The 72,089-nt window shown below is 42.7% G+C and overlaps 1 protein-coding gene and 1 long non-coding RNA gene across 2 annotated transcripts; one reads left to right on the forward strand and one right to left on the reverse strand.

Moving 5' to 3' along the window:
• Window positions 1-866: 866 nt before the first annotated feature.
• Window positions 867-3,157, reverse strand: LOC129060939 (uncharacterized). The gene is made up of 2 exons (XR_008527848.2): window positions 3,070-3,157; window positions 867-2,928 (listed from the first exon to the last, which is right to left on the reverse strand). It is a non-coding gene; the product is annotated as an uncharacterized LOC129060939 (long non-coding RNA).
• Window positions 1,408-28,199, forward strand: DCTN6 (dynactin subunit 6). The gene is given in 7 exon segments (NM_001134067.2): window positions 1,408-1,457; window positions 8,788-8,852; window positions 19,797-19,902; window positions 21,836-21,924; window positions 24,056-24,103; window positions 25,132-25,274; window positions 27,738-28,199. Coding segments are annotated over 7 exon segments (573 nt in total). The 5' UTR covers window positions 1,408-1,434; the 3' UTR covers window positions 27,837-28,199.
• Window positions 28,200-72,089: the final 43,890 nt, after the last annotated feature.

Below are 72,089 nucleotides of genomic sequence, written 5' to 3' on the forward strand. Positions count from 1 at the left end.
AAAGCAGTTTGGATTTTAAGAGGAAGGGGAAATAAAATAACTGAATTTGGCTCTTATTTTTAATTTTTTTCCATTTAAAAAAAATACATTATAGAAAAAAAATATAGAGACGGGATCTTGCTGTGTTGACCAGGCTGGTCTCCAACTCCTGGCCTCAAGTGATCCTCCCATCTCGGCCCCCCAAAGTGCCGGGATTACCGGTTTGAGCCACGCGCCTGGCCTCAATTTGTCTTTTAAAGGATGATTTTGACTACAAGAGAACTACTTGGATCAGGGTTGGGGGTGGGAGATGAGGGGGTGTGATTTCAGAGGCCAAGTACAGAATGAGCGAATAACTGGGAGAGACACATCGGCTGAGATTAGAGAGACGGTCGGGTTGACAGGGTAAAGTGTAAGCATGAGACCCGAGCTAGGACAAGCAGAACTTGCAGATCTATTACAGATGTAGGGGTGAGGAATGCCAGGGTGGCTCTTGAGTGTCTGGCTTGAGCAACTAGGCCAATGGTGTGGATCAAAAAAGCAGCAGGTTGGAGGGAGGACGGCAGTGTTAAATCGAAAGTCATGTTCTGTAAGTTTTAGGTTCGATACGACTCTGAGGGGAGATGTCGATGAGTCAACCTAATGTCAGGTGTGAAGATCGGCACAGAGGGCAGAACCAGAGACATTCATTAGAGAGCAAGCAGGTAGAGGGCACTTAACCTATAGGAAGGATGCGGTCATATAGAGCGAGAAAAGGGCCAGGAGGAGCCCTAATGAGTAGAGAAAGGCAGAGCCTGAAAAGGAGCATCGGCGAGGTCAGAGAAATACCTTTAAGGGTGTAATTACGCCTACGCGAGTGGGTAAAATGAGGGCATAATGACGCGCACTGGATTGCAATAAACAGCTTTTATTCTTTTATCAGAGACACGCTCTAGCTTTTTAGCCCAGGATGGCGTGCAGTGGCATCCTCACAGCTCGCTGCAGCTTCATTGGGCTCAGGCGATCCTCTCGAGTAGCTGGGATACAGGCGCAGGCCACCGTGACAGGCTTTTTTTTTTTTTTTTTTTTTTGAAGAGAGGGTCTTCCTATGTTACCCAGGCTAGTCTCGCAGTCTCGCACTCCTGGCCTCGAGCGATCCTCCTGCCTCGGCCTCTTGGCCTCCCAAAGTGCTGGCCTGTGCCCAGCCAATGGCTTGGCTGTTCCAAATTAGGGTCTACCCATCTCTGGGCAGGGCTAAAGTCCGCGGGCGGCCCCGCACCGCTGCCACGTACAGTCCTGTGCACCCAGACTCGACGCAAACAAGAGCCGCAAGCTTCCGGGTCCCCGCCCCACGCAGGGTCCCCGCCCCACCCCGGCTCCGCCCCTCTCCCAACCCTGCCAGGCTCTCCAATCGCATGTGAATTATCGCTCTACCCAGGTGGTGGTGTCGATCTCCGCTCCAATTGGGGCCGTACCATGGCGGAGAAGACTCAAAAGAGGTGGGTCTGCTGCTTGAGAAAAGCCTTTTCTCAGCTTTCCGTAGGGGTGGAACCTGTTCCTGGTCGCCAGTGGTGGCGACTCAGAAGGTGTCTCATCCTGGGCCTTCGGGCTGAAGGTACCTCAAGCCCAGACCTGGCGTCCACTGAGGGAGGGGGCGACGGAGTGGGGGCGGGGAGGGTTGAGAACGGACGCGGAGTCGCTGCCTGGAAGGCTTTTGTTCCTGTCTGGCCGTCCCTCCCCACATGCGCCTGCGCAGAGGGGGTCTCCCGGGGGAGCTGTGAGGGGCGGGTGACGTCAGCTTTTTCTTGGGGGAGGTCGGCTCCCTTCTCCCGCATAATCGGCGGTGCTTGGTGCCGCTGTACTCCACGGCTTGGCGCTGGATTCTCTGCTGCGTGTTGCGAGACCCCCACGCAAGTGCTGGCCGCACCCCAGGCCGTTTCTGTCTCTGAAGGGTGGGGTGTGTAAAGGGATTTACGGTCGCTGTCAAAAGGGGAGCAGCGCCTGGACTTGAACTGTCACACACACACACACACACACACACACACAATAGATGCAAGGAGTACATGCTCAGATTTGTTGCATAGATATATTGTGTAATGGTGAAATGGGCTTCTAGTGTACTTATCACCCAAATAGTGAACATTGTACCAGATGGGTGATTTTTCAGCCCTCACACCCCTCCTACCCTCGCTGCTTTTAGAGTCCCCAGTGTCTGTTATTTCCCTCTTTATGTTTATGTGTACTCATTTTAGCTCCCACTGAAAAGTGAGAACATGTGCATTTGATTTTGTTTCTGAGTTATTTCATAAGGTAATGGCCTCCAGTTCCACCCATGTTGTTGCAAAAGACATGATTCCTTTCTTTGTTTATGGCTCTGTAGTATTCCATCGTATAGATACACCACATTTCCTTTATCCAATCATCCGTTGATGAACTCTTAGGTTGATTCCATACTTTGCTATTGTGAATAGTACAGTGATAGTCATAGGAGTGCAGTTGTCTTTTTAATACAATGGTTTCCTTTGAGTAGATCCTGGGTCGAATGGTAGTTCCATTTGGATTGGTAGCTCTATATGGATTGCTGGGTCCAATGGTACTTGTCTTTAGTCCTTTGAGAAATCACCATACTATTTTCAATAGATGAACTAATTTACATTCCCACCAATAGTGTATAAGCTTAGAACTGTGACATTTTTTGCCAGGCGTGGAGTGGACAAGCTCCTTTGTAAACACGTGGGGACAGGAATTTTTTCTTCTTCTCCGGTAGTCTTCATTGCTGGGGGCTGTTGGCTGCTGTTGGTGGCTGGGATGAGACTAGTGCATAAGTAAAGCCAATTCGAACAGCAGCAGTGTTGAGCTCCCTCTGCTGACTCTTTTTGACAAAGAAAACTGCATTGTTTCTGGTGCCATAAATTAAAATTTAGATTTTTCTCCCATTTAAGTAGATACTCTGTAATCTTTTTTCATAAGCTAAAGAGGAACAGATGTACTATAAATATTATGTTCAGTAGATAATAGTAGATAGTAGCTTACAGTGAAGATTAAGGTATTGTTGACTTGTTACTTTAACAGATCTGAGGTTAAGTCTTGCCCTCCCATCTGCCGGCTCACCTCTCTGCTCCCACCACTCCGAGATACAGAGGGGTCCTTGCAGAGATATTGGGACCACGTTTTAGTTGGCCTAGTGGCCTGCCCCACTGAGAAGTGTGCTGATTGTGACGCAAGCATTACCTGGGATCTCTCCCTTGGGCGTAAAACTGAAGGCAGGGGGCACTTGTGAGTCTGTCCTACTCTCAGTTGCCCAGGACAAGTTAAATGTTAGATAATGCTCTTTTCATAATGAGAAGGAAGCTGAGGAAATGGAAAATTGTAATGAGAAATAAGGTCTAAAACAGAGACATTTTATAGAGGCTAATTTATTTGACCAGGGCTTAATAAAATTGCATATTTTAACACAAAAACCCACTTTAAATGAAAAGTATCAGAGAAATGACATTTACAGATGGTGATACATTCAAGGACAGTGTCTTTCATTTATTATGGAAAAACATCTGGAGTGACAGGATGTTTCCAGAAAACTTTAAACTAGAAGACAGATGACTGATTTCAGGACAGTGATGCCCCAGGAATGAACTCTGCTCCAAGAAATTTCTAGTCTCTGAATTTTAGTTTTTTCTTCTATAATATGAGAGGGTTAGACCAGGTGATTTCTTCTAATCTTACTAAAATCTTTCTTTCTTCTCCAATACAACAGGAGGGCTACATATTTTCCGTTATTTCAGCAGACTGACTTATTTTTTTTTTTGAGACAGAGTCGCTCAGGCTGGAGTGCAGTGAAAGCTTTGCACCATGCCTGGTTCCTTTTTTTTTTTTTTTTTTTTGAGTTGGAGTCTCACTCTGTTGCCCAGGCTGGAGTGCAATGGCACAATCTCAGCTCACTGCAACCTTTGCCTCCCGGGTTCAAGTGATCATCCTGCCTCAGTCTTCAGAGTAGCTGGGACTACAGGCGCCCACCACCACACCTGGCTAATTTTTGTATTTTTAGTAGAGACGGGGTTTCACCATGTTGGCCAGGCTGGTCTTGAACTCCTGACCTCAAGGAATCTGCCCACCTTGGCCTCCCAAAGTGCTGGGATTACAGGCATGAGCCACTGCACCTGGCCCAGATTGACTCTTGACAGACTCTATCACTCGGAAGGACCACCGGTAGGATTTCATTGACTTATGCCTTTTAAAAAGTCAGAGCCTGACAAAATGATGGAAACAGCTGGAGCTGTGTCTATTCTCAAAACCATTTCTTGAAGATAGACTCGGGGATTATTAGTTTCTTCTATTTGATACATTATTTTTTTGTTTACTTAGAGCTTTAAAAATACATTGTGGTGTGAAGGTTTGTCCACCCTAATTTGTGGAAGAAAATTTTGTGTATGTCTTCTTTTTTTTTAGTTCATCACACCAGTAGGGAAATTGGTACAATCTTAAAAATAGTTTTCGTCTTACTTTGCATGTATATTAGGGAATACTTGGGGGGAAGATTCTGGCATAGAAATGATGGAGAGACGTGTTAATGAAAGAATCTTTACCCTTCTGAGTCTCAGAGCTGTATTTTTAGAACTCTCTTATGAGCTTCAGAATCTGTATTTTCAGTCGCTTATTGGGTATATCTGGTGACCATTCCATAGATACCTCAGACTGAGTTTATCTAAAATTTAGCCAAATGACTTTTTTCTCTGAAATCTACCCCTCCTCATAGGCTGTTCTCAGATGGTGCCATTAGTTTTCCAGGTCAGAAACCTAGAGGCTTTGACCTTGCTCCCTAGCTCCTGACTTTTGGTTAGTTTTCTTTTTCTTTTTTTTCTTTTTTTTTGAGACAGGGTTTCACTCCATCACCCAGGCTGGAGTGCAGTGGTGCGATCTCAGCTCACTGCAACCTCTACATCGTGGGCTCAAGCGATCCTCCTGCCTCAGCCCCCCAAGTAGCTGGGAGTACAGATGTAAGCCACCATACCCTGCTAATTTTTGAATTTTTTTGTAGAGATGGGGTTTTACCATGTGACCCAAGCTGGTTTTGGTTGTTTTTCGGCATAAATGAAGCTGAATCAGAGCAGCTGATTTTGAGCCCTGGAATTTGAGCTTCCCTCTCCATCAGGAATCATCCCTTCCCAGGAAGGGGACAGGATGGCAACAGTTTCCTTATTTCACTCCATACCCCTCACCCCCATCCTTCTGTAGTTGATATGGTTTGGCTGTGTCCCCACCCAAATCTCATTTTGAATTGTAGTTCCCATCATTCCCACATGTTGTGGGAGGGACCAGGTGAGATAATTGAATCATGGGAGCCGTTTCCCCCATCCTGTTCTCATGATAGTGAGTTAGTTCTCACGAGATCTAATGGTTTTATAAGGGGACTTTATAAAACCATTCTCCTCCCTGCCGCCATGTGAAGAAGGACGTGTTTGCTTCCCCTTCTGCCATGGTTGTAGGTTTCCTGAGGCCTCCCCAGCCACGTTGAACTGTGAGTCAATTAAACCTCTTTCCTTTATAAATTACCCAGTCTCAGATATGTCTTTATTAGCAGTGTGAGAACAGACTAATACACTAGTCAAACTTACTTCCCCTGCACAGAGAAGAAAGCAAATATAGTTTGCTCTTTATATCCATGGGTTCCACATCCATGGATTCAACCAACCTCAGATCAAAAATAGGAAAAAAAAATTGTGTGTGTAAACAATACAGTATAATGATTTACATAGCATTCACATTGTATTAGGTATTGTAAATTATCTAGAAATGACAAAGTATGAGAAGATGTGTATAGGCTTTATGCAAATACTGCAGCATTTTCTATCAGAGACTTGAACATCTGAGGATTGGTCCTGGAACCAATCTCCCACAGATACTGGATACTGAGGGATGCAACCATACACACTTTGTGGTCCATGGGGCCTGTATCAAGGAATGGGAAGTACCTACCTTCAACGTTGCCTAGAAACCAGATTTTTATTAAATGTGTTTGTTGCCAAGTCTTGTTTCTATTTCCTAGACATACCTGCAGCTTCTCCTATGTGCTACCAGTGCATTTGATATGGTTTGGCCCTGTGTCCCCACTCAGATCTCATCTTGAATTATAATGCCCACCTGTTGAGGGAGGGACCCGTAATCCAAGTGATTGGATGATGGGAGTAGTTTCCCCCATGCTGTTCTTGTGAAACCTGATGGTTTTATAAATGGTAGTTTTTCCTGCGCTCACACTGTCTCTCTGTCCTGCTGCCTTGTGAAGAAGGTGCCTGCTTCCCCTTTACCTTCCGCCCATGATTGTAAGTTTCATGAGGCCTCCCCAGTCATGTGGAACTGTGAGTCTTTCCTTTATAAATTACCCATTCTCAGGGAAGTTCTGTATAGCAGTGTGAAAATGAACTAATACAGCATTTCAGGCCTGCATTATCTCTGTAGGATTAGACCAACTGCCTCCCTGACCCCCACCACCACCAAGTACTTCTTCATACAAGTGTCAATTATCTGCATACCATTTGGTGACACTGTTGGCTTGGGAATAGGAATCCTTCAATGACTTCTTGCCTACAGGTGCAAATTCAAATCCCTGGTCATGGTGTACAAGCTTATTCATGGGCTGGTCCTGCTTTTCCTCCTAGCCTTACCTGCTCCCTTTCTCTTCATGACTTTCGTGCTTCTTCTCATTCAGTGATGTCCAACCTGGGAGGGGGAAGAGGTTTTTACTTTGTTAGTTACCAGTCTTTGCTTAGATGTATGCATATGGTATTTTAAAATAGATAGAATAGATAAAATTGTGTTTTAATTTTTTTTTTTTTTTTTTGAGATGGAGTCTTGCTCGGTCGCCCAGGCTGGAGTGCAGTGGCACTACCTCGACTCACTGCAAGCTCCGCCTCCCGGGTTCATGCCATTCTCCTGCCTCAGCCTCCCCAGTAGCTGGGACTACAGGCCACCACCATGCCCGGCCAATTTTTGTATTTTTAGTAGAGACGGGGTTTTGCCATGTTGGCCAGGCTGGTTGTTCTCAAACTCCTGACCTCAAGTGATCCACCTGCCTTGGCCTCCCAAAGTCCTGGGATTACAGGTGTGAGCCACCATGCCCAGCCCAAAACTATTGTATTTCTGTATACTGGAACAATTGGAAATCAAAATTTTGAAAAATCCAAACAAAATTACAAAGACAAAATATCTAAAATGTTAGTGTTATTTCATAGTAGCTGAGAGCAGCAGATTTAACACCATGAATGTCATTGCCATTTAGAAAAATTCTTTTCTTAATGAAAAAAGTTTCCTAATCACTATCACTGTAATGGAGAAGTCATTTGATGCACTTCCTCATGTCAGCTCCTGGTTCAGCTGGGGTCAGTGTTTACATACAGCTTTGCCAAACAAAAGATAACGGCAGAATATAAAAAAGCATCAATAAATTATATGGAAATTATTAGAGTCTTTTGAAGAATTCGTTACTTGGTAAAAAGTTTCTCACATATGTGTGTGTATATATGTATATGAGAGTAAACAAATATTTGTAAATTTTAAATTTCTAAGTTAGTATTACCTTGCTGGTTGTTAAATAGTTTGAATGTATATTTTTTCTCTCTGCCTTTACAAAAATAATGGCATATTATATACTGTCCATTTTTTCACTTCACTTTTTTTACTTTTAACAATATAGCTTGGAGTTCATTCCAAATTTTTTTTTTTAAGAGATGAGGTCACCAGGCGTGGTGGCTTATGCCTGTAATCCCAGCACTTTGGGAGGCTGAGGTGGGCGGATCACCTGAGGTCGGGAGTTCGAGACCAGTCTCACCAACATGGAGAAACCCCGTCTCTACTAAAAATACAAAAGTAGCCAGGTGTGGTGGCACATGCCTGTAATCCCAGCTACTAGGGAGGCTGAGGCAGGAGAATCACTTGAACCCGGGAGGCAGAGGTTGCAGTGAGCCGAGATGGTGCCATTGCACTCTCCAGCCTGGGCAACAAGAGTGAAACTCCGTCTCAAAAAAAAAAAAAAAAAAAAAATGAGGTCTCACTATGTTGCCCAGGCTGGTCTTGAATTCCTATGCTTAAGCAGTTCTCCTTCCTTGGCCTCCCAGAGTGCTGGGATTACAGGTGTGAGCCACTGTGCTCAGCCATTCCAAAATCTTGATAAAGGATTGTTCATTCTTTTTGATGGCCATGTAATAGTCCATAGTGTGCCATAATTTATTAACTAATCTTCCACTGATGAATATCTAGGTTGTTTCCAGCTTTTTGCTGTTTCGAAACATGCTGGTATTAAAAGAAAAGATTCAAAACTCTTCTCAAGTGTTTTAGCACATGTGATTTGGGATGATGGACAATATACCAATTGAAAAATTTATAATCTATTAAAACCTTACCCTCTTACCATTGACTTCCCATTTTTCCGTCTTTTTTTTTTTCCTGAGACAGAGTTTCGCTCTTGTTGCCCATGCTTGAGTGCAATGGTGCAATCTCGGCTCACTGCAAACTCTGCCTCCCGAGTTCAAGCGATTATCCTGCCTCAGGCTCCCGAGTAGCTGGGATTACAGGCACCTGCCACCACGCCTGGCTAATTTTGTATTTTTAGTAGAGATGGGGTTTCTTCATGTTGGTAAGGCTGATGTCGAACTTCTGACCTCAGGTGATCTGCCCACCTCGGCCTCCCAAAGTGCTGGGATTACAGGCGTGAACCACTGCACCTGGCCTTCTTTTCCATCATTTTTTAAACCTTGTTTTCATTACAGTGTCACGGTGGCTTCTCCAACAGTATTTTAAATCTTACCCCTGGTAAATGTTACCTTTTTCTTGCTACAGTGTGAAGATTGCTCCTGGAGCAGTTGTATGTGTAGAAAGTGAAATCAGAGGAGATGTAACTATCGGTAAGAAATAGTTTATTTACTGTTTTTCAAGAATTGATGTGATTTAATCTGTTTTAGTGCTTTACAGTTAGATACAATCAGTTTATTTCACTGATGTCCTAGTTTTATTGACAAAATAATGCATTTTCTCCTATGTGTTTAAAATTTCTGAAAGAACATAGTGTGATGGAGGCTGTGTTTAAACTCCTATCTGAAATACTAATGAGGCTGTATAACAGTCATTCGTGTATTTAAGAGAGATCCATTGTGTACCTGCGATGTGCCAGGCACTGTGCTAGTGCTAGGGACACGTCAGTAAGCGCAGCAGACAAAGGTGCTGCCTTTGCAGAGCTTCGTGGAGAGCGTGGGCCATGGAGTCAACAGACCTGGGCTACTTTGCTCCTTGCTCCTTTCTTGCTGGGTTACCTTGGACATATTACTTAACCTCTCTAACCTTGATTTTTTTCCCATCTATATAGTTGTGTGTATCAGGATCAGGTTTGGCTGCATGTAGGGGTGGCTTACACCTGCAGAAATTTATTCTCTCATATAAAAAGTTTCAAGGTAAGTTACGGAGGGCTGATCGGTTGATTGTCCAGCATGGAACTCCGGCCCTGCAGGCCAGGAAGTGATGGCTAGAGCACCAAGCATCATCTTGGATGAGAAAGGGGAGGCGTGGAAGCAAAAGGGCATGTGTTCCAGCTATGAGTCAGCTCCCTTTAAATAGCCTTCCTGAAAGTTCCACATGACCCTTCTCTGTATGTCTCATGGCTAAGACAATCTCATGGACACATCAACCTGCAGGGGAGTTTGGGAGATGTAGTCTTAGCTGGTTGCATTGCAGCCGCTAATGAGATCAGGGTTCTATTACAAGGAAAAAGAGGAGAAGAGATATTGGATGGCAATGAGCAATTTTCATAACATGCAAAATAGTAGTATCTACCTCCTAGGTTTCTTGAAAGAGAACGTGAAAATTGTGAGTAGTAAACTGTCAATAAATGTTTGCTGTTAACACTGTCAGATCTTCTCAGTGTAGCCTTCCCAGAGTTCAAGTCCAACATTTTACTTACATGAACCTGACTGAGTTCCTCAAAACATTTTACTCTGTTCTTTTACCTGGAGTTTACCTGGATATGGTGCCCTTGTAGCTTTATTGGTGTGAGCTCATTCTTACCAGCAGCCGCATGTCACCTGTATGCTACCAGACTAAAGTGTTCAGTGAACTATTACACTTTCAGAGAGGAAATACGCTTTATTTCCTTAAACGAACAGTTTCTTTAATAGAAAAAAAAAAACCTGTAACGTCATTTTTTTTTCCCAAAAAAATCTAAGCCTCCAAACAATTTAGGCATCTTGTCTTATAAAACCAGTGGAGATTGTGCCAGTATTATGGAACATTGTTAAGAATTTGCCAGGTTAGGCCGGGCACGGTGGCTCACGCCTGTAATCCCAGCACTTCATGAGGCTGAGGCGGGCAGATCACCTGAGGTCAGGAGTTTGAGACCAGCCTCAACATGGAGAAACCCCATCTCTACTAAAAATATAAAATTAGCCGGGCATGGTGGTGCATGCCTGTAATCCCAGCTACTCAGGAGGCTGAGGCAGGAGAGTTGCTTGAACCTGGGAGGCAGAGGTTGCGGTGAGCCGAGATCGTGCCATTGCACTCCAGCCTGGGCAACAAGAGCGAAACTCCATCTCAAAAAAAAAAAAAAAAAAAAAAAAGAATTTGCCAGGTTGGTTGATCTAATTATTTCTTTTCAGTGCTGTGTTAACTCTTTGTCTTTTGTATTACCTAAACCACTTGCAAAATGTTTATGAAGCAAAATGAGGAGTCATGTTTTTTAATTTTTTACAATCTCTACTGCAGACTGGGACCACATATTTATCAAAATGCTCCTCTGTGTTCTTGTACTCATCATTTTACTGCATTATAATTGTGGCTATCATCATGATATTCTAGGAATAATACCTTATAGTAGTTTACAATGCATTCTTCAGTTAGAAGGAAATTAAGACTGAAGTGATATAATTAATTATGTAGATTTTCCCTGGCATTTCTACTTCTTCCCCATTTTACATTTTTTCTTTTCTTTTTTTTAAATCCCCCAATGTTACAACAACCCCGTTTTGGTTTTTTTTTTTCTTTTTTTTTTTTTGAGACAGGGTCTCGCTATTTTGCCAGGCTGATCTTAAACTCCTGGGCTCAAGCGATCCTCCTGCCTCAGCTTCCCAAAGTGTTGGGATTACAGGAGTGAGCCATCATACCTGGCCCAACAACAACCCCATTTTAAATAAGTATATAATGTCTACTGTAAGATATGTATGTAGATAGTATAGATACATCTGCAGGCATAAATATACACAGGCATTATGTGGTGGGGGGGTATGTATTTCAGATTTGAAATAACATCTTTTACAGAAGCTTTTCTGGGCTATAAAGGCATTATCCTGTGCAAGGGAGGTAGCTGCCAGTGATTGGTGGACCACTGCCTAGGACTGATTTTAGGGGTATCAGGGATCAGTATTCATTTTCCTGTTTCTCTGTCTGGTTTTCACTACGTTGTGCTCCTCCCCCTTCTTTAACCCTCTTATGTTCCTACCTTCCCTACATGTTGAAATTATTTAAGGAAGTACAGGCTGGATGCCGTGGCTCATGGCTATAATCCTAGCACTTTGGGAGGCTGAGGTTGGGAGGATCATTTTAGCTCAAGAGTTCAAGATGAGTGTGGAAAATATAGTGGGACCAGAAAGAAAGAGAGAAAGAGAGAGAGAGGAAGGGAGGGAGGAAAGGAAGGAAAGAAAAGAGACAGAAAGAAAGAGAGGAAAGAGAGGGAGGGAGGAAAGGAAGGAAGGGAGAGAGAGAAAGAAAGAGAAGGAAGGAAAGAAGAAAGGAAAGGAAGAGAAAGAGAGAGAAAGGGAAGGAAGAAAGGAGAAAAAAGAAAAATTAGCAGAAGGAAGGAAGGGAGGGAGGGAGGGAGGAAGGAAGGGAAAAATCAGCTGCATGTGGTGGCGCATGCCTGTAGTCCCAGCTACTTGAGAAGGCTCAGTGAGCTGTAATCGCACCACTGCACTCCAGCCTGGATGACAGTATGAGACCCTGTCTCAAAAAAAAAAAAAAAAATTATATAAGGAAGTGCATTGTTTAAATCTACTTTCCATCCAGTTTGTTTGTTTGTTTAGAACCAAGGTCTTGTTCTGTTGCACAGGCTGGAGTGCAGTGGTGTGATCATGGCTCACTGCAGTGTCGAACCCCTGCACTCAAGTGATTCTCCCACCTCAGCCTCCCAAGTAGCTGGGTCTACAGCGACGCACCACCACACCTGGCTAATTTTTGTATTTTTGCCCAGGCTGGTCTCAAACTCCTGGCCTCAATTGATCTTCCTGCCTTGGCCTACCAAAGTGCTGGGATTACAGGTGTGAGTCATTGCTCTTGGCCCTTCAGCTAGTTTTTGACCACTAGCTGGTGGTGCTCAATTCTGTTAGTTAAAATGACATTTTAACACAGATTTTCTTTCTTTCTTTCTTTCTTTTTTTTGAGACAGAGTCTTACTGTGTTGCCCAGGCTGGAGTGCAGTGGCGTGATCTCGGCTCACTGCAACCTTCACCTCCTGGGTTCAAGCGATTCTTGTGTCTCAGCCTCCTAAGTAGCCAGAATTACAGGCATGTGCCACCACACTTGGCTAATTTTTTTTTTTTTTTTTTGTATTTTTAATAGAGACAGGGTTTCACCATGTTGGTCAGGCTGATCTCAAACTCCTAACCTCAAATGATCCACCCTCCTCGGCCTCCCAAAGTTAGCACAGATTATAACATAAGAAGTGGTAATACATTTTTAAGGAAAGAAATCTCTAGCGATTTAAAGTTTATCACAGCAGATGGCCTCCAAGTGCATACTTGTTATATTTACTTTGACCCAGTGTTTCAAAACAAGAAAATTTTTGCTCAAATACTGGAGAAAAAACTCAATTTTAAAAGTTAAGGAAAATATGAGGAAAAATGAAGGTTCAGAAGAGTTATATAGTTACCCATGGTTCTGTCTTCTACAATTCTTGTCTCATTTTTGTTATGCATGTTTCTTATCTTCAACTGTATAATATGGGAATTTTCCAGAATTGGTAATTAGATAATCATTTTTGTCATTGTTATATTTGGTATAAAATGTCTCAAGTCTTTTGGCTTCTATTAATTCATTTTTCTGATGTAATACATCAGATTAAAAAGCTCCTGGGAGATATAATTATAAAAGCAAAGAGTGGAGGTAAGTCATCTGATTACAACTCTCCCCACCCTGCTTTATTTTTCATTTTAGGGCTTTTATTGTTGTTTTTGCTTAGTTTATCTGAGTTAAGTAGCAATAAACTGTAGTTTAATTCATAGATTTTTTTCAGGATGTTTTGTGTAATTTTCCATCTTCTAGTCATGTATACTTTTACAAATTATTCCATTCTGAAATATTTCAGGAAGAAAGTAATGTTTTCCTTTGCTATGTTTCAGGCTAATGGAACTTTAAACCCAATCTGTTTTCCTAGAAAAGCAGGTATTTGTTTTTTCAGAGAAACTAGCTGGATGCTTGGAAGTATGGTCCTTAACCAGAAACCCTATGACTTGAAGCTCTGCTGGAGCCTGACCCCCTTATTCAAGGGTGTTCAGAGACATAGCTTGGGAAAAGTAACAGCCCTCTTGTTAATTATAATTTGGGTAAATAAAGTTTCATAGCATCAAGCCTATTTTTAGTTAGTCTGCCTTAATTCATGGGCCATGAATTATTTCCTGTAAATCTTTATTTTGAGAGCTGAAAACATTTCTGAAAGGTACCTTGAAGCACAGTCCCATGGTCCATTACAGGGCGAGAGGCCGGGACAGAACTTGGTCAGGACATCAGTATGTGAAGGCAGAACTCGGCTCAGTGGAACTGTTTTGTGCTGGAAGCACTGTGTCCCACTTACTCAGTCTCTAGGAGAGTTTTAATACAGACCAAAAGCCTCCCTTTCATTGCAGTAGTCTTTTTCAGTAAGGCAGAACAGTGGCTTTGACTTGAGAAGTTATCACCTATAAAGCACTCTTACAGGTACTTCAGCTTACAGTTCAAGAAAATTGTTTAGTTGTCAAAAAAACAGAGCTTAAGGCCTTTTGAATTATTTACTGACAAATGGAAATGTACACAAAGATTGCTTTCTGTGGCAAAGATAGACAGGAAAAGTGTCCTTTACCAGGGAAATGGAAATTGGATGCAAGGAATATCTTTCTGGCTATGTGGCACCAAGCCCAGCCAACCATTTAGAAAAATAATTCATCAGCCAGTAGGGCAGTTCCAACTCTAGACACATTTATCCAAACAAGCAGATAAGCCAAATAGGGCTTCAGCACATTTGGTAAGAAAATACACAAACTACCCTGCCAGAAGGAGCGCCAGGGTTCACAGCAGGCTTTCAAACAATGTTTTCCGTGGTGACAGATTTTTATTTTTAAAGCACCTTAACCTCAAGACCCTTAAACTTTATGTTGAATTCAGACCCGATCTAGGTGTAATAAAAGTGCTCATGGCATCAGAAAAGCATGAAGTGAGCTGTGGCCACGTTTCAGTGTGCTGTTTCTTATGGTGCTTGAGCTGCTGGGCTCTGGGCTCTGTGCTGCCCAACCTCCATCAATAGACCACGCAGACAAAGCAGAATTATCTGCATCATTCACGGAAATCACAGCCTTCCTTTAAGAAGTTCACCAGGCCAGACGCGGTGTCTAACGCCTTTAATCCTAGCACTTTGGGAGGCCGAGTCGAGCAGATTTCCTGAGCTCAGGAGTTTGAGACCAGCCTGGGCAATACGGTGAAACCCCGTCTCTACTAAAATACAAAAAATTAGCTGGGCGTGGTGGTGGGCTCCTGTAGTCCCAGCTACTCGGGAGGCTGAGGCAGGAGAATTGCTTGAACCTGGGAGGCGGAGGTTGCAGTGAGCCGAGATCATGCCACTGCACTCCAGCCGGGACGGACAGGGCGAGACTCCGTATCCAAAAAAAAAAAAAGTTCACCAAACCAAAAAGCTTAGCGGTTATATATATCCTGAAGTATGCTTATGTTAACCACTTCAGTCTGTGCCCCAAAAAGACCCGCAAGAAGTTGAGAGAAGCTATTTGATGTATTATTGCCTGTGACATTTGCTGTCACCTCACAATTTAAAGTTGATCATTTCTCAAACTTTTATTTCAGCCACTTAACACTGGGACCTGTAGTTTGGCAATGCTGCCAGCAGGTGGAGGTGGTGTCTAAATCACTGGTCTCGCCTAAATGCAGCGGTGCTTTCTCTCCCTCTCTGTACACAGCCCTCAGATTTCTAACCAGGCATTTTCCAGTTACTTGTTTAATAATTATTAATAATGATAAAGACAGTAATCACAATAAAATACCTGCTTAAAATAGCTCACATATTATTTTTTAAATATTGTGCAAGACGTCTTGTGGGACTTGGGATTATTTTAATTTTTTTTTTTTTTTTTTTTTTTTTGAGACAGAGTCTCACTTTGTCACCCAGGCTGGAGTGCAGTGGTGCAATCTCGGCTCACTGCAACCTCTGCCTCCCGGGTTCAGGTGACTCTCCTGCCTCCGCCTCCCAAGTAGCTGGGATTACAGATGCCCGCCACAATACCCGGCTAATTTTTGTGTTTTAGTAGAGATGGGGTTTTGCTGTGTTGCCCAGGCTAGTCTGGAACTCCTGTGCTCAAGTGATCCACCTGCCTCGGTCTCCCAAAGTGCTGGGATTACAGACGTGAGCTACCACACCTGGCCTATTTTAATTTTTAAAAAATGCGTGCTTCTGGTATCTTCTGTGAAAAAATTTTTTTTTAGTTTTTTAAAAAGTGTGCTTATTTGTTTGGGTTCTTTATATAAGAAACTTGTATTACTTAGTCATTTTTGAAAGGGAAAAATGAAACTATCACTTGTTTTCATAAGTTTTAAAGAAACACACAGGTCCCAGGGTTATCTTTGTCTTGTCAAGAGCTACAGCTTGATGACCGGCAGAATATCTAGTGTCTCTGGCTACTTATCTAGCAGTGGCAGAGGATCTGCTTTCTGTAACAGATGTGACGATCACTGCCTCCTATCTTTTTTTTTTTTTTCCTCAGAGATAGTGTCTTGTTCTGTTGCCCAGGCTAGAGTACAGTGGTACAATCATTGTTCCCTGTAGCCTCGAACCCCTGGACTCAAGCAATCCTCCCGCCTCAGCCTCCCAAGTAGTTGGGACCACAGGTGCACCCCACCATAACTGACCAATTTTTTTAAATTTTTTCATTTCGTAGAGAAGGGCGTCTAACTCATTGCCCTGGCTGGTCTGGAACTCGTGGCCTTAAGTAGTCCTCCCACCTCAGCCTCCTGAAATGCTGGGATTACAGGTGTGAGCCTCTGTGCTCAGCCCCATAGCTAAGATTTTTAAAGCTAGTTACGGAAAATACTTTCATTAATCTTTTTACTGTCTGATCATGTGGTGTGGAATTTTTCCCCTTGGCTAACAGGAGGTATTACCCTGATACCCGAGTAGAAGTGCAAAGTGGTTCTTTTTCTTCTGTGTCCCAGACCAGAATTAGTTATTTTGCTTACTATGAAAAAGTTGTGCATTAGCTCTTAGTAGTAAATAGTGATAAATCTCCCATTTTTTAAGAACCATGGTCCAGACCCCACAATCCCTCTTTCAAACATTATTTCATATAATCCACACTTCAGCCCAATGAAGTAGGTTACAGATCTCTTCTTTCTATAGATGAGAAAACAAGCCTTTGTGAGAGTAAGCACATCACCTTTAGTGATAGAGTCCAGTGTCTAGACTCTCTAGACAAGGGGGGTGGGGCTGGCTGGGGCTTTGATTACAAAGAACCTAAAAGAGGCAGATTGTGTCCTGTTATCATAGAATGTTTGACGTAAAATATAAACCTGGTATGGTGCAAACTACAAATTTCAGTTGGTTCCCACAGCTGGAAGCCTTACAATTTCTCCTTTAAAAGAAATCCACTGCTCGTTTCCCTGTTGTTCAGGATCGCAGCCCCGAAAGTTGTGATGTCTAAATGCCATTATTAAGGGACCTGTGAAATAAATTATGGTATATTAATATAAAATGAGATACTTTTCAGCCATTAAAAAGAATATCTATCTAGATATACTTACATGGAAAAATTACCATGAAATAAGCAAATTGCAGAATAATAGGTAATATTTCTTGGTGTGAAAGAAGTGTGTGCTTGAAATGCATATTTTTCTCCAAATCATATTTATTTTTAAACTGTTTAATGAGATATAGTTTATATGGAGTGATATTTACAAATTTTTTTTTTTGAGATGGAGTCTTGGCTCTGTCACCCACAATGGGGTGCAGTCATGTGATCTTGGCCCATGGCACCTTCCACCTTCCAGGTTCAAGCGATCCTCCCACCTCAGCCTCCTGAGTAGCTGGGACCACAGGTGTGCACCACCATGCCTGGCTAATTTTTTTGTATTTTTTGTAGAGACAGGGTTTCACCATGTTAGCTAGGCTGGTCTCAAACTCCTGACCTCAAGTGATCCACCCACATCAGCCTCCCAAAGTGCTGGGATTACAGGCATGAGCCACCGCCCCCAGCAATATTTACATATCTTAAGTGTACAGTGGAGCTTATGTCTGGAATAATATACTCCAAACTTTTAAGAATAGTTAACTTTTTTTTGTAATTTTTTGTAATGATCATGTTATTTTATATATATATATATATATGTGAATATGTGTGTATATATGCATATATATTTTTTGTTTGTTTTAAAGAAAAGATTAGATGCACACATTTACACTCACGTTCAACTTGAGAAGCTTCCCAGGGATCTCAGAGATCCATCCCATCTTCTATCCTGAAATCTTCCATCCTGAATAGGAGACTATGCCTGGGAAATTTTACTTTAACAGCTGAAGATTTGGAAAGCCAGAAGTGACTGAGAGATCAAGGCCACTCTCTTGTTATTTCTTACCAGACTGTGTGTTCTGATAAGAAATGTTGGGATGTTGGACTGAGCACCCTGTTTTAGGCCCCCACCCTCATTATCAACCCCCAGCAATTCCTCATCAGGAAAAAGAATAGGCATCCCTGAGGTTCTCTCCAATTCTCTGGGCACCAGAAACACCTCCTTATTTATTTTAGTACATTTGTGAATGAGTGTATATTAAGCATTCCCAGTTTTCAAGATAACAAGTTCAAAAGGACAAAAATAACATGTATTTATTTTTGTTGCCCCATAACATATAGTGAGGCATCTCAGCTGTCACAGGCAGATAATAATTATGAATTGACAATTTATATAATTAGGTGGGGCACAGTGGCTCACGCCTGTAATCCCAGCATTTTGGGAGGCTGAAGCAGGAGGATTTCTTGAGGCTAAGTGTTCAAGACCAGCCTGGGCAACATAGTGAGACCCCATCTCTAAAAATTAGCTGGATGTGGTGGCATGTGCCTGTAATTCCAGTGATTCAAGAGGCTGAGGCAGGAGGATTGCTTGTGCCCAGGAATTGAAGGCTGGAGGGAGTTATGATCACACTACTACATTCCAGCCTGGGTGACAGAATGAGACCCTGTCTCTTAAAAAACAAAACAAAACAAAACAAAACCAGTTTACACAATTGAATACTGAATTTCTTGGACAGTGTCACTTTCCTAATCTCTCACCCCCTCTGTCAACACTTCTGTCCACCCTTCCTTACTTTCAGAGTCAGTTACTTCATCTGCACTTGTTTACCCATAAAAATTGCCTTGGTATTGAGGGGTACGTGGGATGGATATTGGAGAGAGGCTAAAGGAGGCTATGTTTTCTCATCAGTGGTTTCATTATCACCAGAACCCTCAGCCTGTGGTAGATAAAGCTGGGAGGGAGTGTGTTCGCATTCCAGGCTCAGGGCGGGGTAGACCATGCTGGTGAAGCGGGAGTAATGAGGGCCCTGGCTGTTCCCTTCAGTTCGAAACTGGAGGCATCGCCTCAGGGCTCCCCACGCCAAAGTTCTAGGACTCCAGTGATCACCTTTGGGTCCTTCTGCTCTTCTGCTGCCTCCCTTTAACCTTTTCGGCTTTCACTGGTTTAAATCATATCCTGGGCCAGACAGCAGAAGCTGTGCCTCCTTTCAGTAGGTGTGCTCGTAATAGGGACACTGACAGAGGAACAAAGCTGTTAGATCCCATAATTTCTGACTTCTGTCCACCCATGTTTCTCCTTTTTTTTTTTTTTTTTTTTGAGGCAGGGTCTTGCTCTGTCACCCAGGCTGGAGTACAGTGGCATGATCTCAGCTCACTGCAGCCTCTGCTTCCTGGGTTCACACGATTCTCCTGCCTCAGCCTCCCAAGTAGCTGGGACTACAGGCGCACATACCATCATGCCTGGCTAATTTTAGTATTTTTTGGTAAAGATGGGGTTTTGCCATGTTGGCCAGGCTGGTCTTGAACTCCTGACCTTAAGCGATCTGCCCGCCTCGGCCTCCATATTTCTTCTCAATTATGTAATAAAAAGACTAATTCGGAGGTACACTCGCATAAGAAAGCAGAACATCTTAAGCCAAGAGAGCGTTACCTTGCTGAGGGAAAAGAAGGAATTAATTTTTATTGCCAACTTTGTGTCACATGCTGTGTCTCCAGCATTATCGCCCCTAGCCCTTACAGCAACCCTGTGGGACTGGTGTTGTCATCACCTCTGTTTCACCGCTGAGATCACAGGAAGCTTCCGAGTGGAGGCTGAGCCAGAGCTGTCTGGCTTTAGTGCCTGTGCCATTCCACTCACATTGGCTTGCAACTTGGCTCTGACTACTGATGATAAAGCCCGGGAGATAGTATCTGTGAAGTACCTAGCTTGGTGCCTGGCACATACTTAGAAAATGTTCCTCCCAACAGCCTCACCCATCCTCAGTCACCTTCCACCCTTCTGTTGGAAGCATAGCCTCCACCAATAATTTCTTCTCAAACTATTTTTAACAGGACCTCGGACAGTGATCCACCCTAAAGCACGAATTATTGCGGAAGCCGGGCCAATAGTGATTGGCGAAGGGAACCTAATAGAAGAACAGGCCCTTATCATAAATGCGTAAGACTCTTATACATACTGTAAACCAAGTACCATGGGTAATGGTTTTTCTTAATTTCAGCTGTCTGTAAGAACCTTTTCAACTGACATCCAGGAGGCCTACTATTTTAGTGATAGAGAAACATTAAGGGTCTTTTTCAACATAAGTAAATGAGTAAACCAAATACCATATGAGGGAAAAGACTTGTCCAAGATGAGAGAGCTGAGTAGCTGCCTAGAATGTTTGACGCTCGGTCTGGTCATCTTCCCCTTACATGTGGCTGTCTCACCCATTCCTTAAGCAAACATTGCCCGAGCACTTCAAGCCTCCAAGTGCTGCGCCCACCACCCTGCAGAGTTTTTTTTTGGATTTTTTGGTTGTAGCTGAAATGTTATTACTCATGCCTAAACACGTGAATTTAACTCTAAGGTATTTTTTCACAAGTTTTGCACAGGTGACACCCAGAATTATAGTTGAACAATGTGGAGTCCTAGAGGCAAGTTTTAAACTGTAAAGATTAAAAAATAATAAAATACTAGAACACGTGCATGATCTTAGTGAACTAGACTGTAATACCTATGAATTTTTCATAAACATAAGTTCTTTCTAGATAAAATTTTGGGAAGGAATTCAAGCTTATACCTAATTTATAGCAACCATGTATGGAATTTGAAAGAAAGACCTTGGGAAAATATTTAACTGTCAGAAAAAGACTGATTTAATGCTTACTTAGGATTTAAAATACATTTGGCACCTTCAGTGTAAGTCAGTTAACAGCAACTATATTCTGCAGTAACTCAACTGTCAGAGATAAAGCACCATTTAAAAATGGCGTCCTCCTCTTAGAACACAAACATTTTATCTTCCAAATATTTCAACTAGCTAACTAATAGCAATAATTATTTTATGTGAGTATCTGTTTATGTTTCACAATCCCAAATGATTATTAAGGGTGGAAAATTTTCAAGTTGGGCATGATTTTGATTCTAATTAACAGCCTAAAAAGATAGCTAGCATCTTCTTTCCTTTGTCCTGGAGAAGACCCACTGGACTTTGAATTTAAAAAATAAAGTAGGCTGGGCGTGGTGCCTCACGCCTGTAATCCCAGCACTTTGGGAGGCCGAGGTGGGCAGATCACGAGGTCAGGAGTTCAAGACCAGCCTGACCAATATGGTGAAACCCCATCTCTACTGAAAATACAAAAAAAAATTAGCCGGGCCTGGTGGAACCCCACCTTGTAGTCCCAGCTACTTGGGAGGTTGAAGCAGGAGAATCGCTTGAAGCTGGAAGGTGGAGGTTGCAGTGAGCCAAGATCGTGCCACTGCATTCCAGCCTGGGGGACACAGCAAGCCTCCGTCTCAAAAAAAAATTAAAAATTAAAAAATCAAATAAATAAACTAAGGAAGGCTGTTCTTTTCTACACACCAATGACTTCTTCACTTTTCAGTAGCTCTCTTCAACTCAAAATCAAGCCTTCTCTAGCACACAGGATGAATGAATCACTTGAATTAAGAAATAACTTACATAGGCTGGGTGTGGTGTCTCAAGTCTGTAATCCCAGCACTTGGGGAGGCTCTAGCTGGTGGATCACCTGAGATCAGTTCGAGACCAGCCTGGGCAACATGGTGAAACCCCATCTCCACAAAAATACAAAAATTAGCCAGGCCTAGGGGCACGTGCCTGTAGTCCCAGCTACTCGGGAGGCTGAGGCAGGAGAATCTCTTGAACCCGGGAGACGGAGGTTGCAGTGATCCAAGATGGTGCCACCGTACCAGCCTGGGTGATAGAGTGAGATTCCATATCAAAAAAAAAGTAAAAGAAATAACTTACATAGTCATGTCTTTTAAGCTTGATGTAGGTAAAATTGAAAGAATTAACCCAAATTCAAAAATGGGAAGAAAATTGCTTATTGTGTTACTGACTTTTTGGATGATTTGTTTCTTCTGTTTACAGTTACCCAGATAATATCACTCCTGACACTGAAGATCCAGAACCAAAACCTATGATCATTGGCACCAATAATGTGTTTGAAGTTGGCTGTTGTATCCTTTACAATAATCTACCATAAATAATTCCTGGCTCTCCTTTAGTACTTAAGTCTTCTCCTGTAGAAATTGTAAAATTGTCATAATTTGTCTATCAAACATATTTACATTCACAATATATATTATAATTACATTTTTAAAAGTAGATCATCCAGGCTGGGTGCGGTGGCTCATGCCTATAATCCCAGCACTGTGGGAGGCCGAAGCTGGCGGATCACTTGAGGCCAGGAGTTTGAGACCAGCCTGGCCAACATGGTGAAACCCCATCTCTACTATTAAAAAAAAAAATTACAAAAATTAGCCGGGCATGGTGGCACATGCCTGAAATTCCAGCTACTTGGGAGGCTGAGGCAGGAGAATCACTTGAACTCGGGAGGCAGAGGTTGCAGTGAGCCAAGATTGTGCTACTGCACTCCTGCCTGGGTGACAGAGCAAGACTCCTTCTCAAAAGAGAATAAAAATAAATAAAAGTAGGTCATCTAGCTCTTTGAACAGACTTCTTGAATAGTATATATTTTAAAAATGGTCCCTTCTGTTCCTGTAAATAAGTCAATAGCATAAAGTAAGTGTGCCGTTTTTAGACAAACGCAGACACACACATATCTTTAGCTCAGCACTTTGAAAGTACCACTTCTTTTGCTGGTACTACAGCTTGTTGACAGGTAGCAATGGCTGAGTGACAGTAAACATAGAAACTGCAATGCTGGCTTGCTTCTTGATTCAAGAACCCCAGCTTTGTCAGTGTGGTTCCTCTGTAGTTTTAGGTAGACAATGCATTGTCTGATTCAAGAAAATGGTGTGTAGGGGTGAAAATATTTCATTATTCATGTGTTGTCTGTTTCCCCCCTAGAATGTCTCCAGCTCTTTTGCTTAGTTTAGTACTCTAAAAAGATAGTAAAATCAGGCCAGGCGCGGTGGTTCATGTCCATAATCCCAGCATTTTGGAAGGCCGAGGCGGGCAGATCACCTGAGGTTGGGAGTTTGAGGCCAGCCTGACCAACGTGGAGAAACCCCGTCTCTACTAAAAATACAAAATTAGCCAGGCATGATGGTACATGCCTGTAATCCCAGCTACTCAGGAGGCTGAGGCAGGAGAATCACTTGAACCCGGGAGGCGGAGATTGCGGTGAGCCGAGATCACGCCATTGCACCCCAGCCTGGGCAATGAGCGAAACTCCGTCTCAAAAAGATTAAAAAAAAAAAAAAAAAGATAGTAAAATCTTATGGTGTCAGCAAAACATACAATATATAGTAGAAAATATTTAGAAGGAAAAATCTAAATGTTCAATGATAGCAAGATATTTAAATAAATTGAACTATGAGCATAAAACCACAAGGACCATTAAGCAGTCATTTAAAATTATGTTTTTCAAGATTTTATTTTATTTTATCTTTTCTGAGACAGGATCTTGCTCTGTCACCCAGGCCGACATGCAGTGACACAATCATAGCTTACCGCAGCCTCAGCTCCCAGACTCAAGCAATCCTCCCATCTCAGCCTCCCAAGTAGCTGGGATTATAGGTGCACACCACCGTGCCCAGCTAATTTTATTTTTGGTAGAGATGGTGTCTCACTCTGTTGCCCAGGCTGGTCCTTGAACCCCTAGGCTCAAGCAGTCCTCCCACCTTGGCCTCCCAGAGTGCTGGGGTTACAGATGTGAGCCACCCTGCCTGGCCTAAAGATTTTAATAGCATGGAATAATGCTTGCAAATTTAAGTGAACTGAATAAGGTATAAAAGTTTATACAGTTTGATTCCCACTTATATACAGGAAATTCTGTATATTTATATAAAGATATATCAAACTTTTAACAGTGTTTGAGTGATTGGGTGATGGATAGTTTTAATTATCTTGAAACAATTATGAAAATATTTTACTCATAAAATCAGGGTATAAGGTGCTCATTTCTTTAAAAACACAAGTCATTTATTTATACCTAGAGATATTTATGTTTAAAGATAAAACCGTTACCACAGATTGCCCAGAGCAAAGAGTTCTGGCAAGGGTGAGCCTGCATGGCCCATCTGACACCCCTGTCCTCTGTCTCAGTGCAATATAAGGACATACTGTGTTAGTGGGGACTAAAGATGAACATATTTATAGTATTTACCTAACTCTGGCTTACAGATTCCCAAGCCATGAAGATGGGAGATAATAATGTCATTGAATCAAAAGGTAAGCTACATTCAGAGTTTCATTGTCAAAGCAGTGACCTCTTTTCTCTTTGTGGTGTCCTGGGAAACAACCTAATAGAAACTGTGGCAAGGTGTTGTGCTTGGAAGTGGGCTACAATAGCTGGCAAACTAATTGTTTGCCACTAAGGAACCTAATCTGGTTATGTGGTTATCTGGTAATGTTAAATACATTAAATTTAAAATCAGCTATGTACAGGATTGAATTAAACCATAAACTTTAAATGAAAGATTCGGAAAAGATTTCTTCTAAATACTAGTCTCTGAAATTTTGGTTGGTTAGTGTTGTTGTAGAATTAAAGGGGGGGGAAAATCAAAGTGTCTGTAGCAGTTGTTTTCTTTAATTTCAGGAATACTTTTCCCTAGCCAATCAGAAACAAATATCATGTGCTTGTAAGTGGGACCAGACGGGAGATTACCTAAAGTCACTGTCACTACTGGGAAGCAACTTCAAGAGCTTGTCCCACCAAGGTCCAGAAAGAACCTGAATGATGACAGTTCTTTAGAATAATGGGTTATCTTTCTTGGTCCTGAGTGGCATGAAAGAAAATGCTTCTTTTTTAAATAATAAAATTATACTTTTTGTTAATCTACTTAATGACTTTTATTTTAATTTGGATTAGCAATTATCACTATTATCATCAGAATTTTCTGTTTATTTTATGCTTACTGTGTGTCAAACCTGTGCTCATCACTTTACATCTGTTATCACATTTATTCCTTAAACTGTGAAGTAGAGTGGCCTCTTTGTTTTATACATGAACTTGAGCTTAGAGACTTTGCAACAACTTTCCCAAGGTCACACAAATAGCAGCAGAGCTCCATTTTGAATCCATCTGACCTTGGCTTGTACTGCCTGCCTCTGTGTTGTCCATACAAACTCCAAACTGATGTATTTTCTTTAACTTTTTTCTTGAGGCCAGTTTACATTTTTATACCTAAATCATCTTAAGAAAAAAAGTGTTGGAATCATTTGATGTCTTAAGTTGCAGTTCTATGTTTTTATTGCAGCATATGTAGGCAGAAATGTAATATTGACAAGTGGCTGCATCATTGGGGCTTGTTGCAACCTAAATACATTTGAAGTCATCCCTGAGAATACGGTGATCTATGGTGCAGACTGCCTTCGTCGGGTGCAGACTGAGCGACCGCAGGTACTAGAACCTCTCTTTAAAAAGAGTTCTATCTGCTGATTTTCCCAAAATACAATGTAATTGTCTTCATGAGGCAGCAGGCACACTATTTAAGAACATAATTAAAATAAAACAAAAGATGCGAGGCTCAGTGACTCATGCCTGGAATTCTAGCACTTTGGGAGGCCGAGGCAGGAGGATGACTTGAGGCCAGGAATTTAAGACCAGCCTGGGCAACATAGTGAGACTCTGTCTCTACAAAAACTAGAAAAACTTAGCCAGGTGTGGTGGGGCATGACTATAGTCCAGCTACTGAGGAGGCTGAGGTGGGAAGATAATGCTTGAGTGTGAGGTTACCATGAGCCGTGATCATGCCACTGCACTCCAGCCTGAGCAACAGAGACCCCAGCTCAAAAAATAAATAAAAAAAAAGAAAACAATGAGAAACATCCCGAAAACCAGGATTTAATTGCAGTTCAATCCTTAAAACCAAGATTTAATTGCAGTTCAATTATTTAGTCTTTAGGTTAATATCAAAAATATATACAAAGATGACAATGACAAGTCAGTTATGAGAAAAGATCCAGAAATGTTACTCTTGGTCTCATGCATTGTCACTGACAATGCATAAACAAACTGTACAAGCCATATTGATTTACTCCTAAAATATCAGTCTTCAAGGTTAAGGAATGACCATACTACATTTATCCTGTGCCTCTAACTGGGGTGTGTCTATTTAGTTTATTGCCATAGCTTCATAATAAACACAGCTTGTGAATAAGAAAGTGTGTTTGGATATTTTCATGGCTTGAGAAATTATCTCCTCCTAGAAATTCAGATCAAGAATAATGTAGAGTACATATTTGGAGTTTAATATTAGAGTAGGAGATGAAAAAGGGCATTTGGGCTTCCTTTGGACATAAGACATTTGTATTGCAGTTTTGAGCCTCATTGCTTGGCACATTCGATATATATTTCTTTAGTTACCTAGCCTCCTTTTCCTCCCACTAAAGAAAATAGTTTCAAGCACTGTGCGAGGCCAAGGTGGGCGAATCACTTGAGCCCAGGAAGGAGTTCGAGACCAGCCTGGGCAACATCATGAGACCCCATCTCTACAAAAAATAAAAAATAATTAGTTGGGCATGGTGGTGTTCACCTGTAGTCCCAGCTACTTTGGAGGCTGAGATGGGAGGATCGCTTGAGCCCAGGAGGTCAAGGCTGCAGTAAGCTCTGTTTGTACCACTGCACTCCAGCCTGGGTGACAGAGTGAGACTCTGTCTTGAAAAAAGAAAAAAAAAAAAAAGAATAGTTTCAAGACATAACTTTGCCTCTGATTCTTAGCCATATTTTATCAGAAATCAAAACTCCAGTTCTTTTTGGGTTACTCTATTTCTGTAATGTTTGGCTTCATTATTATTATTTTAAGCAAGTATTACTCTATAGACTAAAAAGGAAATAAGGTCAAATCCAGTCATTTGTTTTACTTTCTACATAACAGCAAAAATGACTGAAGAGTGGGAAATAAAGCTGGTGTTGGGGAAGGGAGATTAGAATTAAGTGAGCAAGAATATCTGAAGCTTAATATTTTATAATATGCCTAAATTTCACTAATCATAAGGATTATGTAGAGGTCTTTATTAAAAATAAAGATTCCCCAGACTTACTGAGTCACAGTGCTAGGGCAGGGGCCTAAAAATCTATATTTTTCACAAGTACCGCAGTGAGTTTTACAATCAGGAAAATCTGGGCAGTACTGGTATATGAAGAGTGAAGATCAGACAGGTGTATCCAAGTACACCTCAGCTGTGTGGCTCTGTAGGTCATGTGGAAAACAAAATACTCTGGGTGTTTTACTTACGTGGTCTTCTGTAATCGGAACTTTTTAACTTTTCAGAAGCCAGGATGAAATCTACAAAAGCGAGTTTGAAAACTGATTTCTGTATATTTTTATATAGATATATAAAATCTGTTGGCTTTTTCTTGTAACCAAACTTAGTATATGTTCATTATAAATTAAAAAAAAAAAACAAGCAGGTAAGCAAAAATGAGTCAATGAAAAGCACCTGTAATTCCACAACTTATTAATAACCATTGCTACCTGGAACTTTTTTTTTTTTTTTTTTTTTGAGGCAGGGTGTGTCACCCAGGCTGGAGTGCAGTGGTACAATCATGGCTCACTGCAGCCTCAACCTCTTGGGCTCAAACAATCCACCTGCACCCCTACCGCCCTGCTTCCACCTCAGCCTCCTGAGTAGCTATGACTACAGGGGTGTGCCACCACACACAGCTAATTTTTAAATTTTTTTAGTGACAAGATCTCCCTATGTTGCTCAAGCTGGTCTGGAACTCCTGGGCTCAAATCATCCTCCTGTCTGGGCCTCCCAAAGTGCTGAGATTACAGGCATGACCCATCACGCCTGGTTGCTGCGTGGTACTCTTGACTTTGCTTTCTGCCAGTCAGCCTTAATTACCTTATCTTTTTAGCCCCAGACACTGCAGCTGGATTTCTTGATGAAAATCTTGCCAAATTACCACCACCTAAAGAAGACTATGAAAGGAAGCTCAACTCCAGTAAAGAACTAAGAACAGTATATGACATGAAGATAACATTTTGTCTTTGACCACTGTCTTTTGAATGGGCCCACAGTGTTTATGTGCTCTTAACAACTCACGGAATAATACGTGTTCACTTTATTTTGTAAAATTGAGTTGAGAGGAAACTAATGGAGTTTCATTGTAACTGTCCTTTGTAATTTATATAAATGTATTATTTTCCTATATCCTTGCTTCTTTTCTGATAATTTACAGATTTAGCTTTTCTTTTGTTATATAAACTGCTAGCCACAAATTTTAGTTATGTAAAAGGCTACCCTTGACAAGAAAAGACGTACTGTTATGTATTTATATTCTAGCATAGACTAAACTGAATAAAAATGCTGATAACAGGACCTTTAGTAAGCATACTTTAATCAGTTTTTCTACTTGAATTAATCTTTTCTCTTAATTTTTATTATGTACTAGTTGTATTAAAGCTAATATGTTTACTTTTTCCTCTTGTGGATTTGTAGCTGTTTAAAATTTCAGGTGAAATTTCAGTAGCTATTGAATTAATTTAGACTTCACTTTGTTTTTAAGAAAAGTACAATTTTTTCTTTTTGGTAAAACAAAAGTAATCAGGGAAAGATGTTTTCAGTAGAATACAAATTAGTGGCATTCTTGGGTTTCTGAGGACAATGAAACTAAAAGAAATTTTGAAATTTATACAAATTTATGAAATTATTAATATTTTAGCATAGTACTAATCAGTTATTGAGCTTTATTATTCTATTGTCTATGTAGTGAGCAAAATGTTGAGAATTTTATAATTCCAAATTTTTAAAATAATTCAAGTGCATAAATTTACTGGAACATACTTCTCAACTTTTGAATTAGTAGATATTGACTAATACTAAGATACTAAAATACTAAGATATTCTCTCAAAATTTAATTTTTATTTATTTATTTTAGAGACAAGGATCTCACTCTGTTACCTAGGCTGGAGTGCAGTGACACAATCTTTGCTCACATGGATCACTTGACCTCCTCAAACTGAAGTGATCCTCCCACCTCAGCCTCTTGAGTAGTTGGGACTATAGGCATAAGCCACCATGCCTAGCTTTTTTATTTTCTTTAACTTTTTGTGGAGACAGGATCTTGCTGTGTTGCCCAGGCTGGTCTCAAACTCCTGGCTCAAAATTTAATTTTTAATTGTGAATAGAAAAAAATATCTTTTTGAATTTCTGAAACTGACAGCGCAAATTAGCCTAATTGTTCGAAATTGGAATGATTTTGGTAAAAATACTCGACTAAACTTGGAAAACTATACTGTAGCAGATGAAACATTGAGCTTTTGAAAAGGAGAACCTAAATACCCTATTTCTGTTAACTGCTATTTATTCATTTTTCAACCCCCTGGTGATCAGTTCAGAATGTTGTTGATCATGGAAATTTTCTAGATAAAAGAAATGAGAAATTACAAGAAGTCTTTGAAATTCTACACTGGTTCTAATGTATTCTCTCTGGACAGGCTAAGTAAATGGCCTCTCCAAACTACACAGGTACTATGTGGGGCAGCAGTGAGATACCTTCTAAGGACTTGATAAGAAGAAACCACCAGAGAGTCTACACATAGTGAGGAGAGTCTCAATGCTTCCCAGGTACACTGTAGGTTATTACATGATATTAACTCATTTGAGGAAAGAAAATAACCAAAATTATCCACTCACCAAAATGCGGTTTGAAGAAACAAAATATGACAGCGTGTATACGGTGTTATCCGTGAAAAGGAAGTCCTGCATCCAAGAGATTGAGTAATTCAGTGACCAAAAGTGTTCTCTACTTCAGTTAGGACTAGTTTATCAAGACCCAAGGTATGTGGCTTAGGGAGAACATACCTTGAGACTTGCCACTTCTTTTGGCACTAATTACAAGCCTAACTGAACCATCTTCTGATTGTTAATATGGCCTTTAAGCTATTATTGTTCAGGAAAAGGGAGAATTCTGCATGAGGGCACCAACATTTCATTCTGCACATAGTAAATTTAGAGAAATTCTCTGGTTTATACGTCAGTCTCATGTGAATTTTGTGTGTGGTTCTGCCCTCAAGTTTGTCAGTTTAGCCTATGAGTTTCTAAATATTCTGATGAAACATGGTTTCTGATTCTTCAGGATAGAGAACCAAAGCCCAGACAGATTATTGCAAACTTCACTCTTTGGGGCTTCTGCATAGCCAGGCTGTCAGCCTTCTTCTAGTGGCACTCTATCTCACTTGAGACTACACTCAAACTGCATCCCAAATATTCTAGAAAAATAAGCTAAGTGGTAAGGAGAACCCAGACATCCATGTGACATGAGGTAGTAACTGGGCAGGGAAAAGAGAGAAACCATTTTATCAAATCATCTTATTGCAATCTGGCACTAGCTCTTCAGGCAAGATGATGGATCTTTGCCAGTTGAACAGTGTAAGGTCTAGAAACAGTGATGAAACTTCACTTCGTCCGTAAGCACACACTGTAGTAGTTATGTATGCTATGTAACAAATTACCCCCAAAACTAAAACAACACACATCTTATTAGCTCACTCAGTTTCTGAGAATCAAGAATCTGTGTGTGGCTTAGCTGATGCTGGGGCTGCAGTGTTCATTTCCAAGATGGCACACTAACATGGTTGTTGCCCGAGGGCCTCAGTTCATCATCACATGAGCCTCTCTACAAGGCTACCTGGGTGTTCTCTTGACATGGCAGTTGGCTTCTTCCAGAATGAGTGATCCCAGAGAGGATGGAAGCCACAGGGCCTTTCATGACCTAGTCTCTGAAGTTGTACACGATCATTTCCAATGAATTTGATTTGTTAGAAGTGAGTCACTAAGTCCATTCTACACTGAAGGGATGGGGAATTAAGCTGTACCTTTTGAAGGGAATAGCATCAAAGAGTTCATGCTCATATTTTTATTTTTTGTTTTATTTATTTATTTATTTTTTTGAAACAGAGTCTTGCTCTGTCACCTGGGCTGCAGTGCAGTGGCACAATCTCAGCCCACTGCAACCTCTGCCTCCCAGGTTCTAGTGATTGTCCTGCCTCAGCCTCCTGAGTAACTGGGACTACAGGTGTGTGCCACCATGCCTGGCTAATTTTCGTATTTTTAATAGAGACAGGGTTTCACCATTTTGCCCAGGCTGGTCTCGAACTCCTGACCTCAGGTGATCCACCTGCCTCAGCCTCCCAAAGTTCTGGGATTACAGACGTGAGCCACTGTGCCCAGCCCATGCTCATATTTTTAAACTCCAGCATGTATGTACACATCCATTTACATCTGGGTTTCTCCCAGTGCACTGTCAACATCTCCTTAGAGAGTCTCCACACTGGGAGGAAGATGACTTTGGGAAGGACTGCTGTATATTAATTGCCATGGCACATGATGTCATCAAAGGTCATCTTACCCACTTGAAGCCCCATTGTGTAGTGTTTTCTGACATCAAATGTGTGGTTTTTCCAACACCAGCAACCGATTCTCCAACACCAACTGAATGTCCAGCAATTCAGAACAGTTCTGGTGCTATCTGGAGTTAGCCCAGACCCCACACTCCCATAAAACTACCCCCACTTCGTTTGCCAGCATCAAATAGGGTACCCAAACTACCTATACTTCTGCCCAGCCAACTCCGAATTAGGGTATTTCCATGATCCTTCAGGCTCAATAATTCTCTAGAATGACTCAGAGAACTCAGGAAAGTGTGTATTTACTACTGCAGATGTATTACAAGGGTACAACTCAGGAACAGCGTGAAAGCAAGAAGTACCGAGGCCATGGGATGGGATGGGATGGGATGGCACAGGGTTTCCATTCCTTCTTTGAGCACGTCAGCCTCCCAGCACAGCACCAGCCTGGAAGCTTTCCAAATCTAATCATTCAGGAGTTTTTATGATCCGGTCTGTAGCCCCTCTAACCTCCCTGGAGTTTGCAGGTCAGGGCTGAGAGTTCTGATCCTCTAGCCCTATGTTCTCATTAGCATACAAAAGACAGTACATTCTGGCCAGGCGTGGTGGCTCGTGCCTGCAATCCCAGCACTTTGGGAGATTGAGGTGGGCAGATAACTTGAGGTCAGGAGTTCAAGACCGGCCTGGCCGACATGGTGAAACCCCATCTCTACTAAAAATACAAAAATTAGCCAGGCATGGTGGTGGGCACCTGTAATCCCAACTACTTGGGAGGCTGAGGCAGAATTGCTTGAACTCGGGAGGCAGAGGTTGCAGTGAACCAAGATGGCACCACTGCACTCCCCCTGAGAGCAAGACTCCGTCTCAAGAAAAAAAAAAAAAAAAACCAGTAATTTCCAAGGGTCTGAGAAGCTCTGTGCCAGGGACCAGGGACAAAGACCAAATATTTTTTATTTTGCCACACCTATCTTCTTAGCAATTTAGATTACTTTCCCTTAAATATAACATAAATTCCATTAAGCATCAGTTTAAGTTGAGGCGTAACAGAAATTATTATTAGCAAAAACCTTGAGAGATAAGAATACTAAGTGGGAGAAATAATAGAAGAACTATTTTAACCCTAATATACTTTGTCAAGTCTGACTTTTTAAAAAATCACATTTATTAAGCTTGCATAGAGCTGACTACATGCCAAGCACTGTTAAAAGCAGTTTACATGTAACTTGTTAATTGCACATTATTTCCTTTAATTGTCTTAGGTAGGTGATATTACTATCCTTATTTTGCAGAACTGGAAATTGAGGCACAAAGAGGTTGAGTAACTGCCAGAGGTCTACTCAGCTAGTAAGTGGCATTTTGGCTCCAGAGTTCATGATCTTAAGCATATTCTCTGTTGCTTTATTGGAAGACTAAACTTTTAAGATAGATATTCTATAATTCAGTGGGCTTCCTAAATGCAAATGGGGAAAACAGATGTGGATTCACCTTTCCTAAAGGCTTTGCCTCTCTTTAAATTCTTCAACTGAGTGATCCTCTCTGGGATCACTCATTCTGGAAAAAGCCAGCTGCCATGTCAAGAGAACACCCAGGTAGCCTTGTAGAGAGGCTCATGTGATGATGAACTGAGGCCTTCGGGCAACAACCATGTTAGTGTGCCATCTTGGAAATGAATACTGCAGCCCCAGCATCAGCTAAGCCACACACAGATTCTTGATACTCAGAAACTGAGTGAGCTGGGATTACAGGTGTGAGCCATTGTGTCCAGTCTGGATCTGCTTGTTATAACTAATTAACTGTAGTGGTAATTTGTGGTGGTGTTTTGTTCTGTTTTTTAGTGTGTGTGTGTTTTACTGGTAAAAGTAATACATTAATAATTTCATTTTACACAGTTTAGGAGGTGGGGAGAAAACACTTCTGATTCCATGGCCCCACCTCAAGCACCACCACTTGAATCGTTTGGGGGCTAATTTTTAATGTGCAATCCAAGGTGAATGAAGATCTCTCAGACACATGCACCTTAAAGCTTCATAATTCCCATGTAGACCTGCTGTTTTAACACAAGAGGGCACCAGTAGACAGGATAGTTCCCCCATAGTGTCTGGCAAATGGGTGCTCTTGGAGAGTTATTTATTTATTTATTTTTATTTGAAGACAGGGGCTGGCTGTGTTACCCAGGCTGGAAAACACGACTCACTGCACCCTCAACCTCCTGGCAATCCTCCTGCCTGAGCCTCAAGCGATCCTCCTGCCTGAGCCTCCTGAGAATCTGAGACCACAGGCTTGTGCTACCAGGCCCAGCTAATTTTTAAATTTTTTTGTGTGTAGATGGAGTCTCCCTATGTTTCGGATGATCTCGAACTCCTGGGCTCAAGTTGTCCACCTGCCTGGGCCTCCCAAAGTGCTGGGATTACAGGCATGAGCCATCGCTCTTCCTGACCCATTTTAAGGATACTTTAGACTTTAATACTTTATTAAACAAAACTAGGAGCAGTTCCTTTCCTTTCCCTTTTAAAGGGTGTTGTATTTAAATATTTTAGAGCATTTAGCTGGGACTAGGTTCATGACACTAAACACATGCAAATGGAGGCTCAGGCTTTGAGAAGAGAATCATTGTCATGCCCGCTACAGACCCAGCCAAGAATGGATTGCCCAAGCCTTCATTGTCAGCATCCCTCTCCACAGGGTTTCAACATTGCTCACCTTCATGAAAGTTTGGTGCTAAGTCCTTGAATTTAGACTTTCTTTTTTCCTTTTTTAAATTTTCAGTGACAGGGACTCACCATGTTGACCAGGCTGGTCTTGAATTCCTGGACTCAAGCCACCCTCCTGCCTGAGCCTCCCAACGTGCTGAGATTACAGGCATGAGTTACCATGGCCTGCCTAGATTTCCCATTTCTTAAACTAACTCAGCTTTCGTTAGCTACCTATATGGTTCAGACTTTTGAGCCAGTCTCTGCTCTCAGTGAAAAATAATGCCTGATGCTCAGAACCCAAATTTCCCCTACTATGAAGTCATCTGCTCCTTGGTAGGCTAATCACTGCTCTCTCTGAGTTGTATGCTTTCCAAAAATCAGTTGTATTTGGCCGGGCATGGTGGCTCACGCCTGTAATCCCAGCACTTTGGGAGGCCGAGGTGGGCAGATCACTTGAGGACAGTCCAAGACCAGCCTGGCCAATATGATGAAACCCCATCTCTACTAAAAATACAAAAGTTAGCTGGGCGTGGCAGTGGGCCCCTGTAATCCTAGCTACTCAGGAGGCTGAGGTAGGAGAATTGTTTGAGCCTAGGAGGCAGAGGCTGTGCTGCTGCACTCCTGCCTGGGCAACAGAGCAAGACTCCATCTCAAAAAAAAAAAAAAAAATCAGTTGTATTTGTTCCAAAACTTGTTTTTGCAAGTTGTACTTAATAACGATGTAATTTAATTCGATATTACCAAAATCAAACAATTATGAGTGTGAAGAGAGTAATCTCTATGAAAAAAAGTTGAAAACTTGGGAAAGACCTGATAAAGACATGTTATTAAAGAAAAAAATGCTGTGGAATTAGGTGTGGGCAAAGCAACCATGAATGTTTGGGAGGGAGAGAAAAGTGTCAAAATATAGGACTTTGCCCTCATTTTGTTTCACAAGTGTCTTGAGTCCTCATTCTACTGAAGCTGAAATTGATAATGCTTCTTGCTGTGCTAATCAATGTCCTCTGTGCAGCCTGCATCAGCAGGCCCACATGCAAAGAAAAGGTCTTAACCTGACATCAAAGGAATGATGGGTAGATAAACCTGTTTATATTTTAAATTAAAAATAAAATTTTGAAGATATATATATATAATAATTTTATGAAGCCCCATATAGCTGACTTTTTTCTTTAACCAACCAACTACAGATTCTGATTGCGTAGTCAGGATGGCCGCGTGCAGTAGCTCACGCCTGTAATCCCAGCACTTTGGGAGGCTGAGGTGAGTGGATTGCTTCAGCCCAGGAGTTTGAGACCAGCCAGACCTCATCTCTATTAAAAAAAAGAAGAAGAAGAAGAAGAAGAATCAGAATTTCTACAGTATAGTTCCAGGAGCTGCCAAACAGTGGTATAAGGAAATGAATTGCCTGGGCCTCAACGCATCCTCAGTGTCAGTGACACATGTATACTTTCAAATGAATAACCTCTTTTTATGAAGATTATACTTTGGCATCCCTTATCTGTAGGCTAGCTGTGCTTGATTGTAATAGAATAGATTTTTAGGACTTAATCATCATTAATGTATCTGTATTAGTCCGTTTTCACACTGCTGATGAAGACATACCGGAGAATGGGCAATTTACAAAAGAAAGAGGTTGACTGGACTTACAGCTCCACGTGGCTGGAAGGCTTCACAATCATGGCAGAAGGTGAAAGGCACATCTCACATGGTGGCAGACAAGAAAAGAGGGCTTGTGCAGGGAAACTCCCATTTTTAAAACCATCAGATCTTGTGAGACTGAGACTGAGACCAACTCACTATCACAAACACAGAACAGGAAAGAGTCACCCCCATGATTCAATCACCTGCCACAAGGTTTCTCCCACAACATGTGGGAATTGTGGGAGTTGCAATTCAAGATGAGATTTAGGTGGAGACACAGCCAAACCTTATCAGTATCTACGCCTGTTTGTTCAGAGAACAATTTCAAGTCTTTCAACTTATCCTGCAACTGTGCCTAAAATATGTTCCTTTTTTACTTAAGGCTACCTGGCACTGCTGTAGATGTGTAATATATTTTGCTTAAATGCTTAGCATGAAAGGGAAGACTTCCACTTTTGGTTGCTGTAACCAGTGAACTTTTGCCATTATGTTCAGTAGACTTTGTAATCAGGAAAAAAAATGACCATATTGAATCCCAGATGGCATTCTTTTTTTTTTTTTCTTTTTTTAAGAAAGGGTCTCACTGTGTCACTCAGGCTGAAGTACAGTGTCACTATCATGGTTCACTGCAGCCTTGACCTCCCAGGTTCACATGATCCTCCCACCTCAGCCTCCCAATTAGCTGGGACTATAGGCACGCACAACCATGTGCAGCTCATTTTTAAATTTTTTTTGTAGAGACGAGATCTCTCTATGTTGCCCAGACTGATCTCGAACTCCTGGGCTCAAGCTATACTCCTGCATTGGCCTCCCAAAGTGCTGGGATTACAGGTGTGAGCCACAGCACCCTGCCCCAGACGGCATTCTTTACATTCTAACTTTATCATAATGCAATTAGAAAAATTAAAAAGCTCTTTACTAAGTTATAATTATTAAATTTTGTTTGTCCCACATAAAATCAAGTGCATTTTCAGTTTTGAACACTGAAAATGAAGGGTGAAATCTCTCATGTTGGAAATGATATTTTGCTAAGGCTGCCTTCCTCTTTTTGCAAGATATGTGGCCCCTGCTATATATTTAAAGCTCTGCACCAAAAAAGAGACATATGAGATCAAGGACAAGCATCTGTCTTCCATGTCTTGGTCCATTTAAGCTGCCATAACAAAATGCCATAGACTGAGGGGCTTAAACAACAGAAATTTATTTCTCACAGTTCTGGAGGCTGGGAAGTCCAAGATCAAGGCACTGGTAGGTTTGATATCTGGTGAAGGCCATCTTTTTACTGTGCCCTCACATGGCAAAAGGGGCAAACAATCTCCCTTGGGCCTCTTTTATAAGGATGCTAATCCCATTCATGAGGGCTTCATCCTTATGACCTGATCATCTTCCAAAGGCCCCACCTCCTTTTTTTTTTTTTCTGAGACGAAGTTTCACTCTTGTCCCCCAGGCTGGAGTGCAACAGTGCAATCTCAGCTCACTGCAACCTCCACCTCCCAGGTTCAAGTGATTCTCCTTCCTCAGCCTCCCAAGTAGCTGGGATTGCAGGCATGTGCCACCACACCTGGCTAATTTTTTGTATTTTTAGTAGAGACGGAGTTTCACCATGTTGGCCAGGCTGGTCTTGAACTCCTGACCTCAGGTGATCCACCTGCCTCGGCCTCCCAAAGTGCTGAGATTACAGATGTGAGCCACAGTGCCTGGTCTAGTCCCCACCTTCTAATACCACCATCGTGGGGATGGAATTTCAAACATAAATTTGGGGGATGGGACACAGATTCAGACCATTGCACATCACTTTCTTCTTCCTAACAGATCTTCAATTTTGTTCAGCTATCCACCCATCCATGGATTGACTTTAATCAGTCCATTCCAATGAATATTTGGCCTTTCCCTGATCCACAGGTGCATGTATAATTTGCCTAATACAAGCTAAGGGAAGAACATATTTCATAGTTGGGGGAGGTTTTCCTTCTTCCACTGGATGTGAATAGGGGAACATGCTGCCTGTTTGCAACTGGCAGCCACCTTACCACCATGAGGGGAAGCAACAAAATGCAAAGATATAAAAAATATAGATGCTTCAAGACATGGCTGAGCCCAAACTTAGAGCCTAGTCCTTGTAGATAATACATTTTCTCCCTATTTAAGCAAGAGTGAACTGCGTTGTCTGTGACTTGCAGAAATTTTGTGTCCTGTTACAAAATATCAAAAATTTGCCTCAATTTTCTAGTGTCCTGCTCTACTGATGCAGTAAGCATCTGCCTGGTCCCAACATTGCTGGCTGCTGTAGGGATGGTTAACTGAAAAGGGGCAAGAGCATATTATACAGGTACAGTCACGCACTGCATAACAACGTTTCAGTCAGTGACAGACCACATGTATGACAGTGGTCTCATAAGATTATAATGGAGCTGAAAAATGCTTATCACCAAGTGATGTCATAGCCATTGGAACATTATAGTGCAACACATTACTCATGTGTTGTGGCAATGCTGGTGTAAACAAACCTACTGTGCTGCTAGTTGTATAAAAGTATAGTACTTATCACTGTGTTACAATCACCTATAGTATTCAAAGCAGTAATGTGCAGTACAGGTTTGTAGCCTAGGAGCAATAGGCTATAGCCTAGATATATAGTAGGATATATCATCTAGTTTGTGTAAGTACACTCTGTGATATTCATACAATGATGAAATTGCCTAATGATACATTTCTTAGAACTCATCCCCATTGTTAAGTGACACATGATTGTAGATATGAGGCAAGAGAAAAAGCTTTGTTTAACAAGAGATAATGGCAGCTTTGGGATGTGGCAATAAAGATATGGACAAGTGGAAAAATTAAAGATGTAATTAAGAGACAAAACTGATAAGATTCAGGGATGAACTAAATACTAAGGGAAGGGAGAGACAGGTGGCAAGCATGACCCTAGGAATTTCTATTTTGCATAAGTAGATGGATAGTGATACACTCACTAAGCTCCAGAGATCACCAGAACAGAGAAGGTTTGATATTGAAGAACAAGAATTTGATGTTTGCCAGGCGCAGTGGCTCATGCCTGTAATCCCAGTACTTTGGGAGGCTGAGGTTGTGGATCGTGAGGTCAGGAGTCTGAGACCAGCCTGACCAACATGGTGAGACTCCGTAAAAATACAAAAATTAGCCAAGTGTGGTGGTACATGCCTGTAATCCCGTCTACTCAGGAGGCTGAGGCAGGAGAATCGCTTGAACCCGGGAGGCAGAGGTTGCAGTGAGCCGAGATCACGCCACTTGCACTCCAGCATGGGTTACAAAGCAAGACTTCGTCTCAAAAAAAAAAAAAAAAAATTGATGTTTGACACACTGAGTTTGAGATACCTTTGAAATATCCAGTTTAGATTTTTCTATAACAGCTTTATTGATATATAATTTACTTTTTAAAAATTATCTGGTTTTTAATATATTCAGTTATGCAACCGTCATTTCTATCTAAATTATTTTTTAATATTTTCATCACTCCAAAAAGAAAATTTCATATCCTTTAGCAGTCATTTCCTATTCTCCCTTCCTCCTAACCCCTGGCAACCACTAATCTGCTTTTCTGTCTCTAATGCTGGCCTTGGATTCAGCCTTCATGAGCTGTAATGGCTTTCCCTGGTGGCATCTACTAGAATATTTAAGGTGACAATTTTTTTTTTCCCATTCTGGGAGCCAACCACTTCAAAAAATCTTTGTCAGGTCACTGATGATTCTATAGATAGTAGAACAGAAACTTCAGTGGCCAAACGCAACTGTGAATACACACTTTGCAAAAAAAAAAAAAAATAGTTTGAAAAAATCAGTTAGCAAGTGGACAGCAGCAGCCTTCAAAAAGCAAAAATCAGCAATCACTGAGGAGGAGGAGAAATTGATTTCCAGAGTTACCACATTACAATACTCAAAATATCCAGTTCTTAACAAAGAATTGCAAGGCACACAAGGAAACATAAAAGTATGGCTCATTCACAAGGTAAAAAGAGTTGAACAGAAACCACTCCTGAGGAAGCCCAGACACTGGAATTACTAGCCGAAGATGTCAAATTAACTCTCTTAAATATAGTCAATAGGTTAAAGGAAACCAAGAAAAAGTCTGATGGAAAACAGGAGAATAATGTATGAATGAATAGGGAACATCAATAAAGAAATAGTAAAAAAAGAATCAAATAGAAATTCTGGAGCTGAAAATTACAACAGCTGAAATGAAAAATTCATTAGAGGAATGCAATGGCAGATTTGAGCAGACAGAAGAAAGAATCAGCAAACTGAAAGATAAAGCAATTGAAATTAACCAGTCTAAGGACCAGAAAACACAGAAGAAAGAAAAATGAACAGAGCCTAAGGAACTTGTGGGACACCATCAAGCATGTCAACATATACACACATCATAGGAGTGCTAAAGAGAGATTTAAAAAAGGAAGAAAAATATTTGAAGGAAATATTTTAGGAAATAATAGCTTCTCAAATTTGAGGAGAGACATGAATAAACACATCCAACAAACTCAAGCAGGATAAACTTAAAGAGACCCACACCAAGACACATTATAGGCAAATTGTCAAAACCCAAAGACAAATATGGAATGCTGAAAGCAGCAAGAGATGCAATTCATTATGTACAATGGATCCTCAGCAAGATTAACAACTGATTGCTCATCAGAAACCACAGAGACCAGAAAGCAGTAGGATAACACATCTAAAGTCTTTAGAAAATAAAAACAAAAACAATAAAAGACCTTTCAACCAAGAATTCGAAACCAGCAAAACTATTCTTCAAGAATAAAGGATAAATTAAGGTATTTCCACTTTTTTTTTAAGTTGAAGAAGTTTGTTGCTACTAGATCTGCCCTACAAGAAATGCTAAAGAGAATCTTTCTGGCTGAAATGAAGGAATACTAGTCAGTAACTCAAAGCCATAGAAGAAATAAAGAACACAAGTAAAGGTAACTACATAGGTAAATACAAAATCCTGTATTATTGTGTTTTGTTAAGTAACTCCTCTTTTTTCCCTATATGATTTAAAAGGCAAATATATAAAACAATAATTATGAATCTATAGGAATGGGCCCATGATGTATAAAGATGTAATCTGTGGTAATAACAATATAAGGGAAAGGGATACAGATGTATAGGAGCACAGTTTTTGTGTACTATTCAAACTGGTGTTTATTAACACTAGTTAGTGTTAATTACTGTAGGCTGTTGTAAGTTTAAGTTGTTCATTGTAATGCCCAAGGTAACCAGTTAGAAAATAACTTTTATATATATGGAAAGAAAAAGGTAATTAAAATCATAGCACACACAAACAAAATCAACTAAATTAAAAAAGGAAGTGATGAAAGAACAAAAAGCATATAAGACCTACAGATATGATGCTAAAGCATAGGCAACAACAAAATTAAAAGCTTTTCTGTATCAAAGGACACTATCAAGAGAGTGAAAAGACAATGCACAAAATGGGAAATATTTGCAAATCATATCTGATAAGGGCACAACATTCAGATTATATACAGAAACTCTACAATTCAACAATTAGCACACAGCTCAATTTTAAAGTGGGCAAAGAACTTGAATAAATATTTCTCCAAAGTTGATATACAAATAACCAAAGAATTCTCAACATCATTTGTCATTAGGGAAATGCAAATCAAATCCACAAGATACCATTTCACACCCACTAAGATGTCTGTATTCAAAACAATGAAAAATAACCTGTTGGCAAGGACGTGGAAAAATTGGATCTCTTGCTCATTGCTGGTGGGAAGAAACATGGTACAGCCACTATGAAAAACAGTTTGACAGTTCCTCTAAAATTAAACATAGATATTCCAGTTTGCCCAGCAATTTTACTTATAGGTAAAATACCCCAAAAAAATTGAAAACAGGAACTCAAATATGTGTACACCAACATTTATGGAAGCATTATGTACAACAGCTGCAGGTAGAAAATAGCCCAGTATCCATTAACAGATGAATGGATTAAAAATATGTAGTATAGGCCCAGCATGGTGGCTCATGCCTGTAATCCCAGCACTTTGGGAGGCCAAGATGGGCAGGTCACCTGAGGTCAGGAGCTTGAGACCAGCCTGGCCAACATGGTGAAACCCTATCTCTACTAAAATACAAAAATTAGTTGGGTTTGGTGGAGCACGCCTGTAATCCCAGCTACTCAGGAGACTGAGGCAGGAGAATTGCTTGCACCCAGGTGATGGAGGTTGCAGTGAGCCAAGATGGTGTCACTGCACTCCAGTCTGGGTGACAGAGCAAGACCCTGTCTCAAAAAACTAAATAAATATGTACTATGTTCATGCAGTAGACTATAATTTGGTCATAAAAAGGAGCAAAGTACTCATACTTGCTACAACATGAATGAATCTTGAAAACATGCTAAGTGAAGGAAGGCAGACCCAAAAGGCCTCATACAGTATGATTCCATTTATATGAACTATTCAAAATAAACAAATCTATGAAGACAGAAAGATTAGTCGTTGACAGGGAATGAACAGAAAAGGAAATTGGGAGGTACAAGGCTTCCCCTTGGGGCTGAAGAAAATATTCTGGAATTAGATAAGGATAATGGTTGTACAATATTGTAAATATACTAAAATATCACTAAATTGCATGCTGCAAAATATTTAAAATGGTGAATTTTGTTGCTATTTTCAAAACATGTGTTTCCCTGGAAATCATATGCTAAAACTTAATCTCCAATGCAACAGTGTTAAGAGGTGGGGTCTTTGGGAAGTGATTAGGCCATGAGGGTCCCACCTCCATGAATGGGATTAGTGCCCTTACAAAGAGGATTGAGGGAGCCTGCAAGCCCCTGCTGCCATGTGAGTACACATAGAAGTCGCCTTCTACAAGGAACTGAATCTGCTGGTGTCTCGATCTTGGACTTCCCAGCCTCCAGAACTGTAAGAATTAAATTTCTGTTGTTTCTAAGTTATCCCAATTAAAGTCTTTTCCTATAGCAACCCAGATGGACTAAGACATTTGTTAAGTGAATTTTACCTAAAAAAAAAATTTCTATATCAGAGTTGTTAAAGAATGATGAAACTAGCACTCAATACCTGAAATAAAAGAGCAAAACTGAATTTATTGCTTCTATTATGAAGGAGAAGTATACTACTACGCTGGTCAGGCATGGTCTCCAGGAGCAGACCAGACTGCCGATCTGATCTCATTTAGGGTTTTTGAGAAGTTCACAGATATAAATAGGTTGACATCATCTGTAGAAGTGTGGTCACATAAGTGAGACATAACATTGATTTGTTGTCACTTGGAGGTATTTTTAATGAAGCAAATCCATTCTTTTTTTTGAGACAGAGTCTTGCTCTGTTGCCCAGGCTAGAGTGGAGTGATCTTGGCTCACTGCAACCTCTGTTTCCTGGGCTTAAGTGATTCTCATGCCTCAGCCTCCCAAGTAGCTGGGATTACAGGTGCCTGCCACCATGTCCACCATGCCTAGCTAATTTTTCTTTTTTTTCTTTTTTGAGATGGAGTCTCATTCTGTCACCCAGGCCAGAGTGCAGTGGTGTGATCTTAGCTCACTGAAACCTCTGCCTCCCAGGTTCAAGCAATTCTCTTGCCTCAGCCTCCTGAGTAGCTGGGATTACAGGTGTGTGCCACCACACCAGGCTAATTTCTGTATTAATTTTTGTATTTTTGTTAATAGTAGAGACAGGGTTTTACCAAGCTGCCCAAGCTGGTCTCGAAGTCCTGGCCTCAAGTGATCTACCCACCCACCTCACTGCAACCTCTGCCTTCCGGGTTCAAGCAATTCTCCTGCCTCAGCCTCCTGAGTAGCTGGGATTACAGGTGTGAGCCAACACACCTGCCCCAAATCCATTCTTATTAGCTGATTTTCATAAGCAAAGGCTGACATTGATTGGTTGGTTTGCAAAAGCATGTTCACTGAGGCTAGTTGTCACGAATTAATTGAACAGATTTAAAATTGGTTCTGGTGGCTCTTTGTTACCATGACTACAGAACAATCAGTCTTTCCCTAAATTTGTGAGACCCTTTTTATTCTCATCCCAACCTCTTCCATGTTTTCAATAACCTCTTCTATGCTGTCCCTCAGGAGAGCCTCTGCTTTTTTATTATTCATGTATTTATTCAACAAACTGTTATGGGGTTCAGAGGAGAATAACACAGTTCCTGTCTTCAGAGTACCTACAGTCTAGAGAGGGAGCCCATCTAAACAGTTAATTCCAATTCAGTGTGGAGGAATGCCCAGGGAACCCGGAGAGGATACTCACTTTGTCTGAGAAACGGAGGGAAGTTTCACAGGAAAGGTGTATTAGTCTGTTTTCATGCTGCTAGTAAAGACTTACCCGAGACTGGGTAATTTATAATGGAAAGAGGTTTAATTGACTCACAGTTCCACATACTGGGGAGGCCTCATAATCCTGGTGGAAGAGTGAGGGGTGTCTTACATGGTGGCAGGCAAGAGAGCATGTGCAGGGGAACTCCTCTTTATAAAACCGTCCGATCTCGTGAGACTTATTCACTATCAGGAGAACAGCATGGGAAAGACCCGACCCCATGATTCAATTTCCTCCCACCAGCTCCCTCCCTTGACTTGTAGGAATTATGGGAGCTACAATTCAAGATGAGATTTGGGTGGGGACACAGTCAAACCATATCAAGAGGAAAGCCTTGACTGGACCTTGACCTTGACTCAACCTTAGTCCTTACTCTATGAGCACAAGTACACAGGACAAGACTTGTGATGGTTAATATTGAGAGTCAACTTGATTGGATTGAAGGATGCAAAGTATTGTTCCTGGGTGTGTCTGTGAGGGTGTTGCCAAAGGAGATGGACATTTGAGTCGGTGGATTGGGAGAGGCAGACTCACCCCTACTCTGGGTAAACACCATCTAATCAGCTGCCAGCTGAATAAAGCAGGCAGGAGAAGATGGAAGAGCAGACTTGCTGAGTCTTCTGGACTTCATCTTTCTCCCGTGCTGGCTGCTTCCTGCCCTCGAACATCAGACTCCAAGTTCTTAAGCTTTTGGACTCTTGGACTTACACCAGTGGTTTTCCAGGGGCTCTTGGGCCTTTGGCCACAGACTGAAGGCTGCACTATCGGCTTCCCTACTTTTGAGGTTTTGGGACTCAGACTGATCCACCGCTACCTTCCTTGCCCCTCAGCATGCAGACGACCTATCGCGGGACTTTACCTGGTGATTGTGTGAGTCAATTCTCCTTAATAAAATTCCTTTCATATATATATCTATCCTATTAGTTCTATCCCTCTACAAAGTCCTGATTAATACAAGTCAGGAAAAGGGTCTTTCAACAGAAGCAGCTTAACAATAGTTACTAATATTCTATATTAATCATAGAGATAAGAAATTAATGGTTACCTATTGTGTGCTAGGCATTTTCCTAGGTGCTTTAAATGGATTGTCTTCCTAAAAGCTCACGAAAACCTTATGAGTAGATACCACTAATACCTGATTTTCCAGTGGAGAAATCTTGTCAGGGAAACAAATATAATAACTAGCCCAAGGTTATTTGGTGAGTAGTACAGACTGGATTCAAATACAGATCGTCTGACTTGGATACCTATGAAGACTAAGCTTTGATTTTTTTTTTTAATCTTGCCCAGATTCCTATCTAAAGGGCCTGGAGAGTCATGCCCTACAAACCACAAATTCTCATCAGATGGGTTTTATTTAACACTATCTATCATGACTTACTTTCCAACCTGACTCTGGCATAACATCACAGGACAAGGAAGAAAATCAAAATATTTTACCCCAAAACATGTTTCTTTGCCATATCTTGATATGGCCTGGCAAAGCTGTTCTTTCTGGGGGAAATTTTGCATCTGTAAAGAATCTCTGTTAACATAGCTAGATTTTTTTCTTCCAGGTCCTCCCAATCCTGAAGAGATTAATTAAAACTCCAGCACCTTTTAAACATCTCAATAGGAAACACTTGTCATCTGTTGTGTCTAAGGGCAGCCACTATAAGACTTCAGAAGAACCCTGATCTCCACAATTTTTTATTCTAACCTGAACATTTCATTTCTATCAATCTCAGGTCTTTAGACAAACTCCACCAATTGTCAATCAGAAAACGTTTACATTTACCTATAGCCTGAGAGCCCCTGCTTTGAGTTGTCCCGCCTTTCTGCACTAAACTAACGTATTTATTGAACGTATTTAATTGATGTCTCATGCTTCCCTAAAATGCATAAAACCAAGCTGCGCCCCAACCACCTTGGGCACATGTTCTCAGCACCTCCTGAGGGCTGTGTCACGGGCTATGGTCACTCATATTTGGTTCAGAATAAATCCCTTCAAATATTTTACAGAGTTTGACTCTTTTCATTGACACCTACTTGGCCTTTCTTTGATAAATTACAAGTTCGGTAGAGGCCACCCAAGGGCAACCCACAGAAGAAGTTCTTCAATTTCTATGTGAACTATTCGTAATCCATCTTAACAGGACATTTACAAAGTTTGGGATACGCATCACAATTTGCATTTGGAAAGTATTTTAATAATGTTCACAAGGTAAAATTCATTGATTTTGGTGAACTAATTGTGGACAACATGTTAATAAAATTTCAACTTATTCTATACAATGCTGTATTTTAATGGCTGAACTATTAAAAATGTATATCCTATTATTGAACAAATGATAACAGTAATAATTCTAACTGAGCTATCAGGTAAAGAAATTAAAGTAAATTTACAGAGTAACACTAATCTTATCCTTAATAAAGAAATTTATAACTGACCGGGTACTGTGGTTCATGCCTGTAATTCCAGCACTTTGGGAGGCCAAGGTAGGAGGATCACTGGAACCCAGGAGTTCAAGACCAGCCTTGGTCACATAGGAAGACCCCTCTCTTCAAAAAATACAAAAATTAGCAGGCATGCTGGCACCTGCCTGTAGTTTCAGCTACTCGGGAGGCTGAGACAGGAGGATGGCTTGAGCCTGGGAGGTCGAGGCTGCAGTGAGCCGTGATTGCACCACTGTACTCCAGCCTGGATGACGGAGCAAGCCCTGTCTCAAAAAAAAAAAAAAAAATTCTAACTACTGCCATCCTCAAAAAGCTAAGAATGATTGCTCTAAGATTTTCAACAGGGAAAGATGACTAATACATCCTTAATGTTTGCTTCCATTTGCATTTCTATCTGCATGTTAATTATTGCTTAAGTTATGCATTTTGCCTTGGTTACCATTTTTCCTAATTAAGGATTTGGGGGTCAAGAGATAAAAACACTACTGCAAACTAGCTTAAGCAAAAGGCCTTTTCTGGGAGGCCTTGGAGATAGCTAATGGATTCCAAGAGCACCGAGGATAGCCAGCCCCACAGAGGGCTGGACCAGGAAGCCGGCGCCGGCTGCCTGTGCTTTCGTTCTTTCTCGAATTTGTCTGCTCTGTAGGTCTCTCAGCAGTCACATGTGGTCACTGCTTATGCATGCACAAGACCTACCGTGGCAGCTCTCAGCTCCCTGGTTTATGTGTCCTCTGTTGCTTGCCTTGCAGGAATGACTAAGTAGCATCTCACAGTCCCAACTTGAAACTCTCAGGATCCAGAGTGTATGGTCCTGTATTGCAAGCACAACTGCTGCTCCTGAACAGGGGCAGCTCTCAGGAAAGAGGGGCAGGAGCTGAGAGCAATCATCCGTGTCTCCTACTCCACTCATTTGAAAAGGAATTTGCTTGTCTAAGTATTCCCTAATTTCAGAAAAAAGAGATAGGAGAAAGGGTTAATGGACCAGACCAGGGGAGCAGAGACAAAAGGAGTCTGGGCCTGGGCCAGGTCAGTCTTTCAAGGAAGAGTGTTTTAGGTGGCAGAGCCTTCAGAGGCAGATGCAAAGTTCTTATTACGAGTGACTACCAGACAGTGTCAGTTAAGACAGCCATTTCAAGCTGCTGAAAGCCTGACCTTTTATAGTCACAGAGTCCTCTGGTGAGAACTGATCCTGGAAGAGTGTGCCTGTTTGTGTCTTTATCTGGTTGGATGCAGTCTTTATCTTTTTATTTGTTTATTAAACAAAACATCTTATCCTTGTTGGCAGAGTCCCCTGTGAAATATAAAATGGAGTATTTTTCCAAGATGGAGTTAGTTTTGTCAAGGGTGCTCAATACAGTAGTGGATGACTGTGAGCACTCCCTTCAGCTCTGATTATTCTAGTCTAGGGTCCCATTTGCCATGGTCCTCACAGAAGGGTTACACCCAGATTAGGAGAGAGTCTGTGGAAGCCTTTGACCTTGGTGGTGCATTGACACCCCCAGGCCAGACCTCAAAATCTCTGAAAAACTTTAAAAGTTTCCCAGGTAGCACATACCCACCAAAGGGTAAAAATAATTACACTTGAATTTGCAAAACAAGGCTAGAAAATTTTTCTTTGCAGATTTTAGTTTTATTATAAATATAAGTCACATTCAGTACACGAAATTTGGGAAAAAAGGAAAGAAAAGGAAAACACATTCACAATCCCAACATAAAGAGACAACTACCTTTTTTTTTTTTTTTTGAGATGGAGTCTTGCTCTGTCACCAGGCTGGAGTGCAGTGGCGTGATCTCGGCTCACTGCAACCTCCGCCTCCCAGGTTCAAGCAATTCTCTTGCCTCAGCCTCCCAAGTAGCTGGGACTACAGGCACATGCCACCATGCCCAGCTAATTTTTTTTGTATTTTTAGTAGAGACAGGATTTCAGCATGTTGGCCAGGATGGTCTCAATCTCTTAACCTCGTGATCTGCCTGCCTCGGCCTCCCAAAGTGCTGGGATTACAGGGGTGAGCCACCACACTCGGCCAAGAGACAACTACTGATACCACTTTACTAGATTATCTTTTGTCTTTTCTTTCTTCTTCTTCTTCTTTTTTTTTTTTTTTTTTTTTTGAGAGGGAGTCTTGCTCTGCTGCCCAGGCTGGAGTACAGTGGCATGATCTCAGCTCACTGCAACCTCTGCCTCCCAGGTTCAAGTGATTCTCCCACCTTAGCCTCCTGAGTAGCTGGGACTACAGGTACATGCCCCATGCCTGGATAATTTGTCAAGGTTTATGTAGAGATGAAGTTTCACTATATTGCCCAGGCTGGCCTCAAACTCCTGGCCTCAAGCAATCTTCCTGCTTTGGCCTCCCAAAGTGTAGTTTCTTTTAAACCTTACCTGGAGGCACCTGGAAATTTGTGAGAGAACCTTTGATTTAACACCCCTGATTTCTGAGGGCCAGCCTACACTGATGTTCCCAAAGTCTCTCCCAAAGATGGTATAACTAGGATAGGAGATAAGTTCCCAGCCCCAGAGGGAGCACCGCAGGACGTAATACCACCCAAGAGATGGGAGCCAGTTGTTAGCTGACAGTGGCTTTTCCTGCCCTTCCAGTGAAGGTGTCACTTTGTCTCTGTCAGATTTCGGAAGGCCCCTCGCAAATGGCTTCCTGTTGGGTGTGGTGGTTCACACCTGTAATCCCAGCACTTTGGGAGGCCAAGGTGGGCAGATCACCTGAGGTTGAGAGTTCGAGACCAGCCTGACCAACATGGAGAAACACTGTCTCTACTAAAAATACAAAATTAGCCAGGCATGGTGGTACATGCCTGTAGTCCCAGCTACTTGGGAGGCTGAGGCAGGAGAATCACTTGAACCTGGGAGGTGGAGGTTGCAGTGAGCCGAGATCGCACCATTGCACTCCAGTCTGGGCAACAATAGTGAAACTCTGTCTCTAAAAAAACAAAAAGGCTTCCCAGTGGCAGGAGTTCTTGTCAATGGGCAGCTGTCCTCCTCTCTGGAAATCTAAATTCTCTTTAAAAAGTTTATATTTCTATTAGGTTATTGTGCATAATTATTTTGCATAATTTTGTAGGGCTACTTAGGAGAAATGAAACAGCTTAAAGAAATGATGCAGGCCAAGCACAGTGGTGGCTCATGCCTGTAATCCCTGCACTTGGGAGGCCGAAGTGGGAGGATCACTTGAGCTCAGGAGTTTGAGACCAGCCTGGGCAACATGGTGAAACCCTCTCTCTACTAAAAATACAAAAATTACCCAGGCGTGGTGGTGCAAGCCTGTAGTCCCAGTTACTTTGGTAGGCTGAGGTGAGAGGATCACTTGAGCCTAGGAGGTCGAGGCTGTAGTGAGCCAAGATCACACCACTGCACCCCAGCCTGGGCAGCACAGTGAGACACTATCTCAAAAAATAAAAGAAAAAAATAAAAATAAAAAAGAAACGATTACATATATACCACATATTTGTCAGAAAAAAAAGAGTCCAACTCTGTAAAATATTTGAAGAGATTTATTCTGAGCCAAATATGAGTGACCAATGAATGGCCTGTGGCACAGCCTCAGAAGATCCTAAGAACATGTGCCCAAGGTGGTCAGGCTACAGCTTGATTTTATACGTTGTTATACATTTTAGGGAGACATGTAATCAACACATGTAAGATGTACATTGGTTTGGTCTAGAAAGGTGGGACAACTGGAAGGTGGGGTGGCATTCCAGGTCATAGGCAGATTCAAAGATTTTTTGATTGGCAATTGGTTGAAAGAGTTCTTTTCTAAAGACCTAGAATGTCTGGGTGAAGATAAGGGGTTGTAGAGATGAAGGTTTTATTATGTAGATGAAGCCTCCAGGTAGCAGGCTTCAGAGAGAATAGATTGTAAATGCTTGTTTTCAGTCTTAAAGAGTCTGTCCTATCAGTCTTCAGGTCTCTGTGTTGATGTTAATGTTTGTCAGCTGGGCCTGAATTCCAAAAGGGAGGAGGGAATGAGGAGGCATGTCTGACATGTCCCCTTCCCATCATGGCCTGAACTAGTTTTTCAGGTTAACTTTGGAATGCCGTTGGCCAAGAGGACAGGGTCCATCAGTTGGCTTAGAATACTATTTTTGGTTTACATATTTATATGCACACACATCTGCATACATTGTTCCTGAGGACAAGTGCAAAGATTATGTGTCTATGACTACACATTATTTATATTGAAAAGGAGAGTGAGTCAGATTTCATTCTAGAAGACTTGACACCCCACAAGTCCATTACGATCCAAGGGCAGTGATAGAAATGACAAAGCCTCCTTCCAGAATACAGGTTGAGTATCCCTTCTCTGAAATGCTTGGGAGCAGAAATGTTTTGAATTTGAGAGTGATTTTTTAAAAATATTTACATTATGTAATTACCAGTTGAGCACCCTAATCCAAAAATCTTGAAATCCAAAATGCTCCAATCCTTTGAGCATCATGTTGGTGCTCAAAGAGTTTTGGATTTTGGAGCATTTTGGATTTTGCATTTTTCAGATTAGGGATGCTCAACCAGTTCCTAGTAATAGAGGAAAGGCCTTTGTCCCCTGCCATGCCCAAATAAAAACTTTTCTGTTTTGTTTTCATAAAATACCACTGTTTCAACAAAGTAAACATTAGAAGAATAATTTAACAAGAATGGTGGTTGTTTTTCTTCCTCGTAAAAAGTACACCTATATCAGCTATTCTTTAGAATTTAGGAACAAACAAAGCCTTCACAATTTATCACTCTTTAGAAAATCATTCCAAACATTTGTTTCCCTGATTTGTATGCTTCCTCTTTCTAACAGTAATTTGCAGGGGGTTAAGATTGAGAATGTGTATACATCACGGTTAATAAAGTAGAAATGAACAGAGCAACAGGGAATGTGGAGAAGCAGATGTGCCAGCCCTGACTAACCACTGTGACTGATTATGAGATGATTTGACTTTGAGACCATGTATACAAAGCAGTTAGCAGAAAACCTAGAACACAGGAGTTGCTAATAAATGGTAGCTAATAGTATTATATTTCACAACCAGTATTACACTTCTCACCCATGTTGTGTCACCAAATGAAGTTGCAGCTACACTCGTTCTTTTTGTTTTAATTTTTGAGATGAAGTCTCACTGTGTTGCCCAGGCTGGTCTCAAACTCTTGGCCTCAAGTGATCCTCCTGCCTCAGCCTCCCAAAGTGCTGGGATTACAGGCTGGAGCCACTGTTTCCAGTACATCCATTCTTAAGGCTTTAAAATAATTCTGGAACAAGACACCATTGGGTGGACCCTCCAGCCCAGTCCAGCATCAAGTTCTACCGGACAGTGTGTGATCCCACTCTTAGTTTTTTGTTTGTTTGTTTGTTTTTTAATAGATATGAGGTTTTGCTATGTTGCCCTGACTGGTCTCGAAATCCTGGGCTCAAATAATCCTCCCACCTTAGCCTCTCAAAGTGCTGGGATTACAGGTGTGAGTGAGCCATTATGCCCTGCTGCATTCTTCTTTTGACCGAGGAACTTTTGAGCCTTGCATTTCAGGAAATAAAAAACAATAATTAAACTCACAGTATTCTTGCACCATAAGTTTAGTTCTTTCTTCTCTGCCTGGAAAATTTGGAAGCAATAAAGTCCCCAATATATTGGTCTGAAAAACATCTCTGTGATTTTTGGTAGCCATGACAAATAAGAAAAAAGAGTAAGGCTATTGTTCTCATCACACATAAAGGAAGCTTTCAGCTAGAAGGTCCTCAGAAAATATTTCCAATGCAGGTCAGAGAGACTGCAGAATCCAACCAAACAGGATTTTCTTCTTATCACTGCACATCTGTATCTGAGATTACTGCCCTCAATAACCAACTTGTATACCCCTAAGGCCCCAGAGCGGCCCCAGAGCTGCCCCAGAGTCTCCCAGCAATGCCCAAGTGTGGGGTGCGGAGAGAGAATCCCACTTGCTACAACAGACAGTGGTTTGCATCAATAGCACAATTGCTGACCTTGGAAAAAGCCAGCAAGAGGCTCACGCCTGTAATCCCAGCACTCACACCTGTAATCTCAGCACACTGATAGGCCGAGGCAGGTGGATCACCTGAAGTCAGGAGTTCAAAACCAGCCTGGCCAGCATGGTGAAACCCTGTCTCTACTAAAAATACATTAAAAAAAAATTAGCCAGACATGGTGGTGTACACCTGTAATCCCAGCTACTAGGGAGGCTGAGGCAGGAGAATTGCTTGAACCTGGGAGACGGAGGTTGCAGTAAGCCGAGATAGTGCCATTGCACTCCAGCCTGGGCAACAAGAATGAAACTCTGTCTCATAAAAACAGAAAAAGAAAGAAAAAGCCAGCAAGGTTCCATCTAGGCCTAAAGGCCAAGGCTCTCTTCATATGCCTTCCTATAGCTCTTCCCTTTTGCCTCCCTCCAAATCCTTAGACCCTTCCATTCTTTTTTTTTTTTTTTTTTTTTTTTTTTTGAGACAGGGTCTTACTCTGTCACCCAGGTTGGAGTACAGTGGTGCGATCATAGCTCCCTGCAGCCTCAGACTCCTGGGCTCAAGCAATCCTCCCAACTAGCTGGGACCACAGGTGTATGCCACCATGCCTGGCTAATTTTTAAATTTTTGGTAGTGATGGGGTCTCTCTATGTTGCCTAGACTGGTCTTGAACTCCAAGACTCAAGTGACCCAAAGTGCTGAGATTACAGGCATGAGGCACCATGCCCAGTTCCATTTTATTCTTTGATTCACCTGAGACAATATCAGAAGGTAGTGTGTAAAAGCCTGGCCTTTCCCCAGGTATCCCAGCATAGTACATAGTAAGCAGGCAATAACTGAGTTAGAACCAAAAAGCAATTCAAAACAAAAATGTCTCTAATGCTGTGAGTTCGGTCCAGGTTTTTCTTTTTTGTTTTGTTGGTTGGTTGGTTGGTTGATTTTTTTTAGAAACACAGTCAGCCTCTGTTGCCCATGCTGGAGTGCAGTGGTGTGATCATAGCTCACTATAGCCTCAAATTCCTGGGCTCAAGCAGTTCACCCACTTCAGCCTCCCAAGTAGCTGGGACTACAGGCACTTGCCACCATGCCTGGCTAATTTTTAAATTTTTGGTAGAGATGGGGCCTTGCTATGTTGCCTAGGTTGGTCTCGAACTCCTGACCCCAAGCAATGCTCCCACCTCAGCCTCCCAAAGTTTTGGGATTATTCCATTCACACAAAGAAAGAAAGGGGAAAAAAAGAAAGAAGAAGAAGTATTGATATTACAGCCATGAGACATTGGAAAACTACTTTTTCAAATAAGGGAATGAATTGTCAAAATAAAAATGTCTAGATGATATCTTACAGATTTCCCCATACACATAACCTCGCCCTTTGCCCACACCTGTTGGATGTGCCCTCAGCCTCTATCCAATTCTCTTTCTCATATCAGAAGTTACCATCAAATATTATTATTTGGCAACTCTTCCTTAATGAGAGTAAGAGGATTTGGGGTGAGGGGAGGAACAATAGGTGGAGTATGTTCTGTTTTATGAATTGATAAGAAGGAAAGGAAGGGTGATATGGTTTGGGTTTGTCTCTTCTAAATCTCATGGTAAAATTTGACCTCCAATGTTGGAGAGGCGGCCTAGTGGAAGGTGTTGGATCATGGGGGTGCATCCCTCACGAACGGCTTGGTGCCCTCCTTGTAGTAATGAGTGAGCTCTTGCTCACGTGAGATCTGGTTGTTTAAAAGAATGTGGACTGGCTCATGTTTATAATCCCAGAATTTTGGGAGGCTGAGATGGGAGAATGGCTTGAGCCCAGGAGCTTGAGGCTACAGTGAGCTATGATTGTGCCACTGCACTCCAGCAAGAGCAACAGAGCATGGCCCTGTCTAAAAAAGAAAAAAAAAATTGTGTCACCTCCCCCTCTCTTTCTCGCTCCCGCTGTTGCCATGTGACACTGCCTTCTCCTCATTGTCCGCCATGATTGTAAGCTCCCTGGTGTCTCACCAGAAGCCAGGCAGATGTTGGTGCCATACTTGTACAGCCTGCAGAACCATAAGCCAAAATGCACCTCTTTTCTTTATAAGTTACCCAGCCTCAGGTATTCCTTTATGGCAACGTAAACGGACTAACACAGAGGGAATGTGGACATGGTCAATTTCCATCAGTAATCAAATAGAAAATACTAATTTTTTAAAAGAAAATTTGAGGGTTAAATGTTTTTTATTTTATTTTATTTTATTTATTTTTTTGAGACGGAGTTCCACTCTTGTCACCCAGGCCAGAGTGCAATGGCGCGATCTCAGCTCACTGCAACCTCCACCTCCCAGGTTCAAGTGATTCTCCTGCCTCAGCCTCCCGAGTAGCTGGGATTACAGGCGCCTGCCACAGTGCTCAGCTAATTCGTGTATTTTTAGTAGTGACGGGGTTTCACCATGTTAGCCATGCTGGTCTTGAACTTCTGACCTCAAGTGATCTGCCTGCCTTGGCCTCCCAAAGTGCTGGGATTACATGCATGAGCTTCTTTTTATTTAAAAAAAAAAAAAAAGAAAATCTGCATTTGGTCTCAATCCACCAAATGAATGTAATTTTCTTGGGATTTATCTAAGGCTAATCACTACCCTATCTTGATTCATTCATGGTTAAGAACTTCCAAAACCTGCCCTGTGTCCTTTGGAATTTTTATTTAACCAAAGAAATAAGCATTAATACTAACATATGTATAGTTACATGATTATTATGAAAAGTAGAAAAGTGAGAAAATGACTTGTGCAGCTGTTAATATGATTGTTAAGTTCTCCAGTCTCATCCCATCACATTCCCATGTTAAAAATCTTCAGAGGTGACTATCATACTTGATCCATGCATTAAGAAGTCTATTTGTTTGTACACAGGTCAGAATTGTAATAGACATGATTCTGCAAATAATCTGAACATAGGTGCAGAACTCTTTATGGCCCTATGACACATTGTTGCTTATTTCTTGGGTTAAGTAAAATTTCCAACAGACACATAGTGGTTTTTAGCAGTGCTTAACCTTGAAGGAGGCAGGATAGCAACTGGCTCACACACACATGCGGCTCTTCTGATCGTGAGAAGAGGGCTTTTTTTGCCTAACTGCTGCACGTCATGATCTCCATCAATCAGCCTGATACCAGATCCTTCAGCCAAGGAACAGCAGATCTTTAAGAAGCTTTTTTTCTTGTTTTTCTCCTGGAATGTTCCTACCAAAAGATCAAAGCCATGCTCAGAAAAATGTCTGCCTAGTATCTACGCAGATATTATTTTTTCTTTTTTTGAGGCAGAGTCTTGCTTTGTTGCCCAGGTCAGAGTGCAGTGGTGTGATCTCAGCTTCCTGAAGTCTTGAAATCCCAGCCTGGGCTCAAGCAAAAATCCCCTCCTGCCTCAACCTCCCTAGTAGCTTGGACTACAGGCATGCACTGCCACATCCAGCTAATTTTAGTATTTTTTGCAGAGATGGGGTTTTGCCATGTTGCCCAGGCTGGTCTCCAACTCCTGGGCTCAAGTGATCCACCTGCTTTGGCCTCCAAAATTGTGGGGATTATAGGTGTTATACCATGCCTGGCATTTTTTTTTTTTGAGACAGGGCATTGCTCTGTCCCCTAGGCTGGAGTGCCATGGTGCCATCATAGCTCACTGCAGCCTCAAACTCCTAGACTCAAGTAATCTTCCCACTTCAGCCTCCTGAGTAGCTAGGACCCCAGGCGTGCACCACCATACCTTGCTAATTTTTAAATTTTTGTAGAGATGGGGTCTCACTGTGTTGCCCAAGCTGGTCACAAACTCTCGGCCTCAAGGAATCCTCCTGCCCCGGCCTCCCAAAGTGCTGGAATTACAGGGATAAGTCACTGCACCCAGCCAACAATTGCTATTTATTAATATTATTGTTATACAGATCCTCAGTAAATTTCAAATGAGAACAGAGTTTCTAAATTAGAGCAGAACACTATTAAAATATTGGAGAGTTTGGGATTTGAGGAGGTATAATGGAAGAAATCTCCTTTGTTAAGTAGAGACAGAAACCCAATTCTTTATTTTTTATTATTATTTTTTTAATATAGTGTCTTGCTCTGTCACCCATGCTGGATTGCAGTGGCATAATCACTACTCACTGCAGCCTCAACCTCCTGGGATCAAGTAATCCTCCCGCCTCAGCCTCCCGAGTAGCTGGGACCACAGGCACATGCCACCATGCTTGGCTAATTTTTAAATTATTTTCTGTAGAGACAGAGTTCCACTATGTTGCCCAGGCTGGTCGTGAACTCCTGGGCTCAAGCAATCCTCCTGCCTCAGCCTCCCAAGTGCTGAGATTACAGGCATGAGTTGCCGCACCCAACTGCAGTTATTTTAAAATCCCAGCTTGCTCCCTGGTGAGCTGTGTCTGTCAACCCAGAAGCCAGCCTCATTCTCCGCTGCCTCCCTCTACCTTCCATGCCCACCCCTGCTTGTCTTTCTGTGGATGATTTATATGAATCTCCTAATGGCTCCCTTAACTTCAGTTAGTTTGAGTGGGGTTTCAGTCAGACACTCGAAAACAAAGACGTCACTGACTAATGCAGGCAGGGGGAGCTGAGCAGTTAGGGACAGGGTACAGAAGCCAAAAGAACACAGAGAGGCAGAGACCAAACCGCGTCCCCAGCACCCACTCAGGGTCTGGCACACAGTGGGCCCTCAAAGAGGATTTGGCGAATCAATGGCAGAGAGGCAGCCAATGAAAATGCCAGCTCCTCAGTGCACAGAAAAGTGGCCCTGCTGCCGGGGCCACTCTGCACCCCAGGCCCACCCCCGGATCTGAGCTTCATCCCACACAGAGTGAGTCCTCGCTGTGTGTCTGCCCCAGGTTGCCATGAGGCTGGGAGGGCCGTGCCGGGATGAATTGTTTACGATTAACTTGGCCATCACCCTCCGCACACTTTAGATGATCCCAGTGAGTCTCTTGCAACCAAGTGCCTCATTTGCTCTATGTCCCAAGAACTGCACCATAAGGTTGACGGGGAGGACTGGGGAGGTGTTGGTCAAAGGACACAAAATATCAGACAGGAGGAATAGTTCAAGAGATGCATTGGACATTGTATTAGTTCACTTTCACACTGCTATAAAGAACTGCCTGAGACTGGGTAATTTATAAAGGAAAGAGGTTTAATTGACTCACAGTTCCACATGACTGGGGAGACCTCAGGAAACTTACAATCATGGCAGAAGGCGAAGCGGGGGCAAGGACCTTCTTCACAAGGTGGCAGGAGTTGGGTGGGGGTGGGGTACATGGAGAGAACTGCCTTTTTTTTTTTTTTTTGAGACGGCGTTTCGCTCTTGTTGCCCAGGCTGGAGTGCAATGGTGTGATCTCGGCTCACCACAACCTCTGCCTCCCGGATTCAAGTGATTCTCCTGCCTCAGCCTCACTAGTAGCTGGGATTACAGGCATGTGCCAACATGCCTGACTAATTTTGTATTTTTAGTGGTGATGGGGTTTCTCCATGTTGGTCAGGCTAGTCTCAAACTCCTGACCTCAGGTGATCCGCCTGTCTCAGCTTCCCAAAGTGCTGGGATTACAGGTGTGAGCCACTGTGCCTGGCCATAAGAGAACCACTTTTAAACCATCAGATGTTGTCGTGAGAACTCAGTATCACAAGAATAGCAAGGGGGAAATCCACCCCCATGATCCAGTCACCTCCCACCAGGCCCCTCCCCTGACACATGGGGATTACAATTCGAGGTGAGGTTTGGGTGGGGACAGAGAGTCAAACCATATCAGACATCATGGTGACTACAGTTAATAACAATGTATTGTATTCTTGAAAATTGCCAAGAGTACATTTTATGTGTTCTCACCACCAAAAAATAAGTATATGAGGTAATGCACGTGTGAAATAGCTTGAGGCCAGACAGAGACTCACTTGTAATCCCAACACTTCGGGAAGCCAAAGCTAGCAGATCACTTGAACCCAGGAGTTCAAGACCAGCCTGGGTAACATAGCAAGACCCTGTCTCTAAAAGTAATCTTTAAAATTAGCCAGGTGTGATGATGTGTACCTGTGCTCCCAGCTACTTAGGAGGCTGAGTCAGGAGGATCACCTGAGCCCAGGAGATCGAGGCTGCAGTCAGCCATGACTGCACCAGCACACTCCAGCCTGGATGACAGAGTGAGACCCTGTCTCAAGAAAAAGAAAGAAAGAAAGAAATTTTACACCATGAATATATACAATATTTACCCATCAATTAAAAAGAGAAGAGAAGGTTGAGCATTTGAGTCGTACAAATGAGATTAAGGCTCAGAGAGATCAGGCAGCCCGCCCAGGGCGCAGTGCTAGCAGGTAGCCATATCGTGGTGTCCACCAAAACCTTGCCCAAGTGCCATGCTGCTGCCTGAATTCCCTCCACTCAGAATTTTGTTTCCTTTCTAGGTATCTCCTCAGCCCATCCTTTCCTTTCCTCCTGCCCCTTCTTAGTCTTCAGGAATAACTTAGGGCTGCGAAGCACTGTAGAGAGAAGAGGCCTGTCTCAGAGGGAGGAGCAGGGATGGGGACACAGCAATCAGTGGCATCGTCTGGCTTCCTGAGGCTCTGGTGCCTGCACTGCCAGATCTCACCAATTCCTGTAGCCCCATCCCCGTTGGTTATCCAGATGCTGCCTCCGGGACCCCCAGGTTATCCAGATGCTGCCTCCAAGCTGCAATCAGGGTGATGCCACACCCCTGGCCCCAGTTTCACTCAGATCATTGCCAGCTTCTGGTGTCAGCTGTGCTCACTCAGCACTTGGCCTCTTGGTCCACTGCAAGTGTCTGTGACATCATTCTGGCCTACACTACAGCTTAGTTGTGGACCCCAAAGACTCCGAGCTGCAATCAGGGAACCCACTCTGGTCTCTTCACCTTCCTCTCCCCTCTGTGCTCCATCCCATCCTGGAGGCTGCTCTGCAGGTCTGAAGCTCTCCCCCATTCCTTCCACCTGGCTGCTTGTCCCTGTCTTCCATGTCTCAACCCAACTCCCACTTCTCCAGAAAGCCCTTCCCGGTGACTCCAGCCATTGCCACTTCCCCTGCCTCAGCCCCTCGACAGGCGCCATCTTCATCATGCATAGGGGCACTTGACTTCGAATTTTTTTGTAATTACATCTTCTCCTATTCGCTAATGGTTTAATATTTTCCTTCACTGTATTTCTTTAAAGATCAAGGGCTACACCACAGCATGATTACATAACCTTGCACAGAAGTTTTATGTCTAGCACAGAACTTAAGCCCATAGGAAGTGCTCAACAATGAATCCTCATAAAGTTAGTAAATCAAAAATTGACTGGATGCACATGTGACGGTACATCTAGACACACCAGATCTGCAGAAGGATAGCTAAGTCTACTATTCAGGGAAAAGCTTTTTTTATTTTTTCCTTTGATATGGAGTCTTGCTGTTACCAGGCTGGAGTGCAGTGCCATGATCTCAGCTCACTGCAACCTCTGCCTCCTGGGTTCAAACAATTCTCCTGCCTCAGCCTCCTGAGTAGCTGGGACTACAGGTGCGTGCCACCACGCCCAGCTAATTTTTGTATTTTTAGTAGAGACAGGTTTTCACCACATTGGTCAGGCTGGTCTCGATCTCTTGACCTCGTGATCCACCCTCCTCGACTTCCCAAAGTGCTGGGATTACAGGCATGAGCCACCACGCCTAGCCTTTTTTTTTTTTTAAGATAGGGTCTTGCTCTGTCACCCAGGCTGGAGAGCAGTGGCGTTGTCTTGGCTCACTGCAGCTTCGACCTCCCAGGCTCAAGTGATCCTCCTGCTTCAGCCTCCCATGTAGCTGGGACTACAGGAACGTGCCAGGACACCTGGCTAATTTTTGTTTATTTTTTATAGAAATTGGGTCTTGCAATGTTGCCCAGGCTGGTCTCAAACTCCTGGGCTCAAGCAGTCCTCCCACTTCAGCCTCCCAAAGTGCTGAGATTAAGCAGGATCTACCGTATCTGGCCGAAAAAGCATTTTTTATTTGAGTGCCTTCTGTTTTCTAATAACTGAGCTGCACTGAAGGAGAAAGGCATACAGGATGAGAATAAGCTACAGCTTCTGCTCTCTAAGGTTTATAGTCTACCGGGGGAGCAGAACTATGAATTAATGATTATAGTGCAGTGTGATAAATGCAATAATTAAAATAGCTGTGACATTCCATAGTGGGGGCAGAAGTCGGAGCTGCTATGATTGCTCATACAGCAGACTTCACAGAACACTTGATTTGGGTCTTAAAGGATATGTAGAAGTTTGCCAACTGTAATTAAAAGGCTGAGCATGGTGGCTCACGCCTGTAATCCCAGCACTTTGGGAGGCTGATGCGGGGAGATCGCTTAAGCGCAGGATTTTGAGACCAGCCTGGGCAACATAGTGGACCCCATCGCTATTATTTAAAAATTTAATTTTTAAAAAAATTTAAAAATAAATTAAAGAAAAAAAAAAAGGTTGTTTAGGCTGGTCACGGTGGCTCATGCCTGTAATCCCAGCACTTTGGGAGGCCGAGGCAGGTGGATCACCTGAGGTCAGGAGTTTGAGACCAGCCTGGCCAACATGGCGAAACCGCCCCCCCCGCTACTAAAAAACAAAAATTAGCCAGGCATGGCAGTGCACGCCTCTAATCCCAGCTACTAGGGAGGCTGAGGCAGGAGAATCACTGGAACCTGGGAGGTGGAAATTGCAGTGAGCCGAGATCAAGCCACTGCACTCCAGCCTGGGCAACAGAGCAAGACTCTATCTAAAAAAAAAAAAAAAAAAAAAAAAAAAAAAAAAAAAAGTTGTTTACTCTGGAAGTTATCATCATTTACCCCATCTATGGATGCCAGCCCATCTGCCCAGTCATTTTCATGCTGGACCAAGAGCTGGGAGACAACTTGGGCAAGGCTCCCCTAATTCTAGTAGAATATCCTTGTAGGACCAGTTCCCTGGGATTTGCGTATGACCTACAATCTTAGTTTCAACGTAACATCATCCAAAGTAATTAAAAATACTTTACCTAGAGATTGACATTAAATTCCCTTCTCTGTACCCAATTAAAAAAAATAAGAGCCTTATTAGATCTAAAATAAGCCCTGATTAGAAACAGCCTGTTTGAAAATCAATAAACTCTTCTTAATCCCTCCAGTGGAAAAAGAGAGAGGCTCCTCTGTGTCTTCCCTAAAAAGTCAGTATTTATACAAAGCCTCAGGTTGCTGGATTCAGAGACACAGAGGTGGCCTGTCCCTCCCCGAAGCCGCCTGCACCCTCTGAGTTCTGCCTGACTTATTTGGCTATAACTAATCTCTGCTCTAGGCTTGCTTACATTTTTGGGTTACCCTTTCGCCTGGAATGCATCTCAATGTTCTCATTAGAGATGTCTTCCCAGCCCCAGCCTTCACTCTCCTTTTGTTGCTGTTACTTTCTGTCCTGCCATAAGTAATCTTGATTGCTCCCAGCATACAGCCAAGTCCTGGTGTGTTCCCCATCACTCTGACACTTTCTGCTCCCACACAGGCCAGGCTGAGGCCCCGGGATGCTTCCCTCCCTCCTTCCTCTGTCTCTACAGCCAGGCAGCTTGAGTATTTACAGTAGGATTTTTAAAATAAATTTTTAAAATTATAAAATATATTGTATGCTTTTTATAGAAAACTGTAAAGGAAAATATTTAGAAAACCCTTATAATCCACCACCTAGAGTCAAACAGTTTTTTGGCATAATCCTATTTAAGAATATGTTTTGCTGGGCACAGTGGCTCATGCCTGTAATCCCAGCACTTTGGGAGGCTGAGGTGGGAGAATCACTTGAGCCCAGGAGTTCAAGACCAGCCTGGGCAACATAGCAAGACCCTGTCTCTACAAAAAGACAAGACAAAACAAAACAAAAAAACAAAAAGAAGTGTATATTTCATTGTACATTTTATTACAAATGTAGTATATCCTTTTCATTGTATATTTCATTGTATGTTTCATTATAAAACATATATTCAATTGTGAATGCTGGCTTTAATATTTCATCATATGTTTCATTACAAAAATAATGTATCCTTGGACATGACTTGATGTGAATGGCACTTAACTTGTGTGGTCTTTCTCCTCCAAATTCATAACCCAAGTCTAATTATGAGAAAAACAGCAGACAAATCCAAATTGAGGGACATTCTACAAAATACCTGACCAGTACTCCTCAAAACTGTCAAGGTCATCAAAAACAAGGAAAGTCTGAGAAAATGCCACAGTCACAAAGGGACATGACCGCTAAACATAATGTGGTATCCTGGATGAGATTCTGGAACAGAGAAAGGACATTAGAAAAACACTTGAGAAACCCCATTTAAGTATGGGCATTAGTTAATAATAATGTATCAGTGTTGGTTCATTACTTGTGACAAATACAAAATGTTAACAATTGAGGAAACTGGATACCATATGGGAACTCTATTATCTTTGTAACTCTTCTGTAAATCTAAAACTATTCTTAAATACAAAGCTTATTTTTAAAAAGTACTATGGCTGGGTGTGGTGGCTCATACCTGTAATCCCAGCACTTTGGGAGGCTGAGGTGGGAGGACTGCTTGAGGACAGGAGTTTGAGATTAGTCTGGGCAACATAGCAAGACCGTGTCTCTACAAAAAATAACAACATTAGCCAGGCATGGTGGCTGGTGCCTGTATTCCCCACTACTTGGAAGGCTGAGGTGGGAGGATGGCTTAAGCCCAGGAGGTGGAGGTTGCAGTGAACCATGATCACACCACTGCACTTCAGCCTGGATGACAGAACAATACCCTCTCTCTCTAAACAAAAAAACAAAAAAAAAATTAATAAAGCAAAAATTAAAGAGTACTACATTATTATTGGGGGCAAAATTCAAATAATACAAAAGCATATAAAATAAAAGGCAACAGTGCTCTGCTTCTATCTCCTCATGTCTCAGTTGGCACCAGACTTATTTTCTGGGATATGCATAGTTAAGCTCATGTTGCAAAGACAATTTTGAATGCTGGCTTTTGTTGTTGTTGTTGTTTAATATTACAGCATAAGCATTTTTCCATGTACTTAAGAACTCTTCTTGAGGACAATTTTATAGGTTGTGTAATATTCATTGCACTATTTTCTTGTCTAAATTAGCTGTGATCCAGCCCTTATGTTTCCATGAGGTTTGCTTTCATTATCCATGTCTTAGAGGGTTTCCCCCCGCAAAGAACTGCTCCTCTGTTTTCTCCAAGGCAACAGGGAAGTCAGCAAAATCTTCATCCGTGTTCTTATGGGGCCTCCACAAAACTTTAGTCAAATGTATTTCAGCAGAGTTCAAGTGTAAAGTCTTTCTTTTTTTTGACTTCTTCCCTTGTCTTTATTGCTCACAATAAAGGGACTTATCTATTAGGGATACCCAGGTGCTGTCATTGCTGATGGCTAAAAAGTATATGTTTGAACATTGATGTACTGGATAGAATAGTGCCCCCAACTACCCCACCTCAAAGTCATATTCATCCAGAACCTCAGAATGCAATCTTATTTCAAATTGGGGCCTTTGCATATGAAACTTGGTAAAATGAAGCCACACTAGATTAGGGTGGGCCCTAAATTCAGTGACTGGTGTCCTTATAAGAAGGCCATGTGAAGACAGAGACATACACACAAATGGAGATGGAGAAGATGGAGACAGAGGTTGGAGTGATGCATTTGTCTACAAGCCAAGGAAAGCCAAGGATGGTGGCCACTGCCAGAAGCCGGAAGAGAGGCACAGAACAGATTCTCCCTTAGAGCCCTGATATGATTTGACTGTGTCCCCACCCAAATCTCACCTTGAGTTATATAATAATCCCCGTGTGTCAAGGGCAGGGTCAGGTGGAGATAATTGAATCATGGGGGCAGTTTCCCCCATACTCTCCTCCTGGTAGTAAATAAGTCTCATGAAATCTGATGGTTTTATAAAGGGGGGTTCCCCTGCACACGCTCTCTTTTCTGCCACCTTGTAGGATGTGACTTTGCTCCTCATTCACCTTCCTCCATGATTGTAAGGTCTCCCCAGCCATGTGGAACTGTGAGTCCATTAAACCTCTTTCCTTTATAGATTACTCAATCTCAGGTATGTCTTTATTAGCAGTGTGAAAACAGAAAAATACAGGCACCTAAGAAGGAACCAACCCTGCTGACACCTTGACTTTCAACTTCTAGATTCCAGAATTGCAAGAGAATAAATTTCTATTGTTTTAAGCCACTTTCTTTGTGATTTTATTTTTGTTTATTTGAAACAGGGTCTCAGCCAGGTGCATTGGCTCATGCCTGTAATCCAAGCACTTTGGGAGGCCGAGGCAGGCAGATCACCACCTGAGGTCGGGAGTTCAACACCAGCCTGACCAACAAGGAGAAAACCCCGTCTCTACTAAAAATACAAAATTAGCTGGGCGTGGTGGTGCATGCCTGTAATCCCAGCTACTCTGGAGGCTGAGGCAGGAAAATCACTTGAACCTCAGAGGAGGAGGTTGCAGTGAGCCGAGATTGCACCATTGCACTCCAGCCTGGACAACAAGAGCGAAACTCTGTCTCAAAAAGAAAAAAAAAGAAACAGGGTCTTACTCTTGTCACCCAGGCTGGAATGCAATGGTGCAATTATAGCTCACTGCACCCTCCTGGACTCAAGGGATCCTCCCATCTCTCAGTCTTCCAAGTAGCTGGAACTTCCAAGTAGTAAGTAGTCTTCCAAGTAGGCGCTACCATGCTCAACTCTTTGTAACATTTTTGGTAGAGATGGGATCTCGCTATATTGTCCAGGCTGGTCTCAAACTCCTGGCCTCAAGCGATCCTCCCGCCTCTGCCTCCCAAGCTACTAAGATTATAGTGGTGAGCCACCACACCCGGCCCGTTTGTGATATTTCATTATGGCAACCCTTGCAAACTAAATACAATGGGCTGTGGACTCAGAGGGACCTGGGTCTGAGCACAGCTCTGGCACTTCTGTGGAATACAAGGGCTGTGGTTCTGGCTGCCCAGGTCAGCAGACATCTGAGGGGATTCACAGAGACCACGTGCAAAGCCGTGAGCAAAGGGCCAAGCGGTGTGCAGGTGTATGGGGTCACATCCTTCTCCTTGATCTCCTCACCTGCTGGCCATTCCTTTCTGGTCAGAGAAAGGACCACAAAGATCCACTTGCCCCAACTTTTAACTGTATCCGTGTTCTTTCTGGGAGATTTAAGTTGTTGTTTGCCAGAATATGCCTTTAATACAAAAAGCCTCCAGGTTGAAAATATGTTGGCTTTGAAGCTTTGGCTGTGACAAAGCAAATTATTTCAGAGCTTCATTTAGTCCTAAATTATTTATAGCAGATTTGCTTTGGGAATACACGTGTGTGCACATACACGCACACAGCCTTAACAGCAATTGCTATATTTTCTAATTAATGGAAATGCTAAAATGAGCATGTATTACCTTCATAATAAAAACATTTTTAGGCTGGGTGCAGTGGCTCATGCCTGTAATGCCAACACTTTGGGAGGCTAAGACAGGAAAATCACTTGGGACCAGGGGTTCGAGACCGACCTGGGCAATGTAGCAAGACCCTGTCTTTACAAAAAATTTAAAAATTTGCCTGTCGTGGTGGCAGGGACTTGTAGTCCTTGCTACTCAGGAGGCTGAGGCAGGAGAACTGCTTCAGCCCAGGAGTTCAAGGCCACAGTGAGCTGTGGTTGTGCCACTGCACTCTAGCCTGGGTGACAGAGTGAAACCCTTTTTCTTTAAAAAAAAAAAAAAAAGAAAGAAAGAAAAAATTATACTTTATTTTATAGGAGGATGCCATGTCTGCCACAAAAACTGATTGTGGATGGAGAGATTCCCCATAGATGAGAGGCTCAGGTTGGGGAGGAAAATGTAAGTGGGATATTGGCCATAACTTTTAATGTGTGAGACCTGGGAACTTCTCAGGTCCAAGAAGTAATTGTCTTTAAGGTGCTATGGGGTACCATGAGGTCCTGAGATAAATGTGTAGAGAGAGTTGAATTCCCCTCACAAGGGTGGTGTGGGGGTGGTGCAAGACAGCAGAGTCTTGAAAGAGTTTAGTGACTCAGTATGACAATGGGGCCAGAATGGCAAAGGAAAATACTTCTCAGTCTTTTCTTGGGCTGCTGTGAATGAGAACCAGGAGGGAAGGTGAGGTCTGTGGGCAGAGGGGAAAGCCTCTGGGGTTTGCCACAAGGAGGCGGACCACACCTGCCCACAGCCTTCTTCGGTGTCCTCTAGAGGTCCCAACGTCCCTTCCTGTATTAGTTATCTCTGGTGGCTTAACCTCAAAACTTACTAGCTTAACACAGCAAGACACATTTGTTATCTCAGAGTTTCTGCAGGTACAGAATTCAGGATTGAATTAGCAGGATAATTCCAACTTGAGGTCACTCAGGAGGTTTTGGTCAAGATGTCAGCGAGGGTTGCAATCATGTGAAAAATTGACTGGGACTGGAGGAGCCATTTCCAAGGTGGGTCACTCACACGGCTGGCAGATGTACTGGCTGTTGGCAGGAGGCCTCAGTTCCTTGCGAGGTGGATGCCTCCATAGGGTTAGCTTTCCCCAGAACAAGTATCCAAGAGAGAGCAAGGCGGACATGCAATGTCTTTTATAACCTAGTCTCAGAGTCACACACACACACACGAGTATCATTTCCATAATATCTTATTGGTTAAACAGGTTGGCCTTATTCAGTGGGAGAGGGGGCTACACACACACACACACACACACACACACACACACAAACACACACACCACAGACAAAACCAAAAGGTAAGAGGGTCTCCTTGGAGGGTGCCATCTTGGAGGCCGGCTGCCACTCTCCACAGGGTGCCATCTTGGAGGCTGGCTGCCGCATTCTCCATAGAACTAAGCCATGGGTGTACCTTCATCATTGGATCCATGGCTGGGACTCAATGCAGGGAAATCAACTCTGGGGCTGGGAACTTCCAAAACCTGAGCAACAATGTATTCTTTCTGAATCCTCAAAGTGAAGCATTCAAAATATGCCCAGCCAGGCTCCCAAGGTTTATCCCACAGAGGTTAGAAATCCAAGACAAACCACCACAATCTATCTGAATTCAACATTTCCCCCAATTCCTTTTTTTTTTTTTTTTTAAGATGGAGTCTCGCTGTCACCCAGGCTGGAGTGCAGTGGCGCGATCTCAGCTCACTGCAACCTCCACCTCCCAGGTTCAAGCAATTCTCCTGGCTCAGCCTCCCGAGTAGCTGGGACTACAGGCACCTGCCACCACACCCAGCAATTTTTTTTTTTTTTTTAAGATGGAGTTTTGGTCTTGTTGCCCAGACTGGAGTGCAGTGGTGCGATCTCGGCTCACTGCAACCTCTTCCTCCTGGGTTCAAATGATTCTCCTGCCTCAGCCTCCCGGTTTCACCATGTTGGCCAGGCTAGTCTTGAACTCCTGACCTCAGGTGATCTGCCCGCCTTGGCCTCCCAAAGTGATGGTATTACAGGAATGAGCCACTGTTCCCGGCCGCCCCCAACTCTTTTTAATCATTTTTCCCTTTTGATACACATTTTACATACCATGAAATGTACAAATCTTAGGTGTACATCTGCTCAGTTTTGAATAATATCTTACGCCTGTGTAACTTAAATCCCTTTAGAAATATAGAAAATTTTCTCATGCTCCTTTCCAACTCCCCAGCCCTTGCCACACACACTCACACGCTGAGGCAACCACTGTTGTGGTATCTTTCACTGTAGTTTTACATGCTCTAGAATTTCAAATTAATTGATATTTTGTCTGATTTCATTTTTAATCAGCATGTTGATTCATCCATGTTGTCATGCACCAGTAATTTGTTTCCCCTAACTTATCATTTTTAAAAAAATTTTGAGCCTAGAGAAGAACTCAAAGATAGTACCATGAAGCCCCTTGAACCTTTGATCTAGACCTTTACATTGTTAACATTCTGCCACATTGGCTTCCGTTCTTTCTGTCTCTCTTCTTTTCTTTTTACTCACCTACTTGAAAGTTGCACATACCAAGACACTTCATCCCTAAACACTTCAGTATGTGCTCCTAACAACAAAGACATTCTTCCACATGACCACAATACCATTATTATGCCCAGGATGTTGGATACTGGTACAATACTATTACCCAACATACAGTCCATGTTCAATTTCTCTCCTAATGTTCTTTTTTTTATTTTATTTTTTTATTTTTTGAGATGGAGTCTCACGCTGTCGCCCAGGCCGGAGTGCAGTGGTGCAATCAGCTCACTGCAGCCTCTGCCTCCCAGGTTCAAGCAATTCACATACCTCAGCCTCCCAGGTAGCACCCACCACTATGCCTGGCTAATTTTTGTATTTTTAGTAGAGATGGGGTTTCACCATGTTGGCCAGGCTGGTCTCGAACTCCTGACCTCAAGTAATCTGGCTGCCTCGGCCTCCCAAAGTGCTGGGATTACTCTCCTAATGTTCTTTAGCGAAGGGCAGGCACCCACGGTAGGAAGTGTGGTGGGGTCTGGGAATACAGGGTCAGCCGCTCTGACCTTGACCCTTCCTCTTTTGTCTTTCCTTCATTTTTCCCCCTGCTCCCCACCTCCTTCCTCTCCCTGGGCATCTAGTGTGCACAGTGCCCTAGCTTGAGTAGCCACCCAGCTCTCCTGAACCTGCTAATGCTTCCTGGGTAATTGATTTCAGCACTATTTCTACAAACTTTCCTTCCTTTTTTTTTATCAGTGGCCAACCCCTCTGTGGTGCACCCTGCACCCACCCCAGGGATCATTTGAATGAACTTTGGTAAGGAACAGGGAAGATCTTGTCCATTCCTGGGATACCACAGACACTGAGAAATACTCCTCCCTTCTCATTTTTTTTTGTGGCTAGGTCTAACTGCTTAAATAAACCTCTCTCCTCAGTCTTCTCCATCAACAACAAGGTACTGGGAAGTTTTCCTGGGCTTAGAGTAAATACCACCTTCTGCCACACAGACATAGACACACGCGTGCACACGCACACACACACACACTCACACACTACACCAGCAGCCTTACACTCAGATCAATTCTCTCGCACCATCAGCCCAAGTCTCTAAGTCTCCATTAGGGTGAGACAAGAGCTATTGAAGCCCACCCAGGTAAATGCCATGTTCAGAGGCAGAGCCACAGCCCTCTGAGCTCTGTAGCCTCACTGCACCCTGCCCTTGGTAAGCCAAGGACCTCCTGGCCAGCCCCAAGCTCCTACTGTTCCATCCAACCTCACTGATCACTTAGCTACAGGACAGAAACATATGCTTGGCTCCAGAGAGCAAGGACCTCCTATTTGCCACTCTAAATACTTATACTCAGTTCTGCCACACTCCCCTGCATTGGGATGTTGAGGACATGCAGTAATGACCTTCTCGCTGTGTTTGGGAGGGAGAGGAAGGTCAGGCTCAAGCATGCAGTTCACAGAGCCAGTGATGGGCTGAAGGCCTGGCCCATCTAGGGGTTCTACAGCCCAAGCAGCAGCGTCGGACCCCAGCAGCTCTAGACCCACCTGCCTGCCTGGAAGACAGACAGGAACTGTGCAAAGGAGCTGGACTATTTTTTTTTTAGATGAAGTCTCGCACTGTTGCCCAGGCTGGAGTGCATTGGCACAATCTCAGCTCCCTGCAAGCTCTGCCTCCCGGGTTTAAGCAATTCTCCTGCCTCAGCCTCCCGAGTATCTGGGACTACTAAATCAGCCACCGTGCCTGGCTAATTTTTGCCTTTTTTTTTTTTTAGTAAAGACAGGGTCTCACCATGTTGACCAGGCTGGTCTCAAACTCCTGGCCTCAGGTGATCTGCCTGCCTTGGCCTTCCAAAGTCCTGGGATTACAGGTGTGAGCAACCATGCCTGGCCAGAAGTTGGACATTGAGTCTGAAGACTTCATTCCAGCCTCTGTTGCTGCCTGTGTCTGAACGCCTGGCCTTGTCAAGCAGCTGGAACCAAGGACCCAGAAAGTGCCAGGTCCCTCTTTGGTGCGCAGACATGCATGGCTATGAAAACATCTCAACACGTGGGCCGAACCCTTCGGCCCCTTCTAGCAGCAGCTGCCTGCTATGTGTAACTTCATTCACTGTAGGAATCCCACGCCCCAAAAAATCTCTGTACAAGCCATGACCGAAGGGTACCCCTCTTACTTCCAGCAGGGCTGCGGGTATTTATTTTAGACATAGGTTCAAGTGGGCTTCTGGATGGCATGACAGCCGCAGTGGAAATGCTGGTGCCCTGTTTCATCAACTCAGGGGTGGAGGGGTGGCCAGTTACCAGGGAAGTTACATAGGTTGGCCCTACTCAGTGGGGAGGGAGCTACACACAAACAGACAAAACCAGGAGGTGAGAGTGTCTCCTTGAAGGGTGCCATCTCGGAGGCAGGCTGCCACTCTCCACAGGGCGCCATCTTGGAGGTTGGCTGCCACATTCCCCATAGGACTAAGCCATGGGTGTACCTTTATCATTGGATCTATGGCTGGGAGATTTTGTTTTTGAGACAGGGTCTCGCTCTGTCCGCCAGGCTGGAGGGCAGTGATGCAATCATAGCTCACTCCAGCCTCAAACTTCTGGGCTCAGATGATCCTCTCACCTCAGCCTCCCGAGTAGCTGGGGTTATAGGTGTGAGCCACCATGCCTGGCTAATTTCTTCATTTTTTATAGAGACAGGGTCTCTCTATGTTGCCCAGGCTATCACCAGGTATTTTAAAAATGAACTCAAGGGACAGGACTTTTGTCATTTAAAGAGGCCAGGAGAAGTGTTATCAGAAAAGGGTGCCAGGGTTGGTGGGAATGAGCCCACCTTGCATTGTTTGCCATCAGTGTCACCCTTCAATGCTTAATCAAGCCCCCCTTCCCCAGGTATGGGCCCCTTCCTAGCCTCTGTCCCTCATTCAGATCTATCTTCCCCTCACTTCTATGTTTCTTTTTTCTCTTTCTTTTTTTTTTGAGACGGAGTTTCACTCTTGTTGCCCAGGCTAGAGTGCAGTGGCACAATCTTGGCTCACTGCAACCTCTGCCTCCTGGTGTTACCGGAGTTCCTTGCTCCCAGAGCTCCCAAGATGGTGGTGGGCCACTTCCAAGATGGTGGCAAGCCTCCTGTTCTCTGACTTGGGGTTCTTGGCCTCACGGATTCCAAGGAATGGAATCTTGGGCCGTGCAGTGAGTGTTATAGCTCTATCAGAAGCCATGGGTCACGGAAGAGAACCATGGAACCCAGTGACTAGCGTTCGATTAGGATGAACCCAGGCACTTAGCCATGCAGGAACAATGGCAAGACCTTAGCCCGATCAGGAGCGGCAATGGGCGTCTAGCTGGATCAGGATCACAGTGGACACCCTGACGGATCCGGAAGGATGGAAGTCAGCGGGGTTGGCGGATGGCGAGCGAAAGCTCAGCTCGAGCCGTAACAAACACGGACCAGAAGAGACTGCAGGTGCAAGATTTAATAGAGTGAAAACAGAGCTCCCATACAAAGGAAGGGGACCCAAATCCCCATCATTGTCCCTCCCGCTGTGCTCTCAGGCAATAGACGATTGGCTATTTCTTTACCTCCTGTTTTTGCCTAATTAGCATTTTAGTGAGCTCTCCTTACTACCGGATTGGTCAGGTGTAAGCTAAGTTGCCAGCCCCGGGTTTAAAGGTGGATTCGGTCACCTTTCCAGCTAGGCTTAGGGATTCTTAGTCGGCCTAGGAAATCCAGCTAGTCCTGTCTCTCATTGGGTTCAACGATTCTCCTGCCTCAGCCTCCCAAGTAGCTGGGATTACAGGTGCCCACCACCATGCCTGGCTAATTTTTGTATTTTTAGTAGAGACAAGGTTTCA

This window comes from Pongo abelii, chromosome 7 (assembly GCF_028885655.2).
Source record: "Pongo abelii isolate AG06213 chromosome 7, NHGRI_mPonAbe1-v2.0_pri, whole genome shotgun sequence".
Classification (NCBI taxonomy): domain Eukaryota; kingdom Metazoa; phylum Chordata; class Mammalia; order Primates; family Hominidae; genus Pongo; species Pongo abelii.